The sequence below is a fragment of the Carassius auratus genome, chromosome 50 (assembly GCF_003368295.1).
Source record: "Carassius auratus strain Wakin chromosome 50, ASM336829v1, whole genome shotgun sequence".
Lineage (NCBI taxonomy): Eukaryota > Metazoa > Chordata > Actinopteri > Cypriniformes > Cyprinidae > Carassius > Carassius auratus.
The window spans coordinates 5513622-5585710 of record NC_039292.1 but is presented as its reverse complement, the minus strand read 5'-3'; the positions used below and the strand labels follow the sequence as shown (position 1 = coordinate 5585710).

At 36.8% G+C, this 72089-nt stretch overlaps 3 protein-coding genes and 1 pseudogene across 4 annotated transcripts; 3 read left to right on the top strand and 1 right to left on the bottom strand.

Annotated features, from left to right (window-relative positions):
* Positions 1 to 2908: 2908 nt before the first annotated feature.
* Positions 2909 to 6863, top strand: LOC113066753 (carboxypeptidase A1-like). Its single transcript, XM_026238768.1, has 11 exons — positions 2909 to 3032; positions 3558 to 3639; positions 4108 to 4242; positions 4612 to 4710; positions 4872 to 4973; positions 5127 to 5225; positions 5342 to 5452; positions 5556 to 5646; positions 6157 to 6356; positions 6430 to 6514; positions 6584 to 6863. Exons 1-11 carry the CDS (start codon positions 2968 to 2970, stop codon positions 6769 to 6771), a joined length of 1257 nt encoding a protein of 418 aa, XP_026094553.1. The 5' UTR covers positions 2909 to 2967; the 3' UTR covers positions 6772 to 6863.
* A 12975-nt stretch (positions 6864 to 19838) lies between these two features.
* Positions 19839 to 23740, top strand: LOC113066750 (carboxypeptidase A1-like). The gene is made up of 11 exons (XM_026238763.1): positions 19839 to 19944; positions 20470 to 20551; positions 21036 to 21170; positions 21524 to 21622; positions 21781 to 21882; positions 22038 to 22136; positions 22240 to 22350; positions 22455 to 22545; positions 23059 to 23258; positions 23332 to 23416; positions 23486 to 23740. The coding sequence occupies exons 1-11, from the start codon at positions 19880 to 19882 to the stop codon at positions 23671 to 23673; spliced, it is 1257 nt and encodes a 418-aa protein (XP_026094548.1). The 5' UTR covers positions 19839 to 19879; the 3' UTR covers positions 23674 to 23740.
* A 2908-nt stretch (positions 23741 to 26648) lies between these two features.
* On the bottom strand, positions 26649 to 32360 carry LOC113066749 (centrosomal protein of 41 kDa-like). 2 transcript variants are annotated; one of them, XM_026238762.1, is made up of 11 exons: positions 32153 to 32360; positions 31731 to 31794; positions 31553 to 31600; positions 30832 to 30893; positions 30313 to 30379; positions 29648 to 29798; positions 29152 to 29321; positions 28989 to 29056; positions 28430 to 28544; positions 28032 to 28235; positions 26649 to 27703 (listed from the first exon to the last, which is right to left on the bottom strand). In XM_026238762.1, the coding sequence occupies exons 1-11, from the start codon at positions 32183 to 32185 to the stop codon at positions 27576 to 27578; spliced, it is 1110 nt and encodes a 369-aa protein (XP_026094547.1). In that variant the 5' UTR covers positions 32186 to 32360; the 3' UTR covers positions 26649 to 27575. The 2 variants fall into 2 exon arrangements, with proteins under 2 accessions (XP_026094547.1, XP_026094546.1); XM_026238761.1 differs by having other exon boundaries at positions 28020 to 28235; positions 32153 to 32355.
* Positions 32361 to 32797: 437 nt separating this feature from the next.
* On the top strand, positions 32798 to 60110 carry LOC113066748 (POC1 centriolar protein homolog B-like; annotated as a pseudogene).
* Positions 60111 to 72089: the final 11979 nt, after the last annotated feature.

Genomic DNA, 72089 nt, shown 5'->3' with positions numbered 1-72089 from the left:
AGCATAGAGGGCCCACTCGCGGCTGTAGACGGTAATGTTTTCTCTTGGTCCTTGGTTCTAAATAAATGCGACCTATAGTCCAGTGTGACTTTTTTCCTCATCATGACGTATTTTTGGAGTGATGCGACTTATACTTAGGTGCGACTTATAGTCTGAAAAATATATATATATATATTAGGGATGCTCATATTGACCGTTTAACCGTTAACCGAAAGTAAAAATTTTGACCGATTTATACTATCAGTTAAACGGTTTAAACGGTTTTTTTTTTAGGTTTTTTTTGTTTAGTTTGCTGCATGGTTTAGAAAATAAAATAGCCTAAGCTACTATAATAGCTTATTTATTAACTCACGGATCGCTCGGCACGCTCAACCACACCCTGACACATGCCTGCAGATTTTTTTTTTCTGAGCAAGGGAAGCAAAATGAAGCGAGTGAAAAGAAGCACTGTGTGGGATTATTTTAACAGAAAGGGCGACGAAGTTACCTGTAAATTATGCGGCGCCGTATTAAAATACAGCAGTAGCACAAGTACGATGCAGTACCATTTACGAAGCAAACACCCACAGGCTTCGAGTGATGAAGGGCAACAAACTCTGCCCTCCATGTTATCAGGGAGAAGATGCGATGCACGGCGATCTGAGGAGATAACGCACTGATTATCCAGAAGCAGAGGTTGACATCTACATGAGAGACGATCCTCCTTCTCTGGATATTAATCCTCTTGACTGGTGGAAAGCAAATAAAAGGCGCTTCCCGAAGCTGGGCACTCTATCGAGACGTTACCTGTGTATTCCTGAAACATCTGTCCCATTGGAGAGGGTGTTTTCTGCCGCGGGTCTAACTGTCAACAGGTTGCGCTCCAGACTGACCCCACATCACGTTGATATGTTGCTTTTTTACATAAAAACTAGACAAGGTTTTGAGGTAGGGCTGCTATTTTTGGCTTACCATTATAGCTTACAGGGAATCCCAAGTGCACCCAAACACCAGACCTGTTGATTATTGGAGGATCTTCTATTTCTGGTCTGTTAAACGCATTGGCCACTGCGTACCGTGCATGAACTGCTCGCTCACTCAGCGCGTGGCTAACATAAACATATAAGTTGGTGTTTTTTTCTTCTTTGGGGGTGTCAGGGGCGTTGCCTGTTACGTCGTTTGGGTTATTGGGCTACCTTGTTGAACGCATATCATTATATTTCACTTTTTTTGTTTTCAAATATAATTAATTAGTCCAACGAATGGTTCAATACGAATACGCGTATCGTTACACCCCTAATATATATATAATATAATATAATATTAAGTATATCAATTACAATTCAAAATGAAAGCTTATGTTCTTTTTATTTTTCACTCAGATTATCAGGTTGTTATATGATTATATGATTATATGATTTGCAGTACAAACTTAAATTATAAAATTCATTTGGAATATTTGAAAATTAATATATTTTCGCTTGCGGGGCCTCAGCAATATGCACTGTAAATTAATTTGTTTAACGTGCTTTTTCTTGTTCGACATAAAAAAATACACATCTTAACAGGTAAGAGCAGGAAACAGTTGTACTATGACAGAAACTGGTGCGCTGGCCTCATTCAGGAAGCTGTGGCTTGTTCAGTGTTTGTGTTTGGTTTTTCAAATTCTGACATCCTAAATTCTGCTTTTTTATCTCGATTTTAGAGGTTTATTAAAGATTTGTGCAGATTTTTCTTCATAAACTCACTTGAAATGCTTGCTTCACTCATTTTGTTGTGGTGTGTACGTGGAGCACAAACAAGTTGGCCACTGCTTCATTGGTATGATGACTAACAAAGCTGTCACTAGTTAAAATGTCATAGAAAACTGGGTGTTTCTTATCTTATCTTATATGTATTATTTCTCACTCACTCAATTAATAAAACAGCCATTCCTTTATTTAGCTCTGCTCTGCTCTCATCTTCCAGATTAGAAAAGTTACTTTCAGTACATTGCTAGGGTAATGGAGGTGTAGATTTGAAGCAACAGCCTTTAGTTCAACCACTATAAGCAACATTCTTGTTTTTTTTTAAAAGGGGATTAAACTAAATTGCAACATAATCCCTAAAAATGAAAATGAAACAACAGATGCATTGTGCTCATCCATCAGGCTCAATGGCAGTGTTACATAAAGTTGTGAGAACCAAAGTCAGATTATGATTTATTATAAGGTTTCATAGATGAAAAAAGTGAATGATTACCATTGGTCGCCTTCACCTGTATAATAATGTATGATATTAAGAATTTCACTCACCAAGGTACATGTGCTGTGGTGATGTGACAATAAAATTGACTTGATTATAACAAGTTTGTGCCTGAATGTCATTGCTTGACTGTCTACCTGCTTATTTAAATATAAACATATTTCCCACACAATATTAATTCAAATGGTACACAATACTGTCTTTGCTGTCTATCATCTAATTAATAATAATAATAATAATAATAATGTATTATTATAAACTTTTATAAATATAAATAATATCAATAATAAAATATATAATTATTTATTATAGAGAATTATACTTTATATTATATGTTATATATTCTAACTTAATATACATCATTATCATTTTTTTTATATAAATTTATTTATTATTATATAAAAAGGCCTAACAAAATAATTTAGCATATTTTCCCCAACATGGTCTTCTCAATTGGACATCATTGTTGATTTGGGCTTGTTTTAATTTTTCTATCTCACGCCAAACCTGCTGAGGCTCTACTGATTACATTTACCATTCAATAAACCATATGTTGCTATACTATAGCATATAGGAAAAACAGATGCATTGCTCTCATTTGGCAAACTCCAGCATTAGTATTGTATAATATTGTGGGAACAACAGCAACAGGCTTGCAAACCGTTACTACCTCAAATACAAAGTCACAGCCACCAGGAGAGTATATAAAGAGTGATTCTGGCTAGAAAGTTCCACTCAAGCAAGATGAAGGAGCTACTGGTGCTGACTGCTCTGTGTGTGGCCGTGTTTGCCAAAAAGACCTTTGAGGGGTGAGCTCACAAATCTTGTTTGCAGTATTCTAGCTTAAATGAATAAAATATATATGTGTTTTCTGCATGGTTATGCACCAAAACACGAAAACAGTGCATCATTTTGCGTTGCGTTTGACAGAGGAAGCTGTGGTTTCTTCAGTGCTGAGAGTTTAGAAGAAGGATCATCCTGGTCAGAGCTAAAGTGATAAAATATAAAGTGTGATCTTTAATACTGATAGCTTTACTTTACACAAGATGATGAAGGGAATACTATTTTTAACTACTCTGTTTGTGGCCAATTTGGCAAAAAAATACTTTTGAGAGGTGAGTCACTTGAGTCTTTAATGGTTATTTTATCCCAAAATTATCCTTTTCTCACCTTCATGTTGTTCCAAACCATTCTTCTGCAGAATGCAAAAGTTGTTGTTTTTGAAAAATGTCAGCGTCTTTCATTGTATGGACATTTTTTTTTAATTTGCAATGAAAATTAAAATGGAGCCACATATCTTAAGTAGCATTCCTGCATGTGTGCTGTCTCTAAAGAAACCAGGTTCTTCGGATCACCGCAAAAGATGAGGCACAGATTTCTCTCCTGAAGGAGCTTTCTGAGCAAGAACATCTCGAGGTAAGTCCCCCATCAAGATGAGAGATCTACATTCTTTGTGTTTCTTTGTGAATTTGTCTTAAGTCTTAAGTCGCTGGGGTATATTTGTAGCAGTAGCCAAAAAAACACTATATGGGTAAAAATTATTGATTTTTCTTTTATCAAAATCATTAGGATATTAAGTAAAGATAATGTTCCATGAAAATATTTTGTACATTTCCTACTGTAAATATATTAAAACTTTATTTTTTATATTAGTAATATGCCTCAAGAACTTCATTTGGACAACTTTAAAGGGATTTTCTCAGTATTTAGATTTTTTTCTGATTCTAGATTTTCAAATAGTTGTATCTCAACCAAATATCGTCCGATCATAACAGACCAAACATCAATGGAAAGCTTATTTATTCATCGTTCAGAAGATGTATATAGCTTCATTTGACCATTATGGTTTTGTGGTCCATGGTCACATTTTCCTTCTGTGTTCAGTTGGACTTCTGGAGGGAGCCCATTCATGAGTCCTTGCCTGTGGACGTCCATGTCCCGTTTCACAGTCTCCAGGACGTCAGGGCATTCCTGGGAAACAATCAGATCCAGTATGATGTCATGATCATGGATGTCCAGGTGGGATTATTAATTGTAACTTTTTGATTGCATGATTACATTTAGACAATAAATCATCATATGAAACCCATTCTTTGGCTACACAAGGATCTTTTTTGTCAGTTGGACCCCTTTAATCTTAAATATTAAGTAACCCTTGAGATTTTAATGTAATATTTCAATTATTGACCAATTTATGTTCAGGGTTCTATGATGTTGGTTAATGGACACAACATTTTGTGTTTTGCTTTGATTGTTTTAACCCCACGGGGAATCCTTAGACTACACCACAATACTGACTCTTTGGTCATCTTTAAAGTATAATTAGTGTAATCAGAAAATGTAAAGTTGAAACTTAAAAAAAATATATTATTATTCTTGTTTTGTAAGGACTTGCTGGATGATGAGGAACGTGAGATGGTGAAATATCGTTCCTCTCCAAAAAGTACTGATGACTTTGTCTACACCGCCTACCATAACCTGACCGAAGTAAGTTCTGCACAACTTGAATTATATATGACTGTATTGGATTTCTATGTTTAAATTTTTTTAATTGTTTTTCAGAATTTTACCATGTTGTATCTATTAAACTATTTTACACAAAAAAAAAACTATGTACTGTCATTTAATCTTCACCATGTTTTTCTCAGATTTACTCTTTCATAAACATGCTTGTGGCAGAGAACAGAAAACTGGTCAGCAAAATTGTGATTGGTCGGAGCTACAAGAAACGGCCATTGAATGTCTTGAAGGTAAGAATAATTCATAATTTAGCTTTTGAATCTTTCAGTGTGGTCTTTTGGATCCCACTGTATATGAATAGGCCCAAATATCTTGATCCATATGCAGTGTTTTTATTAAATAATTATGCATTCATCATTGTATCCTCACGTCCTCTCACTCAGTTCAGCACTGGAGCGAACCGTCCAGGTATTTGGATTGACACTGGCATCCACTCCAGAGAATGGGTCACCCAGGCCAGCGGAACCTGGTTCGCCAAAAAGGTAAAGCTATTCATCTCTAAATTAGCAAACACAAACAAATCAACATGTTTTCAAACAGATTTGAACAGAAACATACTAAAGCATATACCAATGCATTATGTATATGTTGTATGCAGATCGTGAAAGACTACAAACGTGATCCAGTCCTCACTGACATCCTTAACAACTATGATATCTTCCTGGAGATTGTCACCAACCCTGATGGTTTTGCATACACCCACAAAAAAGTGAGTTTAAAGTCTGATGCCTGGAAGATTTCACATACCGTTCAGTTCAGAACAACAATATTTTGACAATTTATTCCAATGGACTGCTTTTCAATTGCAAAAGAACCGCATGTGGCGTAAAACCAGAAGGTCGAACCCTGGCTCCAGGTGTGTTGGTGTTGACCCCAACAGGAACTGGGACGCTGGCTTTGGAGGTGGGATGTTTTCATCATTGCAGTCTTTTGCATATTTTAAATAAACAGTAATGGTCCTTTTATATTTAAAGGAAATAAATAAAGAAAGAATTTAATGTTTTTAGGGGAATAAAAAAAGAATAATGGTAAAAGAACAAGAATAAGCACACATTCAATCTTATTTGCCTAATATGTTAAATACAGAAAATCCTTCTCATCTCATCACATTCAACTATGAATTACATCTATATTTTGTGTAATATTTTGTAAATTTGTTGTTTTGAGAAACAAAGTCTGAATTCTTTTTATGATTATTGTTTTTTATTCCGTAGCAGAAACTGGTTTCCAAAGTAGACGACTGAGGCAGACCAGCCTTAAAAACATTTAGTCAAATATTGGACAATTTGGCCATTTCTGATTATTGTTACATTCTAATCAATGACTATGGTGGTTATGACCCTGCTGTAAGAGGCTTTGAAGATTCCAGTTGTATGTAATACTTTCTTGTTTTTCTCTGTTTTCCAACTTCAGGTGCTGGTTCCAGTGACAACCCTTGCTCTGAGACGTACCGTGGACCCAGAGCTAATTCTGAGAGCGAGGTCAAGGCCATTGTGGACTTTGTGAAATCTCACGGCAAACTCAAAGCATTTGTGTCCATCCACAGCTATTCCCAGATGCTCCTTTATCCATACGGATACACACACACTCCCGCCAAGGACAATGATGAACTGGTATGCATGTGGAAACATAATATTCTAGATAAATGTATCAGCCATTAAAATCAATTCTGTATTGTCCCCATAGAATGAGCTCGCCAAGAAGACTGTCTCTGCCCTGCAGTCATTGTACAACACTCAGTACAGATTTGGAAGCATCATTAATACCATCTGTAAGTTTGATGAGATTCATTTCAGTTCATATCAGTTTTGCACCCTGCTAACAATCTCTCTGTTCACAGATCAAGCCAGTGGAGGCACTATTGACTGGACCTACAACCAGGGCATCAAGTACTCCTACACCTTTGAGCTGAGAGACACTGGCACACATGGTTTCCTCCTGCCTGCCAATCAAATCGTCCCCACTGCTGAGGAGACCTGGCTGGCCCTGATGACCATCATGGAGCACACCAGGAAAAATCCATATTAAAAATACAACAATATTTCTGTTATGAGTCAAAGTAAATAAGAGTGTTAATAAAAGAATAAAATAAAAACAACAACAAAAACTGTTTTATCGATGTTGCTTTAATATGCAATACAAATTTAAATATATTGTTCAGCCCTGCAAATCTCTGGATACTGACTAATATACAGTATCTGTACCAGATAAAGTATTGGAGTTTATTAGAGGTTTTTTTTTTCTTAATTGATCAGTATCGGTTGATATTAGATATTTGACTCTCATTCTTATTTCTTTTATTTGTATATTTAGGGTACATTTGCAATCATCTAATGGTCGTGGGGTTTTAGCATCACTGAGATACTATTATTTTGTTGTGTTTTTGTCTATTTTTTTTTTTTAGCATTATTATTAATAAAACAGACACACAAAAAAAAAACAATTATTATTTGGTGTAGTTGTTGTTTTTTTGTGTAAATTTAGTTATTATTATTTTTATTTCTGTTTTGGTTTTAGTTATTTTACTGCATCAAGTTAAACTAAATAAAAATGAGAAATGTTGCCTTGGCATCTTGTTGACATAAAATAAGTTTGCTCTTTTCATATATTTTATTTTATTTAAATAGAGATTTTAGTTTAAGTTAAATATAAGAACTCAATCTAAAACTCCCTTAAAACTCAGATAAAAAAACAAAAACAATAATTAAATAACAAATAAACATACTCTTCAGCAAATCTTAAAATGAATATCCATTTATCCAACATACTGTGCATTATAAAGTTGTTAAATTTACTTGTAGCATTGATTTTAGTTTTGAACTACTTTAACAACTGATTTTAGTTTTTAGTGTTTTGATTTTATTTTAATTTATTTAGCTAAAAGAGATTACCATTTTAATATCGCCCATTTATCAGACAGAACACTGGACCCTCAAAAATGAAGATCAATGGAAATTGCATCCAATGTTGCCCCGTTGAGGGATAAGGCAACAGTTTCTTAAGAGGAGCAACTGTGTTTACTTTTCAAAACAGCTGAAGCCTGGAGGACTCTGTGGAGGAGTTCCTTAACACCTGCCAAAGTGTCAGCTGCTGACCAGAAGCTTCTGCCTGCTGTGACTTGTGAGCCTGTGCCTAAAGAAAGAAGGACAACACACACCATCGCCCAAGAGCCAAAGAACTTTAATGAGTCTGCAATCCCGGTCATCATCATCCCCCATCAGTCCCTCTGTTTCTCCTCTCGTGGCCCATGGCTCCACCTCCAGCCTCTTTTCCAACTCTACCTTTAATTTAATGATTAAATCGCAGTATGCATAATAATGGTGTGTCCCATTTCATAGTATGTTGATAACAGTATTTAAAAAAATACAAAATCTCTGGTGAGTCCATATGAATCGTGCATGTTTCATCAGCGAATATTGCACTCAAGCAACTATTGCAATTAATATTGTGATTATACTGAATGAATAGTGATATTTAGGCTAATCATTTTAGTTAGATGCTATTAAGTTGGTTTCACAAAGCAATTTAATTTCACTGTTATACTGCTTAGCTAAAAGTGCATACTTTACCTTTACCAATGCAGTATATTATATACATTTTAGTAAAGAATTGGGATGCATGCAGCAAACTGCATGATGATTGCACATTTATATCTTCAAAAAGGATACAAAAGCACTGTAAAAGCACCATTAATGTAGTCTATAATACTAGTACATTATAGTACAATATAAGTGAAGTTTATCCCTTGTCTTTGAAGAACTTTCTTCAAAATATCTTTTCTATCTTTTGAACGACATGAAGGTGAGTAAATGATGCTACAATTTTTCATTTTGGGCTGAACTAAAACATTAAGCTGTCAAGCAGAGGAACTTCACATCTTGACATCATCTCAAAAATCCACTTTTGTCAAATATGTTAAAACATATCTTACCACCACTAAACTTCAAATGTACTATTACAACTTGGCTTGTGTTTGAATTGCTGCAATCAAAGGTTGAGAACCTCGAAAAAGAAAAGTCTCTTAAGGAGAAATGCAGTGGATTGGATAGCTACAAATACAAATGGAACCTCCGGGTAGCTGGGATACCTGAGCATAAAGGGGGAAACATCTAAATGGACCTGACCCCAAGTCTGGAAACTCCAACCTGCGGCGGATCATCGTCCAGTTTTTATCCTGCACTTGTCGTGAAGCAATATGGGCAGAAGCCAAACGATCTGAGCTGCTGAAACAGAAGAAAATTCGGATCCTGGAAGATCTCACTCAGGAAGACAAAGAGGCGAGATACAAACTCTGGCCGCTCGTTGAAATGGCAAGAAGTGAAGGAAAGAAAGCTGGGTTTAATGAGCCAGTTGCTTTCATTAATGGGAAGAGAATTTCTGTGTATGATATATATATCCACGACAGGGTGTGTTAACCTTCCCAAGCTTTATAGGGAATTCAAGCTTTATGCTCTACATATCTTCTAAGAAGTACTTTATTTGTTGTAGCTGTTTGTAACAGCTCCATTTACTCAGAGTTGAGTTCCAGTAGTATTTTTAGTTCGTATTTCTCTTGTTTTTTTTTTTTAATATTCAGGGGCAATGTGACTTAAACAAACAAAATTCTTTATTTTTGTTTTGTAAATCAATGAAAATGGATGTTTATTTTTTGCAAGCGACACACTCTTGTGTGAATGATGAAAAGTTCTAGCTTACAGTGGGGGAGCTCTATTTATTTCTGTCATAACTCTAGTTCGTCAGGTGGGGTCATTATTCTACTAGATAATGGGTTTCAGGGAAAATGATAGAAACACTTTTTTCAGGGATAGGAAGATCATTGTTCTCTTGAATAATAATTTCTTTATAACGGCTAACATATATGGGTTCAACAATTCTTAAAAAAATAAAACTTCTTAATGGTATAAACCATAATGTAAATAATTTGAAACTTAAATATTCCTCTGCCTTTATATTAATTGGTGGTGATTTCAATGAAGCAACAGACTTTATTGCTAATAGATTTCCGTCTAGATCTGTGTCTAACAGCATTAACCCCTTAATAGGAAAGTTATGTAGATGTCTGGACCTGATCGATGGACATAGATATTTAAACCGGCTAGCTCCATGTACACTTGGTACAATCTTGTATAGACCTGTGGCTAATATCAGACTCTTTCATATTTGACATCAGCAGAAATTTCACCCTCACCTCAAACAGATCATGCAGGAGTTGATATTACAAACTATATTCCAAAAAAGTTGGGACACTGTACAAATTGTGAATAAAAACAGAATGCAATGATGTGGAGGTTTCAAATTGCAATATTTTATTCAGAATACAACATAAATGACATATCACATTTTTAAACTGAGAAAATGTATAATTTTAAGGGGAAAATAAGTTGATTTTAAATTTCATGGCTTCATCACAACTCAAACAAGTTGGGACAAGGCCATGTTTACCACTGTGTGGCATCCCCTCCTCTTTTTATAACTTGCAAATGTCTGGGGACTGAGGAGACAAGTTGCTCAAGTTTAGGAACAGGAATGTTGTCCCATTCTTGTCTAATACAGGCTTCTAGTTGCTCAACTGTCTAAGTTCTTCTTTTTGTTGCATCTTCCTCTTTATGATGCGACAAATGTTTTCTATGGGTGAAAGATCTGGACTGCAGACTGGCCATTTCACTACCCGGATGCTTCTTCTTTACAGCTATGATGTTGTAATTGATGCAGTATGTTGTCTGGCATTGTCATGTTGGAAAATGCAAGGTCTTCCCTGAAAGAGACGTCTGGATGGGAGCATATGTTGTTCTAGAACTTGGATATACCTTTCAGCATTGATGGTGCCTTACCAGATGTGTAAGCTGCCCATGCCATACAGATGCAGGCTTCTGAACTGAGCACTGATATCAGCTTGGAATCTGACCACAGAACAGTTTTCCACTTTGCCACTGTCCATTTTAAATGAGCCTTGGTCCAGAGAAAACGCCTGCACTTCTGGATCATGTTTCGATATGGCTTCTTTTTAGACCTATAGAGTTTTAGCTGGCAACAATGAATGGCACGGTTGATTGTGTTCACTGACAATGTTTTTCAGGAAGTATTCCTGAGCCCATGTTTTGATTTCCATTACAGTAGCATTCCTGTATGTGATGCAGTGTCGTCTAAGGGCGCTAAGATCACGGGCATCCAGGTTTTCCGGCCTTGATCCTTAAAAACACAGGTATTGTTACAGATTCTCTGAATCTTTGGATTATATTATGCACTGTAGATGATGATAACTTTCTTCAAGTCTTTGAAATTTTTCTCTGAGAAACTCCTTTCTGATATTGCTCCACTATTTCTCGCCGCAGCACTGGGGGAATCAATGATCCTCTGCCCATCTTGACTTCTGAGAGACACTGCCACTCTGAGAGGCTCTTTTTATACCCAGTCATGTTGCCAATTGACCTTATAAGTTGCAAATTGGTCCTCCAGCTGTTCCTTATATGTACATTTAACTTTTCCAGCCTCTTTTTGCTACCTGTCTCAACTTTTTTGGAATGTGTAGCTCTCATGAAATCCAAAATTAACCAATATTTGGCATGACATTTCAAAATGTCTCACTTTCAACATATGATATGTTATCTATATTCTATTGTGAATAAAATATTAGTTTATGAGATTTGTAAATTTTTCCATTCCTGTTTTACTCACAATTTGTACAGTGTCCCAACTTTTTAGGAATCGGGTTTGTAGTCTATAATAATATAACATTATAGTACAATATAAGTGAAATCTTCTGCCATACAGTAGCGTTGCATGAGCAATAGGCTGAAATAATTTGTTATTAATTCATCAAAACTCTAGTGAGATGCTAACTGGTATAACTAGATCGAGTCATATTTGTGAAAAAATCATTCAGAATGGTTTATGAATTCACTGTACAGATACATCTGATTTTCTAGACTTTAAGTTAAATAAGGCTTACATTTCAATCATTCCATACATCACACAAAGTGCACAAGCCATATTAACTACCTTTATGGTAAGTCTGCATTCTTTGTGAGGCTTGACAACTTCAGTCATCATCCTTTGTCTTAAAGAACTTTCTTCAACATATATATTTGTGACTTTGGTGTGACATGTAAATGACGATACATTTTTCATTTCGGTTTGAATGAAAAATTTAAGCTGTCAAGTAGAGGAACTTATTTACATCACCTCTTGCAAAAACCCACTTCTTTTTTTGTCCCGTACATGTACTGTATGTCAAAACATATTTTACCACAACTAAACTTCAAATGTACCATTACAACTTGGCTTGTGTTTGAATTGCTGCAATAAGTGATGAAAGAAAACCACTGGCTGCAGTGACAACCATATAAGACAAATGAATGAATCTATGGAATGAAACAATATTCATAACAACTTTCAGTCTACAGTTTGGAAAAATAACATCTAGAGGCTCTATTAAGCCAAGGAATTCAATTCATGTTTCTATCAAATATAGGAGAACCAGGATCTTCCTTCTATGTTTTACTTCCTATCAATTACCACTTCCCATTTCTAACTAAATGTAACCAAGTTTTTAATCACCGGCCTCGAATGTGACAGTTGTGATGTCAAATGTTTCGCCATGTCTAACAATGGCAGTGGCAGTGCTTGTTTAGATGTGATAACCAGTGCTGACTCTATTCCCACGGACAACTTTTCCTGAGGGGCCACTTCTTTTGAATGGGTCAGTTCTCTTTCTGTCCCTCTGGCTCACACTTGCTCATGCTGAAAGCCTTCCGCTCATTGCCAATGTGCACTGGTCAGCCAATAGGAGCAGAGATTTAGATGTGAACTACCAATCAATGTCTCTGTTCCAAAGCGAAACATATGCTACTTTCCAGGCATGATTTTGAGCCCATAAGTCACGACTTCAAACCAAGACTCACAACTTTGTAGCGTTCCAGGCAAGTCACGCCAAACTTCCTGGGTGCAAGGAATTGTAACTAGATTATTAATTTTATTGTAACGTTATATTGTCCTAAAATCGTTTTTTTTTACGTGTACCACTTGCATAAACACTGCATCCATTTGCAATATTATCAGTAAAGGGCTCTGATTGTTGATTCGCGGGTTATATGACATCAGAGCTCGTAACTGGGAGTACATCAATCTAGTATGAGTTCACGGGTGGGAATTCACGGGTTTGACTGCTGTTCCAGTGAACTTTCACGGGTAGAAGGTTGGAAAAAAACGGGTTACGGGTTGCCTGGAACGCGGTAATAGTATAGCAGAATACTGTTATGGTACATTGTGTCACAGTTCAGGGTGCTTCATCGGCTTCCCTGTTATCCTGTCATATTCTGCAGCTTGTGACCTGGGCAATCAGTGCTGATACACCGGTGCTCTCTCTCAGATTATTTCTCGCGCGACTCCTGTAATACAACCTCCGCTCGAACCAGAGACAGTTGCTTCCCGTCATGCAGAATCTCTTCTTAATCCAACTGCTCCATACTCCGGTAAGCCCAACTCATGCCATTCATTTTTCTCACAATGTTCGCTGACTTTTTTACTCCAGTCCTCTTGTTTTCTTACGGAGCGAGATAAAGTGGCATTCACCATCTCGCTTTTATTTGGACAATCGAGAGAATGGGGAACGGGCATGTGGGACAATGAACATCAGTGTCGCAGCTCATTTAAAGAGTTTTCGGAGGAGCTCCACAAGGTGTTCGATTGTTCTGCGCTTGGGATGGAGGCGGCATGGGCGTTAACTTTGCTGGAACAGGGAGGTCTGTCTGTGTCGGACTACTCCATAGAGTTCCGCACTCTCGCCACGTCATGCAGTTGGAATGCTAAAGCGCAGTGGGATCATTTTCTTCACGGGCTGGCAGACTACATCAAGGACGAGATTTATTCTCTCTAACTGCCGCCCAGCCTCGACGGTTTAGTCGATCTCACTATCCACGTGGACAACCGAATAGCTCTCCGGTCCCGGCATCGGAGGTGCGTGGCCTCTCACAAGCTCTTCTCCGAACTGGTTGCTGGAGCAGCGGGTGACGCAACTTCTCAGCGTCTCGTCATGCCTGAGGAGGAGGCCATGCAGATCGGGAGAGCCCAGCTAAGGATCACAGAGCGGCGCCATCATCTCACTCACAGTCTGTGTCTTTACTGTGGGGGGTGGGGCATGTGGCGGCCTCGTGTCCAGTGAAGGGGCAGTGTTTTTCGCCCGAGGAGGGGCGTACGATGAGCGTCACTAATACATTGCTGCCCGCACATTGACTGGACTCTTAACTCTGGTCTGGCATGGAGCTCTTTTTGTTTATCTCAATGTTTGGGTCCCGCGTTTTCTCCTGTTATCTCTTGTTCTGTGTTACAGGAGAAGCCGGTGAGCCTAGTGAATGTATCGGAGGCTTACCATGACTTGAGAGCGCTTTTCAGTCAGTCCCAAGCTTCATCTCTTCCTCCGCACCGCCCGTACTACTGTGCGATAGATCTGTTGCCTGGCACTTATGGGGTGCCTTTACTCTTTTGCAGAAGTACATGATGATTCTCAGGTAGCTGGCATCATCCAGTCCTCTTCCTCTCCGGCTCTTCGTGGGAAAGAAGGATGGATATCTCCATCCTTGTATAGATTATTGGGGCTTGAATGACATCACGGTCAAGAATCGTTATCCTTTGCCATTGATGTCATCGGCCTTTAAGCTCTTGCAGGGGTGACCATCTTTACGAGGTTGGACCTTCGCAATGCTTATCACCTAGTTTGGATTAGGGAGGGGGATGAATGGAAGACCGCTTTTAACACCCCCATGAGGCACTTTGTCTTCCAGCGGTCCAGTGATTTCTGGGGTTTGCCAATTTTTACAGGTGGTTCATTTGGAATTTCAGCCAGGTCGCCCTTCCTCTGACGGATCTCACCTCCACTTGAAGATGTTTCTGTTGGTCTGCATTTTCGAATTTAATGAGTCGCTTTGTTTCGGCTCCCATTCTTGCTACTCCTAATCCATCCCCTCAGTTCGTTGCGAAGGTGGATGCATCAGAGGTGGGAGTGGGTGCAATTTTGTCTCAGAGGTCATCTTCGGATGAAAGAGTACTTCCCTGCGCATTTTTTTCTCACCGTTTAACCCCCTCGTAATGGAAATATAACATCGGGAATAGGGAATTACAGGCTGTTAAATTGGTGCTGGAGGAGTGGCACCACTGGTTAGAGGGTGCGGAGGTCCCGTCCCAAGAATCCGATGCAGTTGTTCTATCTGACATTCTAGATCACGCTCTCATTGACCAATTCCATCGGCGTCATGGTGAGTTCTCCAGGGATGCCAGTAGGTGTCCTTGGGGGGGGGGGGGGCTTGGGGGGGGTTACTGTCAGAGTTCAGGATGCTTTGTCGGCTTCCCTGTTGTCTGTGTCCTGTTATTTTCTGCAGCTCATGACCTGGGCAATCAGCACTGATACACAGGCACTGGTGTGTGCAGATCTGGAGCTGTTTGCCCTCACCTGTCGCTTGTTCCCATTCTCCCTTATATTCTCTGCTGTTTCTGTCCCTTTTTGTCAGTAGATTTCATGTTGTCATTGTGATTGTGCTTGTGCATTGTGTCTGTTTCCTTACCTCAGGTATGCTCAGGATGCTTAGACAAGGAGTCTTTCAGTTGGCCGTGTGCCCAAGATCCTCTGTCTCATTTTCCACATCCTGTTGGGCATTGCACCAGAGGTGGTCTCCAAAGCCTGTGTCCGCAGGTGTCTGTACGGACAGCTCTGGAGTTGTGTCACATTGGATTATTTTGGGATTTTTTATTGTACCAAATAAACTGTTGCACTTCTCCTCTGTGTTTGAGTTCTATCTCTACACATTCCTGACATATTGGTTACTGTAATGTGGATTAAAATACTGATAAATGACATTTGTTTTATAGAAATTGTAATATATGAATTATTAATTTGAAAAAAATGTAAAGTATGAATGTAAGGAATAAATGCTGACAGGCCGTTGAATTATTAGAAAAACAATGCACACCCGTGGTGGTGATGTAGCCACGACACGAAGCAGAGTCAATTATTCCACTTATACTACAGTTACCACAACTCAAGACATCGTTCCAATGATTTATTTAAAGGGATTCGTCCGATTTTTGTACTTAAATCACTTTTGTGAGTAGGACTATTTTATCCGCATCTCATCCAATGCCTCTTTTGCTAGTACCAAAACGTAATTATAAATCTGGTTATGAAGGCTTGAGCCATTGATAGCATTCTAATGCAGTTATTAATGAAGTTATTAGAAAGAGAGTGACAGCGACAGAGACAAACAGAGAGCGAGAGAGAGCTTGTGTTTATTAGTGTGGTGAGTGGGGCGGTGCCGAGGGACATGGGAACAAGGAGTGAGGCCGGCGGAATGATTGGGAAATCAGCGACACCTGTGCTCCACCGACGGTCTCGAGTCCCACGTAGGAGATGGAAGGATATAAAACTGGAGCGAAGACAGTGAAGGACGAGAGAGGACCAGGCCTGGGGTTTTAGTTTATGTTTTGCTTTTTATTTGCGCGCATCAGTCGTCCGTGAGGGGCAGATGCGCTGTTTTGTGTTTATTTTGAATAATTAAAATGTTATTTGATTGTGCCCCGGTTCCCGCCTCCTTCTTCCCGATGATTAGGAAGATTGTATTATTACAATTAGGCTAACTTAAGTTACCTCTGTGCATCTCTAAACACTCTTCTGCTGCAGCATCCTTAAACAGCGCTGTTATTACATCGCTAGTGAGAAATGTCATGTGTAAACTTTAAGTTGCTATAGGCTGATAACTGATAAAATCTATAAGTCACACTTTTTCCCATAGTTTGGCTGGTCCTGTGACTTATAGTCAGGTGCGACTTATTTATCAAAATTAATATGACATGAACCAAGAGAAATGAACTAAGACAAATGAACCAAGAGAAAACGTTACCGTCTATAACCGCGAGAGGGCGCTTTATGCTGATCAGTGCTCCCGTAGTCTACCACTGAGCAGCATAGAGGGCCCACTCGTGGCTGTAGACGGTAATGTTTTCTCTTGGTCCTTGGTTCTAAATAAATGCGACCTATAGTCCAGTGTGACATATATGTTTTTTTCCTCATCATGACGTATTTTTGGAGTGATGCGACTTATACTCAGGTGCGACTTATAGTCTGAAAAATACGATATCTATATATATATTATATATTAGGGGTGTAACAGTTCACAAAATTCACGGTTCGGTTCGATACAATACACTGAAGTCACGGTTCGGTTCGGTACGGTTTGGTACGTTTTAGATAGAGCAAAATGTAAAAACATCTCAACTTTTCATAATGCCGCAAGCGCACTGCGGGTCATGTGACAAGAACTAACCAATCAGCTTCATCCTTTCCCGTAACAACGTTGAAAGCTCAGCCAAGAAGAAGGAACAGCTGATCATAGCTGTATATGGATTGCCATTTTGAAATACTGCAAGCGATTTTTAGAGCTGCAAATCCATTTATCCTTTGCTGAAATTTCCTCGTCTTTATGGAGAGAGCACGTCATTGTTGCTTAGCAAAGGCAGATGCCTAAGGGGCGCTTCTGCCCGAGTGCTTTGGAAAGGAGGAGAAAGACGAGCCTAGCGTTTTCCATGCGTTTTTAGCCGCGATATGTGAATGGCCCCTAAGGCGCTCGCTCACTCAGCACGTGCTGAAGGCTCTTGCAAAATGTCTAATGCATTTAACAGACCAGAAATAGAAGATCCTCCAATAACCAACAGATCTGGTGTTTGGGTGCACTTTGGATTCCCTGTAAGCTATAATGGTGATGACAGAATGAATGGTAAATAGTAAGGTCTCATTTCCACGGCTTTAATGTAAATGTAACATAAATGTATCCTACCAATCGCCGCGGTGATGTCTTTTGCCCTGTTTGAGTCAGTTGGAAATGTCTGTCTAAATGCTGCGGGGATCGTTTGTTGCGTGTATGTTTCTCCTTTTTTTCGTCTTTTCCCAGCTATACTGACACACTAAGGTGATGTCGGCGTAAATGAGTTTAAATGTCCGCTGGTGTTTAGCATATGCGACATACTGTTGTTTTTTTATCCACCACTCTCTTGCCATCACCATTATAGCTTACAGGGAATCCAAAGTGCACCAAAACACCAGACCTGTTGGTTATTGGAGGATCTTCTATTTCTGGTCTGTTAAACGCATTGGCCACCGCGTACCGTGCATGAACTGCTCGCTCATTCAGCGTGTAGCTAACATAAACATATAAGTTGGTGTTTTTTTCTTCTTCGGGGGTGTCAGGGGCGTTGCCTGTTACATCATTTGGGTTATTGGGCTACCTTGTTGAACGCATATCATTATATTTCCCTTTTTTTTTTCAAATATAATTCATTAGTCCAACGAACGGTTCAATACGAATACGCGTATCGTTACACCCCTAATATATATATAATATAATATAATATTAAGTATATCAATTACAATTCAAAATGAAAGCTTATGTTCTTTTTATTTTTCACTCAGATTATCAGGTTGTTATATGATTATATGATTTGCAGTACAAACTTAAATTATAAAATTCATTTGGAATATTTTAAAATTAATATATTTTCGCTTGCGGGGCCTCAGCAATATGCACTGTAAATTAATTTGATTAACGTGCTTTTTCTTGTTCGACATAAAAAAATACACATCTTAACAGGTAAGAGCAGGAAAGAGTTGTACTATGACAGAAACTGGTGCGCTGGCCTCATACAGGAAGCTGTGGCTTATTCAGTGTTTGTGTTTGGTTTTTCAAATTCTGACATCCTAAATTCAGCTTTTTATCTCGATTTTAGAGGTTTATTAAAGATTTGTGCAGATTTTTCTTCATAAACTCACTTGAAATGCTTGCTTCACTCATTTTGTTGTGGTGTGTACGTGGAGCACAAACAAGTTGGCCACTGCTTCATTGGTATGATGACTAACAAAGCTGTCACTAGTTTAAATGTCACTGATGTCTGAATATCATCAGAAAACTGGGTGTGTTTCTTATCTTATCTTATATGTATTATTTCTCACTCACTCAATGAATAAAACAGCCATTCCTTTATTTAGCTCTGCTCTGCTCTCATCTTCCAGATTAGAAAAGTTACTTTCAGTACATTGCTAGGGTAATGGAGGTGTAGATTTGAAGCAACAGCCTTTAGTCCAACCACTATAAGCAACATTCATTTTTTTCTTTTTTCTTTTTTTTTTTTTTTTTTTACAAAAAGCCTATGGACTAAATTGCAACATAATCCCTAAAAATGAAAATGAAACAACAGATGCATTGTGCTCATCCATCAGGCTCAATGGCAGTGTTACATAAAGTTGTGAGAACCAAAGTCAGATTATGATTTATTATAAGGTTTCATAGATGAAAAAAGTGAATGATTACCATTGGTCGCCTTCACCTGTATAATAATGTATGATATTAAGAATTTCACTCACCAAGGTACATGTGCTGTGGTGATGTGACAATAAAATTGACTTGATTATAACAAGTTTGTGCCTGAATGTCATTGCTTGACTGTCTGTCTGCTTATTTAAATATAAACATATTTCCCACACAATATTAAATTTAAATGGTACACAATACTGTCTTTGCTGTCTATCATCTAATTAATAATAATAATAATAATAATAATAATAATAATAATAATAATAATGTATTATTATAAATGTATATAAATATGAATAATATAAATAAATATATATATAATTATTTATTATTATAGAGAATTATACTTTATATAATATGCTATATATTCTTACGTAATGTACATCATTATAAAACAATGTAATTTTTTAATATATTTATTTATTTTTAAATAAAAAGGCCTAACAAAATAATTTAGCATATTTGCCCCAAAATGGTCTTCTAAATTGGACATCATTGTTGATTTGGAATTTTTTTCTTTCTATCTATCTTTCTATCTCAGGCCAAACCTGCTGAGGCTCTACTGATTACATTTACTAGTCAATAAACCATATGTTGCTATACTATAGCATGTTGGACAAACAGATGCATTGCTCTCATTTGGCAAACTCCAGCATTAGTATTGTATAATATTGTGGGAACAACAGCAACAGGCTTGCAAACCGTTACTACCTCAAATACAAAGTCACAGCCACCAGGAGAGTATATAAAGAGAGACTCTGGCTAGAAAGTTCCACTCAAGCAAGATGAAGAAGCTACTGGTGCTGACTGCTCTGTGTGTGGCCGTGTTTGCCAAAAAGACCTTTGAGGGGTGAGCTCACAAATCTGGTTTGCAGTATCCTAGCTTAAATGAATAAAATATATATGTGTTTTCTGCATGGTTATGCACCAAAACACGAAAACAGTGCATCATTTTGCGTTGCGCTTCACGGAGGAAGCTGTGGTTTCTTCAGTGCTGAGAGTTTAGAAGAAGGATCATCATGGTCAGAGCTAAAGTGATAAAATATAAAGTGTGATCTTTAATACTGATAGCTTTACTTTACACAAGATGATGAAGGGAATACTATTTTTAACTACTCTGTTTTGTGGCCAATTTGGCAAAAAAATACTTTTGAGAACTGAGTCACTTGAGTCTTTAATGGTTATTTTATCCCAAAATGATCCTTTTCTCACCTTCATGTTGTTCCAAACCATTCTTCTGCAGAATGCAAAAGTTGTTGTTTTTGAAAAATGTCAGCGTCTTTCACTGTATGGACATTTTTTTTAATTTGCAATGAAAATTAAAATGGAGCCACATATCTTAAGAAGCATTCCTGCATGTGTGCTGTCTCTAAAGAAACCAGGTTCTTCGGATCACCGCAAAAGATGAGGCGCAGATCTCTCTCCTGAAGGAGCTTTCTGAGCAAGAACATCTCGAGGTAAGTCCCCCATCAAGATGAGAGATCTACATTCTTTGTGTTTCTTTGTGAATTTGTGACCCTGGACAACACAAAACCAGTCTTAAGTCACTGGGGTATATTTGTAGCAGTAGCCAAAAAAACATTATATGGGTAAAAATTATTGATTTTTCTTTTATCAAAATCATTAGGATATTAAGTAAAGATAATGTTCCATGAAAAAATTTTGTACATTTCCTACTGTAAATATATTACAACTTTATTTTTTATATTAGTAATATGCCTCAAGAACTTCATTTGGACAACTTTAAAGGGGTTTTCTCAGTATTTAGATTTTTTCAGATTCCAGATTTTCAAATAGTTGTATCTCAACCAAATATCGTCCGATCCTAACAGACCAAACATCAATGGAAAGCTTATTTATTCATCGTTCAGATGATGTATATAGCTTCATTTGACCATTATGGTTTTGTGGTCCATGGTCACATTTTCCTTCTGTGTTCAGTTGGACTTCTGGAGGGAGCCCATTCATGAGTCCTTGCCTGTGGACGTCCATGTCCCGTTTCACAGTCTCCAGGACGTCAGGGCGTTCCTGGGAAACAATCAGATCCAGTATGATGTCATGATCATGGATGTCCAGGTGGGATTATTCATTTTAACTTTTTGATTGCATGATTACATTTAGACAATAAATCATCACATGAAACCCATTCTTTGGCTACACAAGGATCTTTTTTGTCAGTTGGACCCCTTTGATCTTAAATATTAAGTAACCCTTGAGATTTTAATGTAATATTTCAATTATTGACCAATTTATGTTCAGGGTTCTCTGATGTTGGTTAATGGACACAACATTTTGTGTTTTCCCCACGGGGAATCCTTAGACTACAACACAATACTGACTTTTTGGTCATCTTTAAAGTATAATTAGTGTAATCAGAAAATGTAAAGTTGAAACTTAAAAAAAGTATATTATTATTCTTGTTTTGTAAGGACTTGCTGGATGATGAGGAACGTGAGATGGTGAAATATCGTTCCTCTCCAAAAAGTACCGATGACTTTGTCTACACCGCCTACCATAACCTGACCGAAGTAAGTTCTGCACAACTTGAATTATATATGACTGTATTGGATTTCTATGTTTAAATTTTTTAAATTGTTTTTCAGAATTTTACCATGTTGTATCTATTAAACTATTTTACACAAAAAAACTATGCACTGTCATTTAATCTTCACCATGTTTTTCTCAGATTTACTCTTTCATAAACATGCTTGTGGCAGAGAACAGAAAACTGGTCAGCAAAATTGTGATTGGTCGGAGCTACAAGAAACGGCCATTGAATGTCTTGAAGGTAAGAATAATTCATAATTTAGCTTTTGAATCTTTCAGTGTGGTCTTTTGGATCCCACTGTATATGTATAGGCCCAAATATCTTGATCCATATGCAGTGTTTTTATTAAATAATTATGCATTCATCATTGTATCCTCACGTCCTCTCACTCTCAGTTCAGCACTGGAGCGAACCGTCCAGGTATTTGGATTGACACTGGCATCCACTCCAGAGAATGGGTCACCCAGGCCAGCGGAACCTGGTTCGCCAAAAAGGTAAAGCTATTCATCTCTAAATTAGCAAATACAAACAAATCAACATGTTTTAAAACAGATTTGAACAGAAACATACTAAAGCATATGTATATGTTGTATGCAGATCGTGAAAGACTACAAACGTGATCCAGTCCTCACCGACATCCTTAACAACTATGATATCTTCCTGGAGATTGTCACCAACCCTGATGGTTTTGCATACACCCACAAAAAAGTGAGTTTAAAGCCTGATGTCTGGAAGACTTCACATTCACATTCAGTTCAGAACAACAATATTTTGAAAATGTATTCCAATGGACTGCTTTTCAATTGCAAAAGAACCGCATGTGGCGTAAAACCAGAAGGTCGAACCCTGGCTCCAGGTGTGTTGGTGTTGACCCCAACAGGAACTGGGACGCTGGCTTTGGAGGTGAGATGCTTTCATCATTTCAGTCTTTTGCATATTTTAAATAAACGGTAATAGTCCTTTTTTATTTAAAGGAAATAAATAAATAAAGAATTTAATGTATTTAGGGGAATAAAAAAAAGAATAACGGTAAAAGAACAAGAACACATTCAATCTTATTTGCCTAATATGTTAATTAAATACGGAAAATCCTTCTCGTCTCATCACATTCAACTATGAATTACAGGCTATATTTTGTGATGTGATATTTTGTAAATTTGGTATTTTGAGAAACAAAGTCTGAATTCTTTTTATGATTATTGTTTTTTATTCCGTAGCAGAAACTGGTTTCCAAAGTAGATGACTGAGGCAGACCAGCCTTAAAGACATTTAGTCAAATATTGGATAATTTGGTCATTTCTGATTATTGCTACATTCTAATCAATGACTATGGTGGTTATGGCCCTGCTGTAAGAGGCTTTGAAGATTCCAGTTGTATGTAATACTTTCTTGTTTTTCTCTGTTTTCCAACTTCAGGTGAGGGTTCCAGTGACAACCCTTGCTCTGAGACGTACCGTGGACCCACAGCTAATTCTGAGAGCGAGGTCAAGGCCATTGTGGACTTTGTTAAATCTCATGGCAAACTCAAAGCATTTGTTTCCATCCACAGCTATTCCCAGATGCTCCTTTATCCATACGGATACACACACACTCCTGCAAAGGACAATGATGAACTGGTATGCATGTGGAAACATAAAATTCTAGATAAATGTAGCAGCCATTAAAATCAATTCTGTATTGTCCCCATAGAATAAGCTCGCCGAGAAGACTGTCTCTGCCCTGCAGTCATTGTACAACACTCAGTACAGATTTGGAAGCATCATTAATACCATCTGTAAGTTTGATGAGATTCATTTCAGTTCATATCAGTTTTGCACCCTGCTAACAATCTCTCTGTTCACAGATCAAGCCAGTGGAGGCACTATTGACTGGACCTACAACCAGGGCATCAAGTACTCCTACACCTTTGAGCTGAGAGACACTGGCAGGTATGGTTTCCTCCTGCCTGCCAATCAAATCGTCCCCACTGCTGAGGAGACCTGGCTGGCCCTGATGACCATCATGAAGCACACCAGGAAAAATCCATATTAAAAATACAACAATATTTCTGTGATGAGTCAAAGTAAATAAAAGAGTGTTAATAAAAAAAAGCAACAAAAACCTTTACCGTTTTATGGATGTTGCTTTAACATAAAAAATACATTTTGATCAGCCCTACAAATCTCTAGATACTGACTGATACACAGTATCTGTACCATAGGAAGTATTGGTGTTTATTAGAGTATTTAATAAGAGTTTTTTAATTGATCAGTATCGTTTGATATTAGATACTTGATTATCATTCTTATTTCTTTTATTTGTACATTAGATTAAATTTGCCATTATCTAATGGCAGTGGTGTATCATTGAGATACTATTATTTTGTTGTGTTTTTGTCTATTTAATTAGTTTTTTTTTATATAATAAAATAGATATAAACAATGTTAAGGGGGGGGGGGGGGGGGTGAAATGCTATTTCATGCATACTGAGTTTTTTACACTGTTAAAAGAGTTGGATTCCCATGCTAAACATGGACAAAGTTTCAAAAATTAAGTTGTACGTTTGAAGGAGTATTTTTGTTCCAAAAATGCTCCAAAAATGTTCCGGTTTGTCACAAGTTTTGGAAAAAAAAATTCGAGTATGGGTCTGTGTGACGTTAGATGGAGCGGAATTTCCTTATATGGGTCCTGAGGGCACGTCTGCCAGAAGAGCGCACACTCCCGTATAGCAGAGCAGAGACATTCACTGATCAGAGCGAGAGCGTCGGGAAATGTCACCAAAGTGTGTTTTTGGTTGCCAGGGCAAGACAACCCTGCACAGATTACCAAAAAAAAAAAAAACAGCATTAAGGGACCAGTGGATGGAGTTTATTTTTATAGAGCATCTACGGAGTTGTGCAAGTGTTTGTGTTTGTTCCCCTGCATTTCGAAGATGCTTGTTTTACAAACAAGGCCTAGTTTGACGCCGAATTTGCATATCGTTTATTTCTTAAGGATAATGCAATCCCAACGAAAAAGGGCCACGATCGTGTGTTGGAACCGCAGGCGGTGAGTAAAACTGCTTCAAATATCTCTGTGTTGTTAACTTAGCTATCGGCGCGTTAGCACATCAAGTAAACAACAAGCGATGTTGTCATCAAACTGCATGAGTAAAACTGCTTCAAATATCTCTGTGTTGTTAACTTAGCTATCTGCGCATAAGCACATCAAGTAAACAACATGCGATGGTGTGTGTGTATTTAAATACATTTCGTCCCCTTATTATAAGGTTCTATCTGACATTTTTGTCAAAATTGAGTTACTCACATATTCTTATTCTGTGTCAACGTATTTACATTATGTGATAGATTTTTTTAATGTTGGGTACATTATGGGACTTTTTGTTTAAAAAACGAAAATGTTTTATCTATACAGTCGAATGGACCACAAAAACTTTGAAGCTCAATATCTCAAAACTACTCAGAATGCAGATAGAACCTTATAATTCCAAGGTGACGATTTGCTTAGCTGGCCACATAATGCATTTCAAGACATAAGTATAACCGGTTCTATTTCTTGGCAGCAAACATTTTCTGCCTCAGTTGGCATCAAACTGCAAACTGCATGACGGCATAAAGTGGAACTTAGTCATTTTCCAAAACCGCTAAGCAAATATATACAGTTTCAATAACTTACATACCACATAGAGACGTACTGCTGTAGTCCTTGCTGCTGCTGCTCTTGTTCAATTTCAGCCTCGGGATCTGATTCTGGATCATAAATAAACGGCTGAATCTGACTGTTAGCCATGGTTTGTTTTGGATGATGGTTTTTTCCTCACGGTAATGTCACAGATGCTCTCAACGGAAAAGCCTACTGGCGCTCGTGATTCTTTAGCTCCGCCCACACGTCACGCCTCCAGGCGCTCGCGTATTTTACGGTAAAAATCGGTACAGAATATCTTTCTCTTATGAATATAATAAAACTAAAGACTTTTTGGAGTTATGAAGGATGCAGTACTACTCTATATGCACTCAAGATTAACAGGAGATTGGGTGAAAATGAGCATTTCACCCCCCTTTAAATCAGTGTTGTTGTTTTATTGTGTAAATTTTGGGTACATTTATATATATATATATATATATATATATATATATATATATATATATATATATATATATATATATTTTTTTTTTTTATTCAGTTTTGGGTGTGAAATGTTGCAATGGCATCTTGCTGACATAAAATACGTTTGCAGTTTTTATATATTTTATTTTAAGTAGATGTTTTAGTATAAGTTATACTAAATTAAACATACTCTTCAGCGAATCTTAAAATGGATATCCATTTATCCAACATACAGTGCATTATAAAGTTGTGAAATTTACCTGTAGCATTGATTTCAGTTTTGAATGATTTAAAACCTTGATTTTAGTTTTTAGTGATTTTATTGTTTGCTTTTATCTTAAATTTATTTAGATAGTTTAGCATTTTAATATCGACCATTTATCAGACAGGTGACTGGACCCTCAAAAGGTCCAGTCACCTTTTGAGGGTCCTCCCCCAGCCTCAGTGTTATCTGTTCCACCTCTACACCTTTTTTTAATGATTAAATACCAGTATACATACTATCTAATATTTGTAATATGCCATATTAGTGTGTCCCATATCATAGTATGCTGATAACAGTAACTGACAACAATACCAAATTTCTGGTGAGTCCATGAAGAAGGAATCGTGCATGATTTATCAGCGAATATTGCAGACAAGCAACTATTGCGATAAATAGTGATTATGCTACAGTTCTAGTATATGAATCATGAATTTTAAGGCTAATAATTTTAGTTAAATGCTAATCATGTGGTTTCAAGATGCAATTTTATTTCACCGTTATACTACTACTTACATAAAAGTTCATACTTTCAAACTGCATAAAAGAGTTAATAAAAATCAAATAATCAATAAGCGATGGATAATACACAGTGTGAAAAAATATCTTAATATGGCACTATGCTATTCATAAATATCATGTAGGCATCACTTGGGTATACAATATAAAATAGATTTTTATTCAGCCTTCAATACATCATAAACCAGGTAGCTTTCATTGATTAAATTAAATGACTTATTTGGTCAATAGCACAATGTTTACAACAGAACAGGGATAACTGATTCCAGTCAATAAGCACAGAAACATGGACAACAAAAGGCTTAAAAAAGCACTTTCTACCACTTCATGTACACACTGACTCCAATAAATGCACTTTTAAGTTCCTTCATCAGGCTCTGCAACAGACAAAGCAAAGTTTCACACAGAAACATCATCTTCATTAATGGCCAAAATCACATCTACATTCAAATCACAGCAGAGTATATGCCGATTATGAAGAAAAATCTTTTTGCATTGGTTTGGAAAGCATTGAACATTAGATAAATGCACAAAAAAAAAAAAAACAAGCCCTGCCTTTAAGGCAAAATCAGCACATCTAAAATATTTCTAAAGCACTGCGACATTCATAATGTACCTACTGAGCAAGTAAACATACAGTAGCTAAGCCAGCACGCTCACTGAACAGAAAATGACGACCAAGAAGTGCTTACTTACATAACATATAGAAGAACCTACAAAAGCATTAAAAGATGTTAAAATTCTACACATCTTGTACCATCATTATAGTATAAACGGCCAGTGATCCCGAAAAAACTGATCAGAAACAGATTTAGATCTTAAACGTGTAGTTTGGATTTGGAGTCTGCAGTGCAAAATAATAAAACACTGCCACTTGTGTGTACTACCAGATCCAAGAAATGTAGTGTAGTTCTGAGAATGTGCATGTGGCATAATACGAGTAAACTGAAGAAAAAAAACACAATTGTATAGATTTTCCATGTTCACAGGAATCCCGCAAAAGTAAAATATAAAGGCTTTATTTGCATTGGAGTGAAGATGACAATGATGAAGGTAAAATTGAGTGTTATTTCCAAGGTTGACTGCTCCGTGAACGAGCACTTTCTGATCCTGCTATGGACGAGCCTTGTCGACTCCGAACTGTTGACGCTTTAGAGCGAGCGCTGCTAGTGGACATTCTGCTGCTGAGACGACCTTAAATGGGGAGGGGGGGATAATAACCACACTAGTTAAGAGTAAAAATTATACACATTATTAAAAATGTAGCCAATAATATTTGATAATAATTATGGCAGCAAATCATCATATTAGAATAATTTCTGAAGGATCATGATGCTGAAAATTCATATTTGCCATCACACAAATAAATTTTCAACAACAACAACAAAAAAATCATACTGAGATGGCTGTGGTTGCATTTAGATATTTTGTTACCATCTACTGGTAAGTTGTTAATAATACAGTGAAAATGGTTATGATGGTTTGATCAGATTTGAAATGGAAGACTCACTGCTGGGCTCACTGGGTATGAAGACTTCCTCTAGGTGATGCTGGATTTTGCTGAGGTCTTCTGAGGTGAACCGCCACTTTCTTTCTGCTGGCTGGGATGTCTGCCGTGGAACCGATCGCTTACGACCTCCAGGTCCCGAGGGTGACGGCACACAGGAGATGGGAATGGAGCCAGTTGTCATTCCCTCAGGGAACTTCTGTGCAACCACTTTTAAACCTTGTTGAGAAAGGAAAAGATCAGTTAAAGAATAAATGGCATTAAATACAAATTATGTACATGTAAAAAACATGTATGTTATTGGAGATCCCCGAGACCCCAATGATCGATGTATAAATATATTAATCTGAAAAAGGAACCCTTCTATGAGAAGTCATTACATTTTTTCATGATGGACTTCTCGTCTGACTCACCCCCTGACAACATGAAGAGATTCTCGAAGCCTCTCTCACACATGGTGGTGGCAGCTTGACTTGCTATCCTCTCATCCTCATCATACAAAATGATGATCTTCCCCGATGCATTTTTCTGCATAGTTGTAAAAGATTGTAACAATAGTGATGCACACCAGTACACAAGAAATTGAAAGGACAAAAATCATTTTTCATTAAAAGACAATAACAGTGTGTGCCTTGATTGTTTTTTCAATCCTATCAATTTATGAAAGCACAATAAATATATATTTTTTTTGTTCTTGTATGAAATAAATTAATTTATTCCTCCATATAAATATAAATATATAATAATCATATACTACTAAATAATATAGCATGAATAATATAATAATAATTATAACAACATAGGTTTGCAATAAAGATTTGAGTTCCAATGAATGACTAATAAATAATACAAATTATAAAAGTAAAAAACAATAAAAGAAGACATATGGAAGTGCATTTCATACATTTACAATAAAAATATATATATATTTTTTAAATATATATTAAATCAATAACAGAAATAGAAGGATACATAATCAAGCACTTCTTTCGTGTATGGGTTCATTGTCCTTGATAAGGTCGCAATGGGGTAACTATATGCTACGAGCAAAAAACAGATACATTTATTAACAGATAACATTCATATTAATTATTTTAAAATGTCTCAAAACACGGTTTCTAGGTAAGTTTCCTACCACTGATTATATGGCACTGGTCATACTGCTCTCTGTCCCGCACATCCAGCAACAGATATGGGCAGTCAGGATAAGGGCACTCTGTGATGTTGGAGGTAGACACTGGAGAGTTTGGGATGCTCCTCTGTCCGTTCTTGTCCAGATCCATTTCTCCCACACCACTGATAACACTAGGATTGAGCACAGAGATTCTCAGTTACACGGAGTGAGGACAGTCAGGGGTTCTCACCGTTACAGGCTATATCTCATGGTTTTCCCACCACAGGGTCTCTGAGGACGGAGTCTGATTGCACTGACTGCCCCTAAACAGGCTCAATTGAGCTTGGGGTCATGAGAAAGCAGTCTAGCCAGCCAATCAGAGCTCTTGTGGGTACACAGTAGAAGGGATGTTAAAGGGGGCATCAGTTAGATGCATAAAATGATATTCTGATGTGCCTGGTCGAATTAAAGAGATCGCTTTATGTGTTAGTTACAAACACAAGGGTGATTCAGCTACCTTTGGAGTGTAGATCTAGGAGAAAACGCAGTGTCGCCAGATTCATCATTGTTGATACTCTGTGAGGGAGGAAGAGTCGGCTGGGGGGAACCATTTGTCTGATCGGAAAGATGGTCAAGGACTGGTGATGCAGAGAATATTGAAACATCATCTGAAATCATATGCAAAATAAATGAAAACAACCACAAATGATTGTCAGGGACTTTCTATGCAGTTGCTAAAGTGTGGAGACTCTAATGGCCAGATCGCAATATTTTTGCAGTAAACACAAAAGTATTTTTACCTCCAAGATTCTTTTTTTTATCGCTCTAAATCTATAGCCTTCTCTCACGAAAGTATTCAATTTCCCATGGAAATTTTTAGTTCACTTGCAAACTTTTAAACCTTTGCGTCCACCCTAAGGAAATTTGCATTTGCTCACACAGCTTTTTAATTCTCTCACTAAAATATTTCATTACACCAAGAAACTTTGTGTTCACTTGCAAATTCTTGTTAAAAAGTGGTTGTTAGGGTGCTATGGATGGTTGCTAAGTTTAATTCTTTGGGATAGGGCTTTGTTCAAATCATTGTTCCTAAATATAAGCAAATTCAAATATAATAATGATGTCAGCAAAAATAACTGACAAAAACAATTAGAGTAACATAAAAGAGAAATGAAACTCTACCTTCTAATCCCTCGATTTCATCTTTAAAATTGTCATCGTGCTCTGAGACTGAAGCAACTTGGATTAACTGGGGGAAAAAAAAGATATAAAACACAAAATATAAAAACATACATTCAGGTATATGTTAAAATTACACTACTGTTCAAAAGTCTGTGGTCAAAGATCTTTTATTATTCATTTATTCAGCAATGACACAGTAAAGGAATTTATAATGTCACAAAAATATAGATTTCAAATGAATGAAACCAAACTTTTCCAAAAAAAATATTAAACAGCACAACTCTTTCAGCATTGATAATAATAAAAATGTTGCTTGAGCAGCCAATGAGCATATGAGAATAATTTCTGAAGGATCTTCTGACAGATGGCTGCTGGAAATTCATCTTTAACATGACATGAATAAATTACATATTTATATTTAATAAGAAAATGGCACTATTATTGTTTTTTTTTATGTGTTTTTACTCTACTACAACTGGAAGTAAAGATGATGCTTTGTTTAATTTATTGTTCACGTACCAGCTGTGCAAATGTTGTCACTTTCAGTCTTTTAAACAGCTCGTCCTTCCTATATCTGTAGTCTGGGAAGAAAATTACATAAGAATGCATTTCAAATTATGCTGAGCTGTTGTACAAAAAATCTGCAACAATTTAGATGTATTTTACCTGGATCCTGAGTGTTACCATTTCTCACTTCATCTTTATTTAAAGACAAATCACTTAAATTCACTCCCAAAATATCAAACTCCATTTTGATACTGGTTAAACTCTCTAAACTGGACTGGCAAGAACTCCATAGTGCAGCTTCACCACCAAATCCACTTTAAGATGCCAAATGACAGACAGCCTCGACAGAGGAATTACTGTAATCTACAGTACAATCACCATCCTTTACTCATGTAGCCAAAAGAAGGAAGGATTGCTTATCCTTGAGAAATCACAAGGAACTTGTAACAGATGACCAACGTGGACAAAAAAGACTTTCTCTCCTTATCAGGTAAGTTAATATAAGTAGGACAAGTGTATCTGGAGACAAAATAGTGGAAACAAGTCATTAAGTGCCTGTTCACACAAGATGCATTTTTTGTAAATACACCATTGTTTGGAATTTTTTTCAAATTTCAGCAATTGTAAAGTGTTAGAATCACCCTTTACTTCTCAAGTAAATGCACCATGACATTTTTATTTATCAAATTGATTTCTCCACTATAATATATGAATTATTTCATTCATAACTTACTTTTCCTTGCCTCCTCTAGTCTCTCCATGTATTTTGTCAGACTGGAACCTTCAAAATAAACTAGGTTAATCATCATATACTTGATCATAGATGCAGTGGATATTCAAAAATGTTTATGATTTCTCACACACACACACACACACACACACACACACAAACACACACAAAACCTGAATACCTGTATCAAGTCGAGTTTTTACATGTTGATATCTTTGATTCTGTGGAACCCTCTTCTTTAAATACTGCGGGGAAAGAAGCACCCATTTTAAGAAAACATTCTACAGATAAATGCATTGTGCAGTGGCTCATCTGAGAACATTATGTCTATGAAACAAACACCGATTTTATAGAGCATCAGTGTTTGTCAAAGTCGCCGTAAACTCTAATAACATCCATTAGATTAGACAGAAGGTTCATGTATTGATCGGCATTGTTACAAATTAATACAACACAAAAGCATCAGTCGTGAACTGATGTTGGATGGTCAGACAGACAGGTAACGTTATGCATGTGATGGTAAAGGTGGAGCAACTGCCCCGGTGTCACATTCCCTTTAAACGTTTTTCAAATTGTACTTTGCATAAAAATAAAACCACTGACCTCAGAATCGCCAATCCCCCGTTTCACCGACATCTTCTAGTAGTTGAGCTACGGCGGCTAACGTTAGCTTCTAAAATCAAAACTCGTCGTCTCTTTGAGCAACGCCTTTACTGATTGGTCCGTTGATTTGATGATCCAATCAGTGTCTGCGTTTTTATTGTCTCAATGTTGAGTTCTACGAGTATACCGTTTGGGTTGTTGCTGAGCAACGGCGTTATTTCCTATGCTGTTTAATCCTATGGTTACAAACAACTGTGCAGTGAGAGAGAGAACAGTTGGTCGTTTTATTATTATTATTATTATTATTTAACATTTTTATTAAAATATTTTGTGTGTTTGCATATGTATCGATATTTATTTTACCAGTAATTTCTCTAAAGGCATTTGTTTAAAATATTTGGCTGGTATCTGTAAGTTAACTCTAACTAACTCTACAGACAGTAATAATCTTCGCAAGACAATCTTGCAAATCTTAGATTTAATCCCAACACGCCTTCTGTTGCATTATGAGGATGATTAGCGGTTTCCGTTGGTGCACACATTTATATGCCCAAATTAGTATTTTGTCATTCCAAATATGACGGTATAAATGAAAATATTTAGACGAAATTTTGGGTACATTTTCGCCGTTCTGTTCAAACCACGCTGACTCGATGACTCCGATCGTGATTGGTTTGGTCTAGGCGAACACGGCTGGTTTGACAGATTGGGAAGTGGCTCAATATGAAGAAGTTACTTCTTCACTAACAAAACACTATGAAATTAGCTTGTTTACTGCTATCATGGTATTTTGTGCATGCACTGTTATCATCGTTTGTTGAACATACACCAAGTATCATGATGTTTTGATGTTCATGACAACTTCTTTTGCAGCTACTGAATCCTGTGACAAGAACCTTATGATCTAGAACCTCATGCCTAAACCCAGAGCATTCAGGTTTGTGGGTCACACAGATATCATTACAGGAGTCCATTTTTCTCCAAGTGGTTCTTTGGTGGCATCTTCATCCAGAGATCAGACAGTTCGACTGTGGACACCCAGCATGTGAGTGTGAACAGATGCCCTCTTTTGAGTTTCAATGTATTATTTGTATCATACATTAATTATTCTACATGTGCATTGCAGAAAAGGTGAGTCGACTGTGTTTAATGTACACAGCAAGTGTTCGAAGCTTTTAGTTCTCCAGCGATGGCCAAAGGCTGGTCACGGCCTCAGATGACAAGTCAGTGAAAGTGTGGGGTGTCGAATGGAAGAAATTCCTCTACTCTCTCAATTAGCACACCAACTGGGTGCACTGTGCGAGGTATGAGTCTATGCATGTAACCTTTCCGGTTTTGTCACATAAAGTGGGATCTCTCTCATTGCCGCTTGGTCTGTCCCTGTCAAGGTTTTCACCAGATGGTTGTCTTGTTGCTTCCTGTGGTGATGACAGGACGGTTCGCCTCTGGGATACATCCTCATGTCAGTGCATCAACATTTTCACAGACCACGGAGGGTGAGAATTGAGTGTTGCTGGTTTTTCCTGAATCTTTTTTTTCCTTCTCAGATTACCGATATTTCAAATGGTCTGTTTAGGTCGGCAACATTTGTGGACTTCAATTCAAGTGGCGCGTGCATTGCATCATCAGGAGCTGACAACAAATCTGGGATATTCAAACAAATTAATACAACATTACAGAGGTAATAGAAAAGAGATCGTTTTGCATCATACGTGGTCATTTGTTAAATAGAGTCAGAGACTAGTCTTATTTTAAAGCATTTAACTTGCATTTGTCTTGCAGTTCATAGTGCATGGGGTCAACTGCTTTTCCTTCCATCCATCCAGAAACTATCTGATCAGTGGATCAAGTGACAGTACAATGAAGATCTTGGATCTACTGGAAGGGAGGCTCTTGCTAATAGAAAATTTGAAACCCAACTGAAACCATTAGGAATTTATCAAAAAAAAGTGACAATTCTGTGAGCACCCTCATGTCATTTCAAACAAACATTCTGTTAGCTTTTTGGGACACAAGGGAGAATAATATATACAGTTTTGCCATACAGTGAACATTACAATTTCTTTTCCCTTTTTTTCAGTTAATTGATTTTTTTTTTGTGAAAATTATAATTATAAATAAATATTGACTTTTCAAATTTCAATCCTTAACCTTTTTTTTTTTTAACTGTCCATATTGTCTATGGTAAAGCTGAAGACAATTTTCCAAATAAAGTATTCTTTTTTTATTTATTTTATTATTTAATTTATTATTTAATTATGTCCAGTTTTGAGCTTTACATATCTGATCATAAACTGTCACTGAAAAGCAAGAATCGCATAAAAATAATAAAAAATCTAAAGTTGTATCTGTTAATGTTAATTATTGAACCTGAGCTGACATGAACTAACACTGAACAGTTATATTTTTATTAACTTATAGTAACAAAGATTAATAAAATCTTAACTAACTGGACATTATTGTAAAGTAAAAAAAGACAGGCTTAGAATTACGTTTTCATTTAGGGTGAACTATTCCTTGAATTTGATGTTTATTTAGTCCTACAGTCCTGAATTAAACACCCTATCTTTAGAGGAAAGGCTATATGTATTTTCCCTCCCTGTTCTCAGGGTCCAGTGTTGGCTGTGGCGTTTTCTCGAGACGGAGATCTGTTTGCTTCAGGAGGTGCTGACTCTCAGGTTATTGTGACCTTACGTTTGTATTACTATGCAGTCACTATCAGACAGATGTCACTCATGCCTGTGATCATCTGTGTTTCAGGTTCTGATGTGGAAAACTAACTTCAATTCGCTGAATAACAGAGTTCTGTCGAGCAAACGAGTCACTCCAGATCCCACTCCACACCGGATAGACATTTACTCTCCATCATCTCATCGAAACAGTGCTCAGAATGCCACAGTAGAGGTCATTGGCCACAAATGCATAGCTACTACAATACCCAATGTGTTTCTCAAACAGTACTGATTTTCCCCTCAGGGGTCAACACAGTAATACAATCCAGGGCATTTCAGTCAATGTGCACACTGCATGCGTGTTTATTTGTGTAATAATCACTTTTTTTTTGGCATCAGTGCTCTCATTTCCTTAGATTAATCCCATTGTTGCTGATACTCAGTCTGGTGACCCTCAGGTGGTTGAAGTGGGACGTGTTCTTTTCTTCATGGCGGTAAGATCTGAAATCAGTCAGGAACTGTTTAATGTAGTCAGAAGTGTTTCAGTCCAACCACTAGGGGGAAATATAGGCCGGCCAATGTTTGAGCCCTTATTGAACAGTGTGCTCTCACTGCAGTCACACACTCTTTTGTCATGTTTCATTTTAAATAATCACTCCTCATTTCATCAGTATTTATTAGCATTTCATCAACATTATTATGGTTTTGTCTACTCCATCCACTTATTTTCTCTGGCAAATCTAGCATGCTGTCATGAAACAAAAAGGGGGACAAAATCTTCAGAAATTAGTCAATTCATGTTAATTTTCCAATTTATGGTTTTCATTTAAATAGCTATTCTGATATTCAGATTTTTTTAACCATACTATTATTGTGAAAAAAAAAAAACGCAAAACTTGGATTGTTTAACATATTCAGCTCAACAAGTGTTGTTTGTGTGGCTGGCAGCTCTCCAAACCCTTATTATTTACTGCGTGCCTTGTTCCGATCCGAATTATGGGAATGTCCTCGTGCTTCCGTGCAAAATGCTGCGCTTTCTGCTTTACAAGCGGATTGAGGAAATGCAGTGAGACGGCACTCAGCAGACTGTGGGTGCCTCTTGTGTTTACAGGAAGTCTCTTTCTCTGACCCTTTCTCTCCCCCTCTCTTTTTTTTTGAGCCCAGTGGTTTTAGCTGTGTAGAGTAGCTCGAGCGTGAAAACAAAAACACACCAAGCACACACACGTGCCTAAAGCTGGGCTCTGATGTGACCTCACTTTGCCGCTGGAGCCATAGACTAATAATAGACTCCTCCACACAGTGACTTCAGCTCTCTCACTCACTGCCTCTCTCTTCCATTTGTCCATTTTGTCTGTACACACTGTACTGCATGGAGAAAACAATTGTCCGGCTTGGACGCCTGCACACTTATTGACTATTCGATTAGTTCTGCCTCTAGACTCACTGTAAATGTGTTGACTAGTTGTTGATCATGTGACTTCAGTTGCACTTGTTCTGTATGGTGACAGCCGTGTCCTAGCATGTGTTGCAATGCATCTTTAACCACATTCATTTTTTGCAAGTCCTATCCGGATTTGATTCTGATTAATGAGTTTTAAATTCAGTTCCATTCAGTTATTGATTAGATTCTGTGTAATTTGGGAGTATTTCAGTTGTTATGACGAGTTATGAAAGACATTTGCTTTCTGCTAATGCTGTAAATTCCACAGGGTAGTGTTTCACACTGTTTTGAACCGGTAACTTGTCTTTTTAATCTAGTCATTAAAGCTCATAGGAGACATTTGTTTGTGAGTGAAACTACATTTCGGTGAACAGCCTCTTGCCAGGAACAAAAAGGGCTGCCAAAGCTGCATGGTGAGTATTCACATAAGGTAAACATTAACCCACTGACTAGTCAACTGCTCCTCTGAATGAAAGTTGACTAGGAAAAATTAGCAATAGAGCACGTGTTCACTTTTTCCATTCATACTTAACAACATTGGCTCAGTCCTGTCCAGGACACCCTCCTGAATCCAGGACGCATTTACATGGAAACCCTGTCATTATCTGGCCTTGAGCATCCCACAGTCCCTTAGGACAGAGTTTCCTCATTCTGCTTCCCTGCCTTGCGTGCGTGGGAGCAAAGACAGGAGGAAGTGGACGGCAGAGAGAAGTATGACCCGTGGCGCCTTTTTGTGTGATGCTTCCTGCCATCACTTCCTCTTGACTGACTCTCTGGATTCCTTTTAGTTTGAGTGTGTGTGTGTGTGTGTGTGTGTGTGCAATGATGCCATCTTCAATTGGTGGAACTCCTTAGCATCTTGGCCCTTGTTGACTCCCTGATGCATTAGGTCTGCCATGCATAGGCAACAAGAGCAAGTCCAGAGGCATCTGAATAGCAAGGAAAGGACCACGACCCAAATGACCCGATAGCACTCAAGTCACGGACAAGTATTAGCTTGCGTCAAGGAACTCCTAGGTCCGGTGGTTAGCAGTGGTTCGTTGCATCACTTTTTTTGTATCCAACTCCCACCGCTTTTCAACAGTTCATTCAAATGTTCTACTGTCAATAAAAGCTGTAAAAAAAAATATATATATATATTAATATTAGTGCTAGGCAATGATTCAATTTTTAAATCGTGATTAATCGCATGATTGTCTGCGTTTAATCATATTATGCACAAAACTAATAATACATTCAAAAGTAGTGTAATGTGCATTTTTTTTTCATTTAAAAGTACTGCCATATGAGCAAAAACGTGAAATAACATTTGTTTTACAAACACTTTAAACAAATAAGATGCCTTTTTACAGCAGTATTGCTTTTACATAGTAGCAGTATTTATTGTAAATCTTAATTTATAACATTAATGTAATTAAATTAAATATAAAACAAGCTATTTGTCACTATCAGGACATATTTTATGGTTTGTTATAGAATAACAAGTTATGCTCCGAGTCCTGAGCCTTGATCATAACATTATAGCAGGTACGTTCCTATTAGAGACCTGCACTATTGCGAGACCCATCGCAGCAGAGTGCGGCGCGGGCCAACACTTGATGGGCGGGTAGAGACTTGTGTGTGCGGGATACTCGTTGCATTCTTTTCTGTCAAAAATAACAGTGCACAGTGGTTTGTGAATGCTGATGCTTAGCTTAAATAATTTGATTGGGAGAATCCTCTCCTGTGACCCATGATTTGTCTGTATGTGTATTCAGAGCCAGTGAGTAACAGACTTTCATAATAATAAAAAACTGTAAACGAGCAATAAAATAATGATTGTTTATTCATGCGTTAATAACACGTTAAATTGCCCATCCCTAATATATATATATATATATATATATATATATATATATATAAACATAAATGTTTTTACTAAATAATATAAAACTATTCTATATCAGTATATGTATATCTTTGGTCACTTGAATCGATATGTTTGTTTTTTCGAGCAAACGTACAGTGCAAAAGAGATCGAGTTAGTCGCAATCCAATTACAAAAATCACAATATATTGAAACTTGTATCATATGGTGAGGTAGATGTCGATACTTTGTGTATGGTAAAAATAATGTTTTACTATTTTGTCATATTTGTAATCAATAGCAAAAATTATAATAATTGAATTATTTATTTTAATTACAATATATAATTAATTATTTGAATTATAATTATAATTTTTATGACATACCACAATAGCAGTATTTAAATGAATTCTTCAACAGTATGCATCTATTCAGCACAGGTCAGCAGCTTAGGAAGTCTGATGTGAAGCCATTCTACAATTTAGCTAGAAATCAAATCCAAATAGGATGTCCAAACATTTTGTGATCTTTATACAGTAAAAATGAATTATCCTTGAAGCTCCGCAAGGATGAATTATCACATTTTTGTACAATATTAATAGGTAGCCTACCACTTTATTGTAGTTGTATTTAATTACCATGTTCTTGCATCAAAAAATGGTCTAAATCAAAAAAATCTAGATGTATTTATTGAAATTAAATATAGATGTAATAACATAGTTTTTTAAAGTACAATGTAAAACGTATGTACATAATAAGTGCATTATGTCAAATGATTCATTTAAATGTAAGTACATAGTAGTTAAAGAGAAGTGTTCGGAAAGTATATATTTTATTTACATTTTTGCATTTTCAAATGCTTTAAAATTAGTACTTAAATTAACATAAATTAACAGTTGAACTAATCAAGTGAAAACCCTGAAGATGAAACTTAATTTTGCTGAACTGCTTTAATTTTATATATTATATAGCTGATTACATTACATGCAACTCAATGTGCATGTTTGTTTGAGGGTCTGTAAATGTGTGCGCTCCACCTGGTATAACGTTTCTGAAGGTTGCTTGTAGGGTTGACAGACAGGAAGCAGGCAAAGAGCCTCTTCCTGTGTTGTGAAGAGCAGGAGATTGGGTGGCCGCGAGGTGTGGATACCAGCTTGAAGGCCTGTCACCGGCTCCGGTGACAAGACATGACATGACGGAAGTAAATCGCTAAAGATAGCATGGCCCAGGGGAAGGTTCACTTTCCACCGGGAGAGCTTTGAGAAAGATAGCCTTACAGGGAGAGAGAGTGACTTGCAACCCTCAACCAAAAAAACAAGAGCCGTCAGCAGGAAGTGCTGATTGATTTGAATAGCATTGCATTGGGAGAGACATCCGATGCACTGTTTGTGCTTTTTCGAGCTGTTTACTCTACCTATACAGTGAAACATTCATCACACCTGTCATTGCTGAAATGTAGGTGGTAAAGTGTGGAAATATGTGTTATTGTTATGCAACAACAGTCATGTTATCGCAAATTGCCTTTTGTTATGTGGGCGGCATCAGCACTGGCGTGATTGCACCTTTTTCTGGATTCTCCTGAAAGTGCAAACTGAGGCAGATAATTGAAAAGGTCACTGCAAAAGTCTCATCTGTCCATAATCCCCTGCACTGACCTCAGACGGGGACTCCGGCAGACAAACAGGCGCTCTCACATCAAAGACACAGGAACCCGGGCAGGTTCATCACTTATTCAGTGTAGGGCGCACCCGGAAACTCAGTGTATCCGCCTTAATATTTCATCTCATTTCTCGCCCATTGTGTTTGTCTGCCCCTGTTCCTTTCTTTTTTTTCTCCATTAAATGTTGTTTTTCGTCCATCCCTTTCATCTCGTTTTTCCATTCATCTGTTTTATCTTCGGCTTTTTTCGAGTTCCACCAAAGGCTATTGACCCCTCTCCTAGAATAGAGCAGCTCCATCCATTGAGCCACACTGGCACTTTAACTGAATGGCTGATCTCACTTCCTCCATTAAAGCAGATGGCTCCTAAACAGTCCAGACCTCATCTTAAGTACCTGTCAAAACGGAGCACCTTCACATTAAGTGCAGAGTTGAAAGAACCTTATCAGATTCTGGTTTAGAGTCTGTTTTTCCTCTCTTACCTGACATTCTCTCTCTCTGTGATCTCTCTCAAGAGTATATGGTGGCCCGGTGGGGCATTGCTTAAAATACGCTGACAGTCCATCAACATTGATTCTAAAAATAGTGGGGCTGTACTATTGCAGGTAACAGGGACACCTCAAAGACAAACTGTGAACTGCTCTCCTGAAATTCACTCACTGTGCTGTCCGTCTACACAATGCATTCCATTCAGATATTATTAAAAACAACAGGTTTACACATTATGAGCAATTTTATGCAGTAAAGTGTTTTGTTTGTGTACGTTTTTTAACACCACAGCTACAGTTTGGCCTCTTCAGTGCAGTGGAACCTCTGTAAAAACATGGCAATTAAAAACACGGGCCACCCCTCCATGACCCTGTACTTTAAAAGAGAGGTGCTGCATGCGTGGTTTCGGGGTTTATTTTGATGCTCCATTTCATACTGTCGCTCTCCTCTTCACCTGTATGAGTTATTTTTAACGTAGCATGAATGGAAGGTGGAAGCGCCTCTGTGAACTGCGTAGGATGAGCTATCAAAACATCGCTTTTCACTGATGGAAAAAAATGAGCTAATTTTTCTAAGCGCAAAAACAGCTATGAAAACTAAACCAAAATTAACCTGCACATAGTCTTGGTTAATTTGTTTTGTGGAAGTTTTATTTTTAGGTGGTGTAGAGGTGAGTTTTGGTTGGGTTTGTCGGAAAAATAGAGCTTAGGCTTAGATAAGATTTTTTTCCTCACTTGGCATGAGTGTTCCAAATAAACAGGGCTAAGAAAACAAATCAGCTTCCTCTGAGAGAGAGCAAAGGAGGGTCATGGACTCCGGAGGTACAGCTGAAACTCAATGCTGGTCAGGGTTAGAGGGTAAGTTGCATCCCCCCGGCCCACCTGTTAGGAAGCCATTCGTTTCTATTCCTACACCAGCCCTCTCTCCAGTCTCACCAGTCTCACTCTTCCTGATTGTTTTTTGTTTTTATGTCGTTTTGTGTTTTTTTTTATTTATATTTTTTTTTACCATTATTATTTTATTTTATATTTTTAAATGTGCATTTTCCATGTGCCTGAAAAACACATTTCCCCCTTCATCTGTTATACCTGTAATGTTTTACCGGTAAATTTTTTTGTCTTAAGGAAGAGGATGTAGAGACACCTTTATGTTGACTTTTTGATTTCAATCATTTTCACCATTTTTTTGTTCAGCCTTTACAAATGAAAACTGACCCAAACTGAATATAAAACTTTAGCATGTCAAATAAAAAAAAACATTATTTTTTTGTAGAATGACCTTTGTACACTGACCTTCTTCCTGTTATACTTTTCACACTCTTTTCCTGTTTGTTTTTCCTGAAGTCTTAGGCCGCGGCCCTCCCTGTCTCGTTCTCTCACACCAACCCTTTCCGACTCTGTTTTCCTTTCTCTTTTACGCAAACACCACACGCACGCCGACAGCACCACTGTTGCCTGTTTGGCGTCAGCTGGCTTCGGCAGCTCACAGTGAAACACGCAGGGAATGTCCGTGACCCTTTGAACCTCAACCCTTCATGTCCCGCTCTCCTCTAAACCCCATCATCCACCTCCAGCCACAGACCCGTGAGGGCTGTCAGGCGCCTCTCTGCCAACCCGTCTAGGCCTTACAGTCTTAACCCTGCACAAGTCACAGCATTCTATCTTGCCTCTGGGAAATGTTAGCATTACTCATTCTGTTTCCCCTCTAACCCCTCACACCTACTCCCTTGAAGATGAATGGAAGTCTTCGGGTTGAACTGGGTTGGGGGGCTTTGACGGGAACTTTTAAAGCCCAGCTGAAGTGCACTTAACCATAAAGCTGCACATTCCTCCCAGGGACTCCTCGTGTGAGAGCACCGACTACATCAACAGCATTATTCACGTCTATCTCGAACACTCTCCAAATATGCAATTGAGGTCAGCGCAGTCCTTATCTCAAAGTGTGTTAAAGTCTGTTTACACATGACCTTTTAACCCCTCAAACACTGATTCAAATGCATTTCCCAAGCTGATGTTAATGCAACCCATTAAAGAGATTTTATATAAAAAGTCTCTTTTGTTGCTGGAAACCAAGATCTAGTGAAGTGAACCAGTTTTAAAGATGAAAACCAATGAAATCCTGCAGCGGTTTCCGAGTTATATAGTAGCATTCCTGTTGTCTTGCTGGCTTGCAATTAGTGACAAGCTCATTGTGTGTCACAGTTTCCCACAGCTACTTTGCAGCAGATTTTGTATTAGCAAGTTAGAAAGCAGATTATCCAGCATTTGTGTATAGCAATGAGGTTTAGCTCAAATGAAATCCCACACAGTCACCCTCTTGTCTCCATGCATTTGTGAGTTTCCCTACATTGCTCTCTGATGTTTGTAAGTGACTTGTTTTGCTGTTTTTAAGCCTGATAGCAAGCTGTAATAAAAAAAAAAAAGGAATTACACCAGTTAACCAAAGAAAAATGAAAAGCTCTACAATGTTATCTGAAGTTTATATGAAGTTTAGCCTGGTGTAAAGGAATCAGTATATTTATTGTGTGCTAACCATGTTGTTCATACTTGATGATCAGGAATTTATTGATAACACATACCATAATCTTAGTAATCCATGATGAATTGGATCCATATCAGTTATTGACCTCCATTATATCTAGATTTATTGCTGTTGGTTGATATTGGATATTTAATTGTGCAAGCTATTTGTTTTTCATTTTGATTACCTTTGAAAGAGTGTAGAAATCAATCACTGTACAATAAGGTTTAATTTGTTAACATTAGTTAACTACATTAGAAAACATAAACAATACTTCTAATCAATTTATAAAGTTTAGTTAAAGTTAGGTTCAACATTTACTAATACATTATTAAAATTAAAGTCGTGTCTGTTAACATTAGTTAATGCACTGTGATGAAATTCCTCTTATTGACCTTTGTATGATGTGAATATGAGTTCTATGATGAGCAGACAGGATGTTTATAGCCAGTGTGGGGCCTCTTTTCCATCAGGCCGGAAGCTAGATCACCATTAGCACAGAACTGAGAGAAACCTCCTCAACCTGAGAAATGACCCAGGGTCAGAATCTCTCCATCTTTCTGCTCTCTTGCACTGGAAGTCCTTGCAGAACACTGGAATGGTTCCAGCTGGCAACCGTTTTTGTGTGTTTGTTGCATCAGGATGATTTTTGTAACTTGTGTGTGAGAGTGTGTAATTCACAAGATCGGTGTCATACAGGTTTTATTGTCATGATTTGTTTATTACTGTATATACTGTTACATCTACAGTATAAAGTAGAAACTACAGATTTTTGGGGGGAAATTATGCACATATATACATATCTGGATTTTTTATTGATTTAATACTATTTTATTTGGTATTACATCTGATACTTTTTCAGATGCCTGATTCTGAAAAGCTGAACCTCAAACACATTGAATAGCTGGGGCTCATTTGGAAATAAAAGTCCTCCCACATCAGAAAAAGTCCAGGTATTTCACCATTCACAGTTTCAAAGCATGTGAAATGATTGGATAATTTAACATAACTAGCAACGACTCCAATTCCTAATACCGTTTTATCTTCCTAACCCCCTGACTCTGACATCCTTCCAGACCTCGAGTTAGCATATTCAGACACAACAGCCCTCTGAAATCTCATTATCCCTTCTTCATTGGCCATTGCATGATTGTATTTTTAGAAACCTGCGCCGCTGCTGGAGGGAAAATTGGTTGCTTGCTTCACCTCCGCTTCCCCCACATCTCTCATGAAGACTGCATTCATCCCACTTTCTCTTTGTGCTATTTACAGACTACCTTATGTGAGGGCAATGATTTAGGAAACACACTAAACAAGCGCTTCACTGATGTTCCTGATTTTGCATGGATCAATCGGATTAGCCAGAATCAAATTACAGGATGTTTATCCCTATAATTGTCTGACACGGCAGAAGTCAGATGTCCAGCAATGTTCTCCCTGGGTTTTGGAGAGTTGACACTGCCCTCATTTTCTTACCTTTGCTCAGCCAGATGTGTTGAGGGTTAACCTGGGAGTCTGAGGCTCATATAAAAATACTGCATATAATACATAATGGAGGGTTTACATCATGCATACACAGGTAATCATTACTACTTGAATCTGGCTAGACAAACTATACGCTTTCAAATTACCACTCTATCTATGCTATAGTCATCCAACAACAGCGACGGTGGATGATTTTAGAGATGCTGAGAGGGTTTTAACATTCTGCTTTTTTTATTTACTGGCTTCTGGCCAGTAATTCAGATTTCTGCCTACCCTGCCAAAATTTTCACTAAACTCAACATAAAAAGATACATTCAGAAGTCTTTATGAATTATGATTTATAATGTTTTTATATAAACATTCAAATAAATTAGTTTTGATTTCATTTTAAATGTAGATTTTTCTATATATCAATTAATAATTATTTTAATGCTGCATATTTTAACACGGTCTATTATTATGCATTTTTCACATTGATTCTTTTAATTATATTTTACATTTATAATTTTAAATGTGTTGGATTGATTTTGCAATACTTAAAGTAATTTATAACTAATAGTTTTGAGAACACTTAACAAATGTAAAATAATTGAAAAATAACTTATGCAAAATATATAATATAATAAGATTTAAAATAGTAATATTATTTAAAAAATAATTAATATACGTTTTAAAGCAAAGATTTGCAAATTGCAACCAAGCATCACAAAAAGATAGCCCTGATTCAACAGTCCATCTGTATTGCTGCCATTTGTGTATCACTGTTTGTATTTGTGTATCACCCCATTGTGAAAAAACAGGTGTTGTGGAGTATTGTTGGGGTTAAAAAGGGGTCATCAGGTCAAATGATGATCACAAGTAAGTGAAGCCATTATGGAGGTCACTCAGCAGGAGTCCTTGTTGAATTGGAGACACAGGGAGAACCACTTTGAATTTGAAATTACTGTATTTTTGAGCCAACTTTGGGTCGGGGAAGTCCTCTATTGCATGCTTTGTTCTGTTGTGGTCATTGTCGTTAAGTCCAAGATTAAAATGACAAGTTGTTTTATGGCCACCCTTGTCTGCTGCCTCCCCTTTTAACACTGGAATCTTTTATCGTCTTACTGTAAATAGCCTTGGGTTTCGGGTGAACCACAGTAATGGGACTCTGCTGCCTGATTACCTTTAGTATTGCCATGAGAAAGCACAAATGTAAACAGAGGCTCATACTTTAGGTTGCAGGGGAAGGATCTGCTTGACCTCAACCTAACCTTCAAAGAGGTGATGGAAGAATTGTGGAGGGATGGTGTATGTGACTCTCTCATGTTTACTTACACAAGTGTGTCTACATTTTTTCCAAGCCAAAGCTGGAAAACATCCGCGTCTCCTCATGTCGGTCCTCTTTCCCGTCATTCTCTTGACCCGCATTGACCCGCTCAAGGCAGCAGTGGCTCAGGTGTCAAACCCAAAGCTCATTCTGGACATGCCACACCATTTTCGCTTCCTGTGTTTGTTTTTTTTTTCTCCTTACTGATATCCATCACTCTAGCACATTGAAGTGATGGGAAGGAGATGTTTTTTGGTTAGGAATAAAATTGGCCACTAGTTTCACACCTTTCAAGTAGTAGGTGTATGTGATATGCCAGAGATGCCCAAACTCCTGTCTGGAGAATGATCGGCAGTCTACTTAGCCTTGCTCTGGGAATAGCATGCTGTAGTCTGAGCTTAAGTGTCATGTTTAACATCCTCTTTGGCACTGGAAAAATGGGATTCCATCCATCTTGTCCTATGTACTTCATAGGATACTGAAAATGTTATCCGAAATGATACAGTTTTATGGGAACTAATATTATTAGTAGTAGTATTAACTCTGCTAAGGATTATATTAATTACAATAAATAAATATTAACAATATGTAATGCAAAAAATACATTATTATTATTATTATTACTACTGCTAATATTAATTATATTGATAACAATAATATATAAATAACAATTTAATTATTATAATTATTATATTTCATAGATTATTATTACATCTACAAAAAATAATAGCAAAAATAATAAGATACTGTGCATTAATTTTAACAATTATTATTATTAATATATTAAAAATAAAGCAAAAAGTTATAAAAAATATATTTTGAGATTTAATAAAATTACATTTAACTCTGTGATTAACTTATTACTGTTTAGAGGTAAATATTTGAAATTTAACGTCAGCTGTTAAACAGTATGACACATCTGTAATTCTTAAAAAAAAAAAAAACCTACCATTAGTTTTTCAAGCCTGTATAATCAGAATTGGTCTTTTTTTGTAATGAATAAATCCTTGAAATGTGATGTGACTCTAGGTTTTTTTGGAAAGGAATTCATTGGCCTTTGAAGGCCACGTGTTTTAGCAGACTTCTAAAGCTGTAGGGTTTGAGCTAATAGGTTTTCAGAGAAATCAAATCATTGGAACTTAAAAAAAAAACAAAACAAAAAAACAATATGGGCATGATGTTTCTGCGTTTAGCCTAATCAGCTTGAACTAGAATGAAAAGGTTTTACTGTCTGTTTCTTGCCCGTGCTGCTTGAGCAACACCATGCTTCAGCTTACAGCCAGATAACTTTATTGTAATTCAGAGCTATAGTGAGATGGTATGAGATCTTACTGAAGGCCAGAGGCCCTCAATTGATCAAATAAAGTAATGTCTGTATTGAACATCCTAGACTTTCCATATATTTTGGAATTTTAAACATCATTATTTATTTACACACAAAAACACCAAGAAACAATTGAAAGAGTGCACCTGTAGTTTTACGTTTTCAATTTGAATTGCAGGTGTCATACCTATTTAGAGCAACAGGAAGCTCTTCTCAGTAATCTGCCGCCTCTGGCACCGGCTCAAATGAGAGGAAGCACAGGGGAGCCTTGATATTCTGCTTTATGGGGTTGACCTACGGATATGCAGCACTCAAGAGCCTGTGGCCTTTCCACATAGTGAAACTATTCTCAGACTCCTAGGCGCCTTAGGTAATAGAAAAATACTGTAATAAGCTTAAAAATTAGGGATGTTCAATATACATGTACTATATTAATTATTGGAAGGTATTAGAGATTTCTTTTAATTAAATGTATTATTATCTTTAAATGTATCAGTATCTGTCACTATCGGAATTTTAATTGTGCATACTAATTTCCTCTATTTTTACATTTCAATTTTCTTTGCCATCATCTAAAAGCAGTTAATCTCTTTAATTAATTTCTTTAATTAATCTAAAAAAAAATTAATTAACCTTTAATTATTTATTAATGCTGTTAAATGTAGTTTTTAACTGATTTCAGAATATCAAATATGTTTTCAATCTTAAAATATAGAATTTATTATATTATTTACCTTTTTAATTTAATAATAACAATAATTATCATCATTTTGAATTATATTGCATAATAATGATAATAATAATAATTACAGTTTATATGTATCATTTAAATATATTTCATTTGTATAATTATTGTTATTATTATTATTATTATTTACTAGTAGGGAATTTTTCTATTTATTTAGAAAAAATAATGTAGATTTTTTATTTAAATTAAAGAAATGTATCATTTATCTACCATAAAATTATTATAAGCTTATCAGTACTGGCTGGAATTGTATTATTAGTCCATCTACTATTAATTGCACTGAACAATCTTTTTATTGATAATCATCATTTTCTTTTAAGATGATTTCACCATCTTGAACTTGTTGTGGTGCACTCTGGGATTGCCTTCTACACAAAAGATTCATGCAGAAGTATAACTTTCTAAAACAACTATCTAAACTATCTAAAACAGATACCTTTTGAATCAGCATTTTGGAAGCGTGTTTCTAAGTGGGTAATAGGAATAGATTGAACCGTATGTCAAACAGATTCTCCGGCTCCTGTTGCTCTCAAGATGATTTGACGTGAAGGTTCTGTCTGTCCGGTTTGGGGAGTAACGGTGGAGTTGAGAGGCGGCACGCTGAGGCTGAGACTCCCTGGCAGAGCTTGGTGAAGCTGGACCCTGTGCCACCTGCTGCTATAGCTGTCAATCAAACAGCTGAACTTTCACTCTGCTGCAGTGCTGCGAGCTTGTAAGCAGGGATTAGTGAGATACTTTATGCTCCACTTCAAGTCAGAAAAATGATTTAAAATATGGAAGACTCGTGTGTGTTTTTCATCCACTGATTTACAGATTAAAAACAACAGTTGGCATTCATTACTAGCTCATAGTTTTATGTTCTGACTGGTTCTGCTTACTCGTTTTATGTATTAAGCAATGTAATACGGAAATGATTTTCTTCCATGCCAGCTGAGTGCATCATTTGGCTTGTGTTGCAAAGAGGGGTAAATATGAAATAAACTGCCTAGTTCTTTGAAAGCTGATTTAAAAAAGTTTAATGATACGAAAAGACGCACAGCAGACTCCTGCGAGGGACACAGCCCGTCTGCCAGTATTAGACTCAGCAGGGAACACAAAAGCAAGCAGGAGAGAAAGTTTTTTTTAGTTGGGTGTAATTCTTTACATTTATTATCAAATGTTATTTATGAATTTAAAAAAATATATTTTTCAGGGCCACATCATTTAAATTTCTCTCTGTAATAAATGTTACATTATTCAAAATGTATATTTATTAATGACAAATTATTCCTAAGATTATGAGGCTCAGGTCAGATCATCTACAGGTATAAAGTATACTTGGAGCTGCTCTCCATTATGTATTTGGATTGAGAGAAATGTCCACAGCATTTCAAAGAAAATCATTTGACACCAGCAAATCTCCAGTAATTGGCAAACCACTTTTCAATGATCAAGTACACCTTAAACACCAGGGCTACGGCCACACAGCTTCTGTTCCTTTCACAACCTTGTTTCCATTTTGGCTTTCAGCATTCTACTTCACAGCAGTGACTCTTGTGAGTTCACATCAGCAATCGAGGTGTCGCCAGCTCATCTCATTTCATCACGGTTCGTGCCTCACTAATTGCAATGTTCTGTTGTAGCTAATATGCATTTTTTTCAGTCTAGACGAGTCCATGGGCTTTGGACCAGACAATTTCTGACAATGTCCCTTTCTTAAATGGCAAATCCACAGTATTCTGGCTCTGTCTTAGCTGCAGCTGTGCACAGCCGACGTTGAGCAAGAGAGTTAAAAATTAAAGCAGAAGTGATTGAGAGAGAGGAAGAAAGAGAAGAAGAGGGCTGAGATCAGAAACTGAAGTGCTGACTGCACCTTAAAATAAGTGGAAGTGCAGTGAGGGTGGTTCCAAGGAGGGACAAAATGTTAAAAAATAGCAAAAAAAAAAAAAAAAAAAAAAATATATATATATATATATATATATATATATATATATATATATATATATATATATAGTTAAAAAAAATGTTTTGTAATTATAATTATTTTTAGTGTTTATATATTTGGTTTAATTTACTTTTTTATAATCAATACAAATTCTAAGCAAGTGGACAGCATATTCCAAATACTCTTTCTGAATATCATATTACTCAAAAAAATATATATAGTTTATAATTATAGTTTTGTATTTTTTATTTTTATAAAATATATTTAAAAAAAACTACATATAAATGAGATATTTTAATGTGTGTATAATGTAAAATTGTGTCAGTTTTAATTAATTACATTTATTATTTGTTACATTAGGTTATTTTAGGTGTAGTCTGTGGCATTATGTCAAAGATATGTTATATTTGCCATAAAATACCCAGATCATGGGAGTGTACACTGTCACGATCAGTCCATATGCGCACGAAAGGTATTCTCTTTGCTTCATGAAATTAAAGTTGAAATGAACTATGTTAACAATGTCCTCAATAACTTCCTGGGCCTTGAACATGGAAGTTCTCTTGCTATCTATGGAGGGTCAGAAAGCTCTCGGATTTCATTAAAAATATCTTTATTTGTGTTCTGAAGCTGAATGAAGGTCTTACATGTTTGGAATGACATGAGGATAAGTGATAAATGACAACATTTTCATTTTTGAGTGAACTATTCCTTTAAACAATTTTAGCTGCTTTCATTTTAATATTTGACAGTAAGCCTCTGCATGTCATCTAACCTTAGGCCCACTTTCTTTTCACACATTTTATGAATATGACAAAGCTATTAACAGTCAGATCTCCCACTGTCACTTAAGATTACACAATGTGCCACATGTACAGCACACAGCCTTCATGTGTCAAACGGTTTTACAGCATAGTAGTACATCATGTTCTCATTTAACCTTTTGCAAGGGCTTTCTTATCTTTTTTCTCCCACACATAAAAGAACAGTTGATTGTGAGGCCACAAAAAGCAGAAGAGAGGATGTGGACTCTCTCTCTCTTGGTGTGAAAAACAGTTTGCTGATGGGGGTTTGATCTAACATGTCTCAATGAGGTGTCAGTTGGATGCGTGATATCTTCTGCTGATAGCAAAGTTTTTACAGGCAGTGGGCTGTTGACCTTGGTGTTAATCATTGGCTCTAAGATCAGTAGGGTTGTGCATTAAAGCCTAGATAAGTACAGTGTTTAAGTGCTCATTGGAGAGCTAGGTTTTTTTTTTTTTTGCAAGTCTGAATTTCCGATACTATTGGACTTCGGCTCTTTTTTTTTTTTTTTTCACCCTAAGATTGTGCAACCTGGCTGATATTGTGATGATTATCAGCATTTGTTTGCTCATAACCTTTTTTTTTTTTTTTCTATGAATAGTTTGGTTATTGGTACCAATCTGGCTTCGGCTCTTCACTGTGATGTGAAGAAGTCCCTCATTATAGTAAAAAATATAGGTGAATGACCTCATGTAAGGTTTTTGGTTTCTATTTGGCTAATTTTAAGGACGATAGAGAGGACAGGAAATGATGAAGCGGAGGAAAACATAATGATATAGGCCATACCTTTATTCACTGGGATGATATCGACATCTATATAATACATTTAAAGGCGAAAAATGCATACAAAAATAAAGTAAAATTATACAGTGTATATATATATATATATATATATATATATATATATATATATATATATATATATAAAATGTGTGTGTGTGTGTGTGTGTGTGTTTTATGTATCTTATATAATATAATTGTTTACTTTAGTAAATAAACTTTTTTCTGTTTGACGTATAGACAGATAGCAAAAGTTCGAAGTAGCGACAGGGATGTAGCACAGGAAGTTAAATGTATCTTGAAAGCAGTCCGTGCAACTTGTGTGGCATTTTTCCAAGTCTTCTTGAGCAATACAATAGCTTTGTGTGGCACACAGATCATAATCATTAATAACTTTTTTTTCTTTGAAACCAAGTAACTGTAAACCGTTGTGACTAGGTTGATTCAGTGAGTTGATTAGTGAATTCAGTCTGATTAATGAATCATTCAGACTCAAACTCACCATGCCTCTCTCTGTTTTCCCCATTCTTGCATGACCCACATCTACGGTGCTCTTAGCCGGCCGAAGGCAGTAATAATCAATTACCCACAGGGAGAACTGTGACATCAGTTACTCAAAGACAGCCGAATTTAATTTCCTGCCCTCCATCCGCAGCGTAATGCCATGTTAATGGTTTCCTGCTCTGAAACATTACGGCTGCCACAATGAGCATCAATTTGTATCTGCTACGAACAGCACCACAATGAGCTTGACCTGAGACAAACACTCTTCTCTGCCATAGTCTGTAGAGTTTAAACGGTACACCGAACAAGCCTTTGCAGCTTTCTGCTTTTTAACTCATTTTATTACATTGATTAGGTAGCATTGACAATGTTGCTGCAAAGTTATGTTTTCTATGACAATTGGAATTTTCTGTGATCTTTTTAGATTGACAAAAACACCAATGTTCAATTCATTAACTAATCATTCTTTTTGAATGTTGATTGTTTTCAATGAATTGGTCAAATGAGTTTTAGTCTGAATAAAAATAGTTTTTATTAGAAACACTTTCTGAATTAATGTTTCACATTTATCAAAAAGAAGCCAAATTGTAGCATTTAGCGTGTTTTTGATGTAAAGCTTGTACAGTAACTAACTACTTTGTGTAAATGATAATTTATAGCTAAGCTAGCTTCATTTTCTGAGTTTGCTCAACACTGAGGCCGACTATGTGTCATGCAAATCCTGTTTTTAAGATCTATATTTTGATCCACTCCTACAGTGGCATTTTACCCGAGGATAGTAAATGAATTTCTGTTTGTGTCTTTGTTATGGCAAATTAAAATAGTGCATAAACTGCACCTTCAAGACTTAACCTTCATTTCCCTCCCAGTGACTCATCTGTGCCTTCTCCGAGGGGCTACATTTCCTCCTACACATCCTCAGTTGACACCACCACCACCTACAACAAAGCCTGTATGTTTAACCTTGCCTGCATTCCAGACAACAGGGCATAAACAGTAACAAAAGGAGCCGCGTCCCAGACAAAATAAGCTTTGCAGTCGACGTGCAACGAACTTTGGTCTCTCTCGCAAAGTTATTTAATGCTGAATTTTTCCATCACGACTCTGCCTAGCACCGTGAGTCACAGGCTCTTGAGTGTAAAATGAATGGAGGTGTGTGAATGCTGTAGAACGTGCTGGATGAGGAAATGATGGACATGGTTTCCAAGAACTTGGTCGCTTTACTGTACTCTTCATATTCTTTGTGGAAAACGGCACCAGTATCAGCAAAGCTAAAACTGATTCTCAGGCTTGGATCAAGTATAAGTATTCATTTCTTTCAAAGGAAAACATTAAAACTTTGGTGGCAGTTAAATATTTTTCTTTTGCAAGAGACTATTCAACTGCTTTAAATTGATCAAAAGGGACAGTAATCACAAATACATGCTGTTCTTTTAAACTTTCTGTTCCTCAAAGAATTCTGAAGAATGTATCTCAGCTTCCACAAAAAAATATTTCAACATTTTTAATAATCATAAATGTTTCTTTAACAGCAAATCAGCATATTAAAATCATTTCTGAACAATCATGTTACACAATAATGGAGTTATGGCTGCTGAAATTCAGCTTTGCAACACAGGAATAAATTACATTTGACAATACATTCAGACAGAAAACATTTTCAATTCATTATAATATTTCACAATATTTTACTGTATTACAAATAAACCATATACTACTATTGCTACATCTATTATACTACTAGAAATAAACAAAAAAAAAGTATTATTTTATAAATTGTAATATATTACATTTTTATGGAGGTTTGGGGGGGGGGGGTCCTCCTCGGTCTCTATACTGTGAGGCAAGGACGGCCCTGATGTCTGCCTTACCTCCCGTCAATGTCACCAAACCTTTTTGATGCCCAATCAGCACAAGGATATGCCCTCAATTATCTCAAAAAAAAAATCTATAAACATTTTATTTTCATTTTCCATACGTTTCGGTTTTGTGATTCCTTCCATCAGATTGGTGTGCGCAGATGCGCCTGATGACTCATCCAGTCTGTGGGATCTGAAACTGTGCCTCTGATAGGAATTGGGTCACAATGCAGTATTCGTCGTCCCTCTTTTCCTGTTTTTGTTGAGGGATCCCCCTTTTCTGCAAATGAGGAATTCACACTCTTTACTATTCACTGTAATGAATTGCAAAGAATCCTCTAATGATATTACTTCATTCTGTCAGATTTTTAATTAAACTTACGCTTTTATTCCAGATTAATGAAGCAGGTTCATCAGTGCAGTTTGGTTTGAATAAGTGAGTTATATCATATCCTGTGGACTTGGCTTTTAGTGGTTTCAGGTCACTCATTGTGAACACAGCGTATGCAGAGCGGATGAGAGGGTACTGACCGAGATCTGCGGGTTTTATTGCCGTGTTTGTTTGTGTGTTGTTCCTGATGAGGGCATACACTTCAGTCACTGTCAGAATGTGACATAACCACTTAGTCACAGAGCTGGGAATAAAATCCTGCAATTTTGTGGCATCTCTGAAAACGGATATTTATCTACCCTGAAGCCAGCGTGTGGGCGAGCGGAGAATGGTTTGATAGGAGAACAGACGGAGAGGGAAAAAGGAAGCGTCTGCTTCCCCTACCATTGAGTGCTGGAACCATCTCTGATATTCCAGTCTTTCAGTACAGCTTTGTATTTTCTATCTTTTTATCTGGAAGACTTACCAAACAACTCTGCTTTTGAAGCCCAGGGTCAGAGTTTGCGTGTGTGTGTGTGTGAGTGTTTCTCTCAGAAGTGTGTGTTCCTCATTTAGGGACAAAGACCCATTTCAAAGCCCATTCCCTGAGCATCGAAGCATGCCAAAGCAAAAGTGGGTCCTCTTCGGGCTTCACCCGTCACCTGACCTCCTGTGTGAAGCTCATGGTGCTGCAGACAGCTGTGGTTTAGGTCCGCTGACAGGATGTGGCCTGCGTTCAGAAGTGTTGGTTTCACTTTTCCACTAGTCCAGCCAGCATGAGGGGTCAAATCATAAAGAAGTGTCAGAGTTGGCTTGCAAAAATAGCCGTCAACGTAATCATTGAAATAGGACATGTGCAAATATGATAACATGACATAGCAGTGCAGTGATTTTTACCTATGATGGACCATCCAGACTGATGTAACTGGCTTATCTGAAATGTGTGTGTGTGTGTGTGTGTGTGTGTGTGTGTGTCTCTGTGTACACACACAAAATTGTACACATAGACACAGAGATGATTGAACTGTTGTACTAAATCAATGTCACATTTGCAAACACCCTTGATAATCATTTAAATCTGCTACTCATTTTATTTAATCACATACTCACAAAATTTCATCATAATCTCCCTACACTGCACAATGAATGTCTTATTTACCCCCCTGTCTACACTGTGTTTGTAATAATGAGAGGATTTGTGAACCTGTATAACTCAACACTGAACAAAACTTTGCGCAGCGAGTGGATTCTGATTAACATTGTGTTCAAGTAATCAAGAGTGACTCGATGCTGCAAAAACACATTGTAAGTAGAAACCCTTGAAGCTCCCCTGATCAAATATGCTGATCGGGTCAGTTGCACTGGTATTCCTAAATGTTTTTTTAACAGTCTCACGCAGTAGTTTTTGGTCGCACTGTAGAGCCCTGATTTCATTTTCCGTTTCAGATTTACAGATTATCTCACAAACTAGGTGAGTAACTCTTCTGCCTTCATCTCTCGGATTCTGTAATACTGTAGCGGAAATGGAGAAATAAGTGGGTTTAGCTCACATTTCCTTCCCAATTTTAATACTATCAGCCCTGTTAATAATGCAGGAAGCATAGGACATCTGTACAGTAATATGAAACATAATCCATCCAGCGACTGGAGCCAGATACTAGCTTAAACCCCATTAGACAGCCTTTAACAGATACTTCACACATCAGAAACCAGCCTCTGATCTACAGAAAGACTGTTAAAGGAAAGAGAGATGGAGTAGGAGTGCTGAAAATGACATGGTGGTATGAAAAGGGCAGCAGGTCAAAGAACCAGTGCCTCCTCTGATATCAATAAGCATTTCCTTGTACAATACAGCACACTTTAATGGTATTACATGGCATCCTGTGACAAGGAAAAATATGTTCTGTCACAAGACTAGATCAGTCATTGGTTTAGTGGCAGTTAGAGGAGGTTTATATGATTTATAACAATAAAACCAAACGGTTTTTGGACTTTCAGTGCCTATCCTTGAGGAAAAGCGTGCGCTACATCAACTGAAGGACGATTTGGCATTTCTTTCACCGGCACGGAAACATCGTTCTCATATTAGCGCTAATGAGGAACCGATGTTGTTGTGAGGTGTGCATTGAGAAGGTGTCTTCCCATTTCTTAATGAGTATCCAACCAGACACGACTTCAGCAGCTGCTCTGATCTTGTCAAGTATCCAGTCATTATGTTCCATTTCCCGAGTGTTCAATGAGTAACAGTGATATTTCAAAGAGTTGTTGGGGGAGCTCATAAATATTCCCAATGGCCCAGTGAAGTGCCCGCTTAGCTGCCAGCAAGCCTGTTGACATAAATTATATCTCCATTGGCATAAAGAGCCTAAGTTTGGCCTCGGATCTGAATGAATATGTTCAAACTGTAATGTCCCACCTGTGCCCACTTCAAACTTCAGACTGCAACACTGTTTTTGACTGAACACAACAGTTGTTCATAATGTGCACATTCTCAGGAGAGATTGAAGTCTTCTTCTTCTTCTTCTTCTTCTTTTCTTCTCTCTTCACATATCGCTTGCACTGTCACCAAGGAAACAGAATGAGTGTAACTCAGTGCAACCACAGGTACACTGTTGTCATGGCAACTGGTGCAGAAATCAGGAAGAGGTCACTCATTCATCCTGCAACATAGGCTAGTTTCTTACCCAGTCTTAGCTCATTGAGTAAGAAGCACTTGGGCAAATTTGACCTTTCTGCTTTGGTAAGGCAGCATTATGTGTGCTTAAAGCTCTAATGTTAGAGCTGTTACTGCTTTGAAAAGGTTACCTCTGATTCTTCCTAGAAAGCCCTAGAAAAATCATATAATTTATTTTCTTATGCAATAAACCATATGGTCTGTGTCCATATACTGCTTGGTTCTTTTTAGTTATTAGCCCCTTTTACACAGTAAAACCAGTAAATTGCCGTAAAATTACCGGAACAACTTCACTGGTTCACACAGGCAACATCGTTCTGTCTTTTTACTGGTAAAGCACCATTCATATGTTAGTTCCAAAATACTGTGAAATTCTGTGAAATCATTCACCGTATATGACATTTAGGCTCTGTTTACACCAGTGAGTGTTCATTCTAAAACTGTATTTTAAAATTAAACTGATCCTCGTTTACACTTGCATTTTCACTGTGTTTCAGGAATGTCCTCCATCCACTCTACACAGCTGAAAAGTCACGTCACTTTAGCATTCATGTGGGTACAACAAAGAGCATGCTGTTATTGTTTACACGGTTGTCAAGGATACGCAGAGCGAATGTGCCTCACGTGCCTCGCTTGAGAATGCGCTCAGGAGAGTTCTAACAGTTCGGACACTGAGTGAACCAGAGGTAAAAAAATAAAAGAAAACATAATACTGTTCAGTTTCTTGCACAGACCGATCGTTTTGTGTCTTTACACATCAGTGTATTGTAACGAGCCGCAGGATTTTTTTTTTTTATTATTTGTTTTATTGTATGTTTTAGCCGTGATTCTCATCGACTTACATTATAAGACTGATAGACTGCAACGGTTTGTGTTAAAGATCTTTGTTTGTGTTCTACTGAAGAAACAAAGTCACTTACATGCTGGATGCCCTGGGAGTAAGCAGATAAACATAAAAATTTTTGGGGGGGTGTTGAACTCACTCTTTAAGGATGCACTTTAGTAGTTTTAAAAATTGTATATTTTATATATATATAATAACAGTAAATAAAAAAATAATAAAATTATTGTATTTTTTAAATTAACAATTAATACAAGTTAAACAAAGGCTTAATATACAGTTAAGGCCGGGTATTATTGCATTCATGCCATGCATTGAAAAACGCACAATTTATTTTGTATTTACATTTTTTGATTGTATGGCAATAAAATTGCATTTTTTCAGCATGAAATGAAAGTTCACCCTATATATTTTCTAAATGCACCCACCATACATTTTTTATTTTAAAATAAACCATTATACTCGGTAGGATGTCACAATACAGAAGAAAAGATTTGTCACTACTTTCGTTTTATCACAACTTTACTGGAGCCATTAAAGGTACAATATGTAATATTATTTTATTAAAATATAAAAAAAACACTAGAACAGTGTTATATATGCTGACTTGTGTACTTACATTATCCCAAATGTTGTGCACCAAAGATGCTTTAATATGTTGTGCGTTTTATTAGACAGAACTTTCAAATGTATCTGAAGATGCAAGGTTTGGATCGTAGCTTGAGTGAGGTCTGAGAAGTTTGTGTGTAAATGAGGCTAGCAGATGTTGCCCAGATGTGGCTGGTGGGTGTCGGAGGACCCCAGAACGGACCCTTTCACACACTGACAGCTTTGTTCACCTCCTCCCTCCCTTCCTAGGCTGTGATGCTGGCTCTCATGCCTGAGTTTTGAAGTCAAGACATTGCACAGGAAGTAAGGGGCTGCAATCGATTTTCTTCCTGCATTAGGGCTGGAATGTATGACCCTTCCCTCCTCCTCATCTTGTTTTCCGTCCTCCTTATGTCTCTGTTCTGGAGCTGGTCAGGATTTTGGTTATATGCATGATCGGTTCAAAGGCCCGTGTTCTGATTCCATGTTTCCATCATATCTTATTAGCAAAAAAATTTTTTCCCGTTGATCTAATATGTTTACCATAGTGAACCTGAAAAATAAAATGGTTCATTTCTGTGTCAAATCAACCAAATTTCAGAAACTTCCTAATATTTTAGGAATATTTTAATAAACTTTTCTAATATGTTTTCTAAAGAATGATAAACATGACATGGAGCAGCCCAAATGTCATTCCAAACCCATATGAACTTCTTTCATGCATGGAATAAAAAAGTACTACATAAAATAGTAAGGGTAAATAATAAAATAATGCACTGAAATTTAAGCAAGTGAAAATATTCAACCGAAACAGGTGTTACTAAAAACAATTATTTAGGTGTTTCACTATATAGAATGAAAGTGAATGGGGACAAATGTTTTTGAGCTCCAAAAACCACAAATAGTACCCTAAAAGCAGTCCTTAAAAGTCATGAAATAGCTTTGAACGAGGATCAGACCAAAAATGTTACCTATTTTGAGGAGTTTATTGTGAAAATAGCACCTGGGACATTCTGCTAAACATCTCTTTTTGTGTTCCACATAAGAAAGAATATCAGATTTGGAACATCATGATTAAATGTTGACAGATCTTACATTTTTTGTCTCCTTATTCCTCAGGATGTAAGAAGCCATGACTGTGCAACAAGCCGCAGAGATCAGCCCATCTCAGGTCCAGGTCAGACTCATATGCGACCCAGAGAAGAGGAGGATGAAGACCAACAAGAAAGGCTTGCTGGTGGCATGACAACATCTAGATAGGAGCGCTCGGGTATCCCATTAAGCTTTACTGGCACTCTGGAGAATATTGTGCAGCAGTTGGACATCCTGACCCAGGTGAACTGCTTTTTTGGTTGAATAATCCTGTTTTCTAGATCTACAGAGCAAATCATGTCAGATGTATTTCGTTTTTCTAGTCAGATCCAGTCATTACATTAGGAATCCTCTCAATCTGGAATTTTGTGTAAGGGCAATAGATTTCCTCATGCAGAGTTTTAACACAAATTAACTGCACTGACCAACAGAAAGTGATTTCTGTGAGAGCTGTGTTTTATACATTGCTACTCTTTATGACAATAAACAGTGCATCTTTTTTGTCAGTAAAATGTGACTTTAACTGTTGGTTCTCTTCTCTCAGACCGTTGCCGTCCTTGAAGAGTGTCTTACGCTGACTGAAGACAAACTGAGGACATGCCTTGACAACCAGGTCCTGCTTCTGCAACAGACACAACAAGTGGATGGATCTGATGAGGAAGCCGAGGGACAATCTCTGTGAGGGAAACCCCGGTGGTCCTCACTTCAGTGGTAATTTCCTCTGGCCTGCAGAGGGGGACAGGCCAAATTCTTCTCTCTCTATTTTTTTTTTTAGTTTAAAGACATCCAGCTGTGTCATTCTGAATGAGAACATTGGACTTAACAATGTAAAAAAAAAGACACAAGATGAAAAGACACAAAGCAGTATGACGGAAGGGCAGGAGGGGGATTTGAGGGATCATACAACATGCTCACCCCCCAAAAAACATTAATGGTAACAGCCGAGGACAGCTGCAGCTAAGACAACATACTGGTCATGTTTTGACAGCAGCGAGCAAGACATATCAGAAAAGAGACTGATAGAACAGACAAACATGCACAGATTTTTACAGTATCCAGATTGGTTTGTGTCTGCTGCATCACATGTATTATGTAAATATAGACCATTATGAATGAATTACTTGAGTATCTGGCATGGCTAAGTCCCAGGCAGCATGAATGGTTTGTGCATGTGCATGTAAGGCCAAATAAGTGTCCTCAGAGACACTCACAGCCTTGTTTACTCTCTCTCAATCAGCCGCAGCCTTGTGGCTTTCCTCTGTTTGGAGGTCAGGCGGAAACAGGGAGCCAATCAACAGAAGGAACCACATCCTTCTGTGTGCAGTAGCTCTGCTTAACTCTTCCCAACAGTCTTACATAAAAACAATGCAATAAAACGGCTGTGAAAATATATCAATTAGACAAGTTTCCCAAAGAAAAGAAAAAAAAAAGTATTCTTTCTAGGGTCACATCATTGAGGATTAGTGACGTCCATCTCTGGTGGGTTCACCAAAAAAGGGCTAGAGTAACCAACTCATGAATGAAGAACAAAGAGAAGGCAATGGAAACGTATGAATGTGTGCCATTGTAAAAGTGGTTATTTTGGGCTGCCTGAACAAGCATGGGTCTGTTGTTTATGGATTTGTGCACATGCAGGTCCTTGCAAGACCCACATATGGTAAAGCGGTTGCTTGCGTATGAGACAAGGGAAGGTAAACATTATCTTTAGCTCCCTCACAGACATCAGAGGACTAGTTCTTCTCCCTGCTAGCCAGGCCTGGTTGGCATAAAATCAGAGCACTTTGAGGAAATTTCCTCTGACCTTCTGTTCAAGAAAAAAAAAATGGAAAAGTGCTAGTTTGTATTATTTCTGAAATGCCACTTGCACAAAAGAAGTTTGCTCCATTTTTTTATTTATTTAGGGGAACGCCTGTTGAGAGGATTTCCATTTTAACAAGATGGTTTTATGAAGCGGAAAGTTTAAAGATAGGTATACACCTGTTGTGGGTCGGAGAGCTTAATTCAGTTGAGTTCAGTTCATGTTAATTTGTATAGCACTTTGCACAATACAAATTGTTCCAAAGCAGCTTCACAGAAAATGTATCTTTCTACATTAAATTTAGGACTAGCATATCAGTGGTGACTAAATCCAGGTGATGTCTGTATGGCAGATATGTACAGAAAATCATGCGGTTAGTTAATGGCATATTCAAACAAACAGTCAACACTATTACTCTACTACTACAGCAATGATTGCTATGATCAAATAAATGGGAAAATTTGATCGTTTTTTATGTTGGTTCAGAGTTGGTGTCATCTGAGGTGCTCGGAGGGGTTGTCATCTTCTCTTCTCAGGTGTTCTCAGATCTTTGTAAGGGATGGTTCCAGATTGAAGCTTGTGTGGGTACCCATCCCATGGAAGACATAGAGAAGCAAATAGAGATAAAAACGGCAACACATTGATAGCGCTCGCTGTTAATAATAATAACTGAGTATTTGCACTATTTTTAACAGCTGATGGAATCTTGTAGGTGTTTGCAAAAGGGCTGCAAGGAAAATTTGCAATGGAAATTAGGACCATATGATGAATGAAAAACAATGGCTTGGGTAACACGCACTGTTAAATCATCAAAATCTCTTTAAGAGAGGTATTTTAAAAGGTCTGATGGGCTAATAACCCCCCACCCAGATATTTTCCTTCTTTTGCTTTTTTTTCCCAGAACCTTAAAACAAGTCTTTCCTGTTAACCGAAAAACCCCTGTGCTCTTATCTTAAACTGTTTTTTTAAGCCCAACACCTTTAGAAGTCACACATTTGCACGGCCTGTAGCAAGTCCTTTGACCCCAAGTGTGTTTTAGTTTTCTTTGATTAAATACAAGGAACCTGACAAGGAACCTGACAAGGTTTTGAGAAGAGAGATGTCAGGTTCAAAGGACACAGAGTTGTGTTGATTACAACAGCTGCACTTAATAAAATCTCAAGAGGAACATGAAAAGGGAAGAGTGTGTTTTTATTTCATAACAGACAGGGTTTTGTTGTTGTTGCGTTTTACATTAAAGTGGGTGGTAAAGTTGTTTTACAGATTGTTATGTCTGTCTATTTGCTTTTTTAAAAACATTTTGTCTCGATAGGTCTTTTTATTCACCCGGGAATGCCATATGTGTGAGAAATCATTGGTGTTGGTGAGTTTTTATACCATTTGTTGTGATTTTCCAAGTATTGTTTCTGGAAGAAAAAAAACAGAGTAAAAAAATTATGCTGTCTCTACAATTTCCTCTCACATCTCAAACTACCCTATATTCTTTGTTATGCTTACATTTCACAAAGTCTAGAAAAGGGCCCTTTTCCTGTAAAGTCTCATGAGCTTCCAGTTTTCATAGATATCTGTTTTTTCTTTCTCGTTTCCATTCAGCTGGAGGAGGAAATGTGGGAACAGGCTGTCCCTGCTGCTGATAAGAAAGTACGGAACTTCCCACCTTCCACACATGGGACCGTGCCTTTAACTGGAAAGAGGTACTGCCAGGGGTCATTGCAAAACCAAGAACATCCATCCTGTCTCCCCACAACCTGTTTGAGAAATCTGACCTTGTCAAAACGTATTTTCTTTATATTGTAGAAATGATAAGATGAACAGAACTTCCTGTGGTGAAAAAATATATAATTTCTTTAAATGTTAGTAATTGTAAGTGGGGTTATTGCACACAGGGGTTTGCACTGAAATGTATATAATTGGCATTTTGACAGCATCTAAAACCTAAACAATTTACTACTTTTAGGTACATAGAATATTATATTAATGGAATTAATAGGCTGATTTTATTGTGTTTATTAAAATGTGACTTCTGTTGCTATTCATTTGGCAGATTGATTGATGATTGTTTGATTGATTTACATTGAGTTATTTAACTTGCATACATTTTTAATTGTTACAGGAAATCAATTATATATATCATTTAATCAATACTTTTTTAACAATTCATTTTTTTATTTTGTTTACTATTTGATGATATATATATATATATATATATATATATATATATATATATATATATATATATATATATATATATATATATATATATATATATATATATATATATATGAAATGTCTTTGAAAATATAAGTTTATTGTAACTAAAATATACCTGTTATCCGCCTATATATTTATTAAATATATATTTTAATTTGTAAAACAGTGCCTATTTAAGTACTTTCACATTTTAGATATTATCAATACATATTATTTTCATTATTTTAAATGTAAAACTTTTGTTGCAATATCTATGAATACAAGTGAGCTTACAAATAATTAAAAATAATTATAAATAAAATTGGGGTATTGACTGTTATAGTTCACACTAAAAATTGCATATGCATTAATAAACCCAATAATTCACTAGAGTAAAAACTGTGACAAGTAGTTCCTGTCTCCCTGATTTTATTTGTTACAAAGGCAGCTTATTTTTAAAATGCTGTTTAATTTTATTAAAATGAATCTTAGTCGAATAAGCTGAACACTAAGTGTGACTACAGAGACACACCACACATTTGTGCCATTGTGTATTTGTGTACATTGTGTATGCAGGACAGCACCACAGCCCTCTTTTTTCTGCTCTAGTGTCCATGTGCCTGTCCAGTCATGTGCCACTCGACCATCCAGACTTCATCTCCACATCTCAATCCTAATGGCTTTTCCTTAAGCAAGACTTTTAGCCTATTCCCTTGATGCCTCCTGACAGAGAGCTGGCAGGTGGAGATGTCTGTGTAATCTTACTTCTCCACACCCACTCTTGTTTTCTGGGTGTCTAGCCGGATGGAGTGGGTCTGAATGAACCAGTGGTGTTTGTCAATTCATCCTTAAGGAGTGTATGTGACGGTGAGACTCTGTGGCTCAGCCTTCCATCTGGCCTGATTGGATTGGCTGCGTGACAGAGTTTCACTTTAGCTTGAGAAAGTTAGGTCAAGTTATCTCCCTGGGACTTTCTTCTGCAAAAATTTAAACCCATTTTTGGGTTGTTATTCACTTTTAAATGCTTCTGTGGGGGAATCTCGTGAATAAGTGGTCATGTTTTACCCCAATATAGAAATTATGTTTTGAAAATAAAAAGATTTTTAGGAACACTAAGAATATGTGTCACTGTCAGCCAATATTGGCGTAATGCAGTAACAAACAAATAACAAATAATATTGCACATATATATATATATATATATATATATATATATATATATATATATATATATATATATATATATATATATATATATATATATATATATATTTATGCAAAATATTTTTTACATTTGATCTGTCTAGATCTATATTTAAGATCTATATTTATCCACGCATTCACAGACAAATACATATATATATATATATATATATATATATATATATATATATATATATATATATATATATATGAAGAGTTCAGATGCAAAAACCTCTAAATGCCATCTGAAATTTTCATCTAAAATTTGGATTTTTATCAGGCTCCTATATTTATGTTCAGTTATTTCACTTTAATAGCCTGGAAAAGGATCTGCACATTGCCATTAAAGTAAAATAACTCAACCTAAGCATAGGAGCTTGATAAAAATACTAATTTTAGATGAAAATTTCAGATGGCGTTTAGAGGCTTTTGCATCTGAACCCTTCATATATATATATATATATATATATATATATATATATATATATATATATATATATATATATATATATATATATATATATATATATATATATATATATATATATATATATATATGTGTGTGTGTATGTATGTATTTGTGTGTGAATGCGTGGATAAATATAGATCTAGACAGATCAAATGTAAAAAATATTTTCATATATATTAATTTCTTTTTTAAGATCCTTAATTGTCAGAAAAATTATCTCATAATGAAGACAGTCCTAATTAAATAAGCTTCATTTTCTTTATTTGAAATATAATTTTAATACATAATTTTAATCAATTCTCAATATAGTCGATATAGTAATATGTTCTTAATAATTTGTATATTTTATAATGTATATTATACATGTAATGTAAATTATAAAGATATGTTTTATAAAATAGTTTCATAATTATATATACACACACACAAACACATTTAAATATATTTAAAAAAATAATTTATTATTATTTAAATGTAATTTCTTTTTCTTTTTGGGGGGTGAAATATGACATTCATGTTTTGTGTCTTCGTGAGACTCGCTCCTGTATTAGTATATTTAAAATTATATAATTGTTTTTTGTCACACCACTAATCCTTGTAAGGTGTAGCTGAAGTCTTCATAATTTGTTTTTGTTTTCTGCCAATTGGTCACATTCCTTCAAATGAATCAGGCTCTTGTTTCATAAATTGCTCTGCAATTGTCTTAACCTACTGTTTGTTATTAGATGCGGCATAATACCCAAAGCAGCATTATGCAACGACCGTGTGTCTCGTTTACCTCATTTTTTTTATGACACATAGTAAGATAATACATGCTTAGTCCTCTTATGTCATGTCTCCTTCCTGTCTGTATGCCTTTATGTAAGCAAATGGTCACCATCCATCCCACACTGATGTGCAGGTGTGTTATGGGAAGGCCCTGCTGATCCCATAAAGTGCCAACAAAGCTGTGCCCTATAGCAGTGGTTCCCAACACTGGTCCTGGAGGCACACCACTACTGCACATTTTGTATGTCTCCTAAATCAAACAGACCTAATTCAGCTCATTGGTAGAGACTCCAAGACCTGAAATTGGTTTGTCAGAGAAAGGAGACATGCAAAATGTGCCTCCGGGATCAGGGTTAGGAACCACTGCCCTAGAGAACAGCGCACTTTGTGTGCAAGTCTCCTTGTCTATAGTACTCTCCAGGTGCTCTTGGCCATTCTCAACTCTTCTAATCACACAGCTTGTCTTCAGCTGAGGGGGTGGTACCTGCCAACTGCTGTTTTTGTTTTAGTTTAGCCACTTCCCTAAGTCCCGACCCTCAGCCCAATGTCCCAAACCCATCTGTCACCGAGCCCCATCCCAAAACGTAGTCTGAGAGGATAGAGAAGAGGAGGACAAGAAAAGAGGATGAGCTAGTGAAAGAAGATAGGAAGTAATTGCATCTGATGTAAACCCTCTCAGTGCTAGTCATATTGTTAGGTTGCTGTAGCAAGGTGCCACATGCTAACATCCTACTTTTCATCATCTTATGATTTGGTTAATAGAAAATGCATTGCCAAATAGTTGCATTTATGAAGCAGTAATAGTTGCATTTATGAAGCAGTAAATGTTAGCAATGACTTGTAGGGGGGAAAGGACATTGCTAAATTGTTTGTAGGTAAAATAAAGTGTTACCATGCAACTATTGTGATTATGGTTGAATAAGATAAAAGACATATCTAATATAACCAAATTACACTTATTTTAACACTTATTCTAAACATCGCAACAGACATTTACTACTTCATTTTGCCGCTTTCAGATATGACAGTTTATATTAGTTTTACCAGTAATATAAGTTTATATAAACAAGGGATAGGGAGCAAAGCTTATGTTTATACTGTATGTCCAGTTAGCATCATAAGTACTCCTGAAATTATCAGGAAAAGAAAAAAAGGAGACAATTTTTGCAGACGGTTGGAGATTAAGCTTCGTTTAGCTACATTAGTGACTAGCCACTTAGCTACGTTGTTAAATAGTTCAGTAGCCTGTTTAATGTGAATGTAGTTGTCAAACTTAATTTGTGTCCTTACTAAATATAAAATTATATTGTACGATAGTTAAGATAGTTAAATATTTAAATAAATATTTCCTTTTAGCTAGTTTACTAGTTTTTGTAACATTGTTGTTGATGGCACACATTGAATAAACTCGCTAGAAAAATCTGAAAAGCGAGAGACTCTCTGTTTAATCAGTTTTTTTTTATGTAAAAGAAACAATGGAGATATTGAAGATATCTTATTAGTGAGTTTTGTACTTTCAAGAAGTTTGTCCCTTTACTAGCATTTGCTTGCAGTGATCTGTTGTGGAAGTGGCAGTCACATTTGGTTAGGTGAACCTACGTTTGTGCCAAAGGTAGTTTTGTGTTAAGCAGGTTAAGAAGCATTTCCTAATCTCTTAAGATGCTGTTGCGCACGAGACCATCCTGGCAGCCCGCCTGGATGATGGGATGACAGTGATCCGTACGCAAACCTTCATCCAACAAGCTGGCGAGAGTGCGTCATGATGAGGAGTCCAGCATGCTCTTTGTCTCAAGCCTGTCTCACCACTGTCATCTCGCTGTGAGATTAAGTGGAGGGATGTTTTTTCTCTGTTTATATGGTTGAGCTCTTCAGAAAAGCTTTTGTGGTTGATTTGACATGAGATGTGTGATGTGTCTTGCTAGCTGAGCTACTGCTTAATCACCACTGTTTATGCAAGAGATTCAGTCAGCCTGGTTTCAAATGACTAAACTGGGACATGTTGAGAAAGTTATGCTTAATGTTCTGTAATGTTGTCGTTTTGGGAGTTAGCATTATGCTAGTTAACCTATGTGCTTCCCACCTACAATTGACATTATATGTGTTTAAAAAAAGGTTACATTTAGCATGCTAATATGTGCTTTTGCTAACTAAGCTAGTAGTTAACTGTAAGAGATTCAGCTGAGCTAGTTTTAAATGACTAAACTGGGTTCATGGTGAGAATGTTGGCATTTGTGTAATGTTACTGTTTTGGAAATTAGATTTATGCTAGTTATGTTATACGGTATATTGCTGTGCAAATATTAGCATGGTAACAAGTGTCCTCATAATAGCGCTTTCAGTTTATGATTTAAACTTGTGGCAGTTTGCAACTATTTTAGGTTTTGATGGCTAATTTGTACAGTCTCATTTGTACATTTTTATATGATCTGCTTACAGCCCGCTGGTGGTTAGGTTTGGGGCTGACCTTAATGTTTACATTTTCCCTATATTTTGTATGTTTTTGTGCAAATCTGATTGTATAAAATCATATGAAATTGTAAATGTGGTTTATTTGGTTCATGTTTCTTCTACACACATGGTATTTGAGTTTAATGTTAAAGAAATGTATTTCCAATATGTGGATTTGCTGTTCATTTCTTTTGGATCCTCTATTAGAAGAAAAGAATGTTTGAGATGCATTTCCTGCTAGATTTGCTGAAGTGGAAATACAAAGACAACCTGCAATATCTCACCCTTCCGCACACTTGCAGGTTGTGAAAATGAGAAGGTGGAAATGATTGTTGCATCTGCTCTTTTTCTCTTGTTAAACCTACATCCGCTAGATCATGACAGCTTTAACACACTCACATGCTGACAGTGATTTTGACGAGCGGCACGGACATCCGCAGCTGGTGGGTGCTCGCATGACCTCAGCCTCTGTAATTATCGCAGCTTCTGTTTTCCCTCAAGTGCGCTGACTGTCTGCTAGCATCCAAAAGCTCTCGAATGAACACTGTACACCTACACATTTAAAAATAAAGCTTCTTTATTGGCATCTATGGTTCCATGAGGAATCTTTATCATCTGTGGAAACTTTTGGTTACACAAAAGGTTGTTTATAGTGGAAAAATATTCATAAAATGGTTTAAGAAATGTTTACTGAAAGGTTCTTTAGGGAACCTTTTCTACAGTCTCACTGTGAAAACCACCTTTTGGAAGCTTCATTTTTCTTTTTTCTTTTTTTTTTTTTATCAGTGAAGCCATAGAAGAATCATCATGGGTTAATTAAGGAACCTTTCAATAAACGTCTTGTGTGTGGCTATAGAACATTTTAAGAATCTGAAGCACCTTTTACACTTAAAGATTATTTTTTCATTGAAAAGATTCCATAAAATGTTAAAGGTTCTTCATGGAACCATCAATTCCAATAAAGAACCTTTATTTTTAAGGATACAATATAAATATTGTCTAATTAATGTCCAATTAATTGTCCAAATAACGAGAAATTACATCAAAAATGTGTGAAATAACCACAACTACAAGATATAAAGTCTTTTGTCTTTGGGTTCGGCAATTTAAACTCTTTTGTCTTTGGGTTCTGGAATTTAAACTCAACTAAAGAACAGTTTGGGATGGAACAGCCAAGTGTAAACTCAGCTGAAAGATTCAACCGTCTTGTATTTAGGTTGAGGACTTGTTTAGTCTGGGCATTAAATATGGGCAGACCAGCATGCCAATCGAAGAACGCAATGAGTGCCACTCTCTCCATTTGCATTAACCCTTAATACACTTCACTATTGAGAGCACTAAACTGAGCAGGATTGCAGCCCCTTGAGATTTTCTGATTATTTGTCTCAATTGCCTTTGAGAAATTTTGAATGGCACTTTAGTAATTGTTTCAGGCCATCTTGATCTGGCTAAATTAAATATCTGATTTTCTCAAAAGAGGGGAAACAATGTTCCCATTGAGTCTGCGGAACTGGCCTTAACCTTGTGGGTGGTCCTGAAACAAAGTACCTCAGATATTATTGTGTAGCAGAACTGCTTTTTGGATCCTCACACCTTCGTACTGTGTGACCTTTGTGAGAGACTCCCCTCAAAGAGGGATAAAAGAGATGATGCGAATATGCTAGTGGGGTGGCGTAGCACTCGAGCTCCCAGCTTATCGACTGTCTCCAGTGGCCCTATCCAGAATAGCCCCGGCGTCTTTCTTGAGGAACTGTTGAAACTCTTTGAGGGCTGACGCAACGCTTTGGGTCTGACTTACCTGGCTAAAAATGGGCATGTGCTGGATGAACACTCAGCCTTGGTGGGTGGTCCGGCTTTGTGAGCCACTTTCCGAGCAGCACTTATGTCTTTGTGAAGCAAGGATGAATATGAATCCTGCCACTTTTGTATAATTCTCGTTACAGATGTGAGAGAGCCCTCACTGAGGGCCAGGATTCATTTTGACATCGTTTCAACAAATTAAACAGCACGGGTTCAGATGTATAACATTCATCTTTCATTAACCTGTTTTTTTTTAAGTACAAAAACCATTCAAATTTTACAAAAAAGGTGACATCATTTATTGTTTATAATATAATATTACATATAATTAAATTTTTATAATTTAATTATTTTATTTCTAAAAAATTATATATATGTAGTGATGTAAAGCTTGCATTTTGAAGTTGTTGGATTATTTCTTATATGTCACAGCCAATGGTGTCTATGACAAAAACTATCTGTTGCCTTCCCATTCATCTCAATGGCAGTTGCTTTTTTGAAAATTTGAATGCATCTGCCAAACCAGGCACTACAGTATTTGTAGTAAGTTTGCAGTCATTATAGCGTAAAGCACGGTGCAAGAGAAACAAGGTGCTAATGTGCAAATATACTGGATGTTAAAGGACAGAATAAACATTCCACTATTACTGTGCAATTTGCCTTTCCATTACATCTCAGCACAGACCAGTGGGTGGCTGCTGGGACTTGAAAGAGGATATAAAGTGTTCCCCTCTCAGCCAGCGCTGTAATTACACGCCATCAGCTCCTCAGTTGCCATACAAACACATAATAACCTTCATCCTGCTCTCTTTCAATTACCCTCCCCTCTCTCCACTATTACCCAGGATACCCCGGGGCCTCCTGTCTGCCTCTGTTTACAAATTCCTGTCATATTTCAAGATCTGCAGGACCTCTGTTAAAGGGGTTGAGGAAAACAGCTGGGTCTGGAATGACGCCTTGCAGAAGGGTCTTTCTCAACAGCTCTCAGTCGCTCCGATTCATTCAGCAAGAATGTGTTGAAATTAGGACATTCTCTTTAGTTGTGGTGAAAGGAATGACAGGACAGAATGTGTTTATGGGTGTTTCTTCAACTTTAGGCACTTTTACTTCCCAGGAGTTGATTATTATAAAAACTAACCGATTTCAACTTTTTTATTTTTGTTATATCAAGGTCACATTAAAACATAAAAAACAAAAGTGCTTTTATTGGTTATATCTGATAGTTTTCACATTGTTTATTTATAAATTGTACTGTTTTAATAACCCAGACAAAAGGATATTTAATCTTAAAATATGGGAATCGTATTTGAATCATACATGAATTATATTTTTTAAATGTTTGAGAAGAAGCAAAGTTTGAAAATATTTAGTTTTGTGTATTTAGGATACATTAAATGCTGGCTATGAAATTATGCTTTGCATGACAAATTACATTTTTTTTCTTAAAAGATGATTTTTTTATTTATTTACGTCACAATGATACTAAACACACACACACACAAAATAAATAAATAAATTGAAATTACAGAAATGAGACTAGGATTTTCATTACTTTTGGGAAAAAATAAAATAAAAACAAATTCTCATATACACAAATTTGCAAAAGTATGGGGCCTTATCATACACCTGGCACAATGTGATGCAAGGCGCAGCGCAAGGGTGTTTGCCATTCGCATTTTCCTGTCCAGTGCCACGTTTATTTAATTAGCAAATGCATTTGTGCCCATTTGTGCACCTATGGGCGTGCTGGTCTAAAAAAGAGGTGTGTTCAGACGCATTGCTGAAAATAGACTGCGCCATAGACCAACTCAAACCTGGTCTAAAGTCAATGGTGCAATATTTTTTATTTATTTAAAGAACGTGTTAGTAGAAAATGCGCCTCTGGGCGGGTCCACAGTGCCTATTGACTTTGCTTATTACACAAAATAGAAGTATTACAGTGTAAAAGAATATTATTGTGTAGGCTACGAAAATATAAAATGTAATGATTGACAGTCATTGCGTGTATTAGAATTAAGCTACCTATTTGCAATTCAGCCTATTACTACTTATAATGATGAATGAAATTGGCTAATTAATTAAACAATCGTGTCAATACACACACATATATATTAACTGACTCATCGCGAGTAGCTTTGGTGGATTACTTTAAATTGTAATAATATTTCACAATATAAATATTTTCCCCTTGTATTTTTATCAAATAATTTTTATAAATGTTGTTGGATGTTGTTAAACTGACTGTCACTGAAAAATGTTGTTTCTTGTGTGTAAAGTTATGATGGTCAATGTCTTTAGTTGAAGAAACACTCTTACACATAACAGGATTTTTCTA

Coding starts and splice junctions, on each gene's coding strand:
- LOC113066753 (XM_026238768.1), top strand. CDS start 2,968: ATGAAGGAGCTACTGGTGCTGACTGCTCTGTGTGTGGCCGTGTTTGCC. Junction 3,640..4,107: donor CTGAGCAAGAACATCTCGAG/GTAAGTCCCCCA, acceptor TTCTGTGTTCAG/TTGGACTTCTGGAGGGAGCC. Junction 4,974..5,126: donor GGCCATTGAATGTCTTGAAG/GTAAGAATAATT, acceptor CCTCTCACTCAG/TTCAGCACTGGAGCGAACCG.
- LOC113066749 (XM_026238761.1), bottom strand. CDS start 32,185: ATGTCGGTGAAACGGGGGATTGGCGATTCTGAG. Junction 31,795..32,152: donor GGGGGATTGGCGATTCTGAG/GTCAGTGGTTTT, acceptor CTTTCCCCGCAG/TATTTAAAGAAGAGGGTTCC. Junction 29,322..29,647: donor CCTAGATCTACACTCCAAAG/GTAGCTGAATCA, acceptor GCTCAATCCTAG/TGTTATCAGTGGTGTGGGAG.
- LOC113066750 (XM_026238763.1), top strand. CDS start 19,880: ATGAAGAAGCTACTGGTGCTGACTGCTCTGTGTGTGGCCGTGTTTGCC. Junction 22,137..22,239: donor GAACCTGGTTCGCCAAAAAG/GTAAAGCTATTC, acceptor TGTTGTATGCAG/ATCGTGAAAGACTACAAACG. Junction 23,417..23,485: donor AAGCATCATTAATACCATCT/GTAAGTTTGATG, acceptor CTCTGTTCACAG/ATCAAGCCAGTGGAGGCACT.